The sequence below is a fragment of the Rana temporaria genome, chromosome 3 (genome assembly GCF_905171775.1).
Source record: "Rana temporaria chromosome 3, aRanTem1.1, whole genome shotgun sequence".
Classification (NCBI taxonomy): Eukaryota; Metazoa; Chordata; class Amphibia; order Anura; family Ranidae; genus Rana; species Rana temporaria.
Window position 1 is genome coordinate 446188103 of NC_053491.1, and position 53869 is coordinate 446241971.

The 53869-nt window shown below is 44.4% G+C and overlaps 1 protein-coding gene across 1 annotated transcript; it reads right to left on the reverse strand.

Moving 5' to 3' along the window:
* Positions 1 to 2943: 2943 nt before the first annotated feature.
* On the reverse strand, positions 2944 to 45492 carry BEST2 (bestrophin 2). Its single transcript, XM_040346553.1, has 10 exons — positions 45417 to 45492; positions 26145 to 26327; positions 22234 to 22328; positions 20145 to 20378; positions 15882 to 16036; positions 11590 to 11667; positions 8831 to 8983; positions 8632 to 8712; positions 4885 to 5039; positions 2944 to 4531 (listed from the first exon to the last, which is right to left on the reverse strand). The coding sequence occupies exons 2-10, from the start codon at positions 26294 to 26296 to the stop codon at positions 4129 to 4131; spliced, it is 1506 nt and encodes a 501-aa protein (XP_040202487.1). The 5' UTR covers positions 26297 to 26327; positions 45417 to 45492; the 3' UTR covers positions 2944 to 4128.
* Between the last annotated feature and the right edge of the window lie 8377 nt (positions 45493 to 53869).

Below are 53869 nucleotides of genomic sequence, written 5' to 3' on the forward strand. Positions count from 1 at the left end.
CCATCTCAGAGAAAGCCCCGATGCAGATGTATGCTCATGGTGATCGAGTGAGGAGGAGGTGGTATTGAATCCGGAGACCCGAAGCTTCAGGAGGTCCGTCTGTCTCTAAATCACTTGAGCGGCATTTTCCTTCCACTTCACAATTATGTGTCACTTTGTGTTGTCTATCACATAAAATCCCAATAAAATACATTTACGTTTTTGGATGCAACATGACAAAATGTGGAAAATTTCAAGGGGGATGAATACTTTTTCAAGGCACTGTATTTAGAGAGAGCAGAAGTATTACCAACTGTGTGCTTGTTGGTAATTGCCAAATAACAGGTATGGACTTGCTTATCCCAGATCAACGACCCATCGTGTAGTAAGGAAAGGGGTCAGGACAACAGCCCTGAAGCTTGAACCTTCAAAAACAAGCCAGCAATGGCAGCTTAATTTTTCTGTTTCACAGGTTCTTTTAGGAATAATTGTTCAATTTCTTGCATAATCCCAACTAGGGATGGGCCCGGTGTTTCGAGACGAACATAAATTCAACTTGAACTTCGTGTGTTCGCTGAACACACAAACAAAAGGGCGTACGGCGGGATGTTGCCCGCCGGCGAGTGCCCCATAATTAAACAATTCTTTAGTCCAGAGTACCTAGGGCTGTTAGGTTTAAGCAACCATCTGCAGTGTCTGCATCAAATGTTGCAGGATTATCTAGGGGCAAGAGCAGACTTGGGAGACCTTCCAAGCTGAGCAGCCACTGGGTCTTGAGCATGGACCACTGGCCAGAACTTGCTCAATATGCAATCGAGCTACTGGCCTGTCCTGCATCCAGCATGCTTTGCGAATGGACATTCATTGCTGCTGGAGGTTTTGTGATGATAAAAAGGAGTGCGTCTGTCCACAAACTCCGTTGACTGGCTGACATTTATCAAAATGAATCAGCTCTGGATCACCAACAGCTATCAAGCCCCTGATGCTGATGTAACAGATTGAATTTTCTAGGGATCTGCCTATGCTTCCTATTATATTCCTAAATCTTGATTATGCTAGCTTCCAACAATGTTTTAGGATTAGGGCACCAACACCCAAAGCCCAATTTTTCTGCACCTGTTTGGTGCATGAAAATTCAATTTTGTTTCCAATTTTTAACAGAAGGCCTGTTCCTGCGCCCAGCAAGAGTAACTGTGGGGTTACAGTGTTCAGGCAATACTAGGGATGGATGAACAGTTTGGGCCGAGCACAAGTTTAGGGAAGCATTAACAACCTATTGACCGTGCGCTTGACGGGTGAACATCCCGCTAAATGCCCGGAAAGTTGGGGTGTTAGATGAGTACCTGAATAGCCGATGTTCAGGCCAAACTTGCTTGGCCCAAACCAGTCGCCCATCCCTAGTGGTGCCTGAACACTGCAACCCCTCACAGTTACTCTTGCTGGGCGCAGGAACAGGCCCTGCTGTTAAAAAAATATATATATATTTTTTTTTAGATCTGTATTGCCAGAAGCCAGCAATACATTACAGACACAAGCAGATCTAAAGGGCATGTTTTCATTTGGAAATGTCAGTATTGAAACCGATGTGCAAATACGTTTACACAACTCCCACCACGGTGTCTAATGGACAACGCTAACTGGCGTCTTATTATAGTGTTATCCATCAGAACTGGAATACTGCTCTATCACTTGTATGTGATTAAAAATACAATTATCTGGTAGCTATGAGCAATGCTCCCATCTTTTCATTCTCTCGAATCTCTTATAAATGATTGTTTAAGTTTATTGAAATTCAGATAAAAAAAATGTATATATATATATATATATATATATATATATATATATATATATATATATATATAATTAAAAAAAACACACACTGTCAACGTGGTAATATCAAAAAGGTTATTTTATTTAATATTACAAAACTATACAAAATCCTAAAACTGCAAAAGCAGAGTCTAAAATGACATGAAAATTTTGGCATTCGTATTAAAGCTTTATAAAAACGTGCAAAAGACAAAAAAGGAAAAGACATTCATTGAGATCTATCTGGATAATGCCAATAAAGATGAGAATAAAAAAAAATATAAAAATGGAAGGGTTAGATCAAAAAACATCTATTTGGCACATTTGTGTGACTGACACAATACTTTGTGCAAAAAGTAGTGTATTTATCTGCAGACTTTGTGTCACAGGGCAGTTTGACTTTTTTTTTTTTACTTTTATAAAGTTCGTACCCTCTGCCCCTAGATTACTTACAAAGTCTCACATATACAATTTGTTCTTATATTGAAGAGCACTTGTTTTGTTTACAATGCACAAATCACTCGCCAAGCTGCCTACATGAAAGAATTAAGGGGTTGATTTACTAAAACTGGAGAGTGCAGAATTGGACGTAGCTCTGCATAGAAACCAATCATCTTCCAAGATTATTATTTTTTGTCAAAGCTTAATTGAACAAGCTGAAGTTAGAAGCCGATTGGCTACCATGCACAGCTGCACCAGATTTTGCATTCTCCAGTTTTCATAAAAATCAACCCCCAAGTAATCCTATTGACCTGAAACTAAAGTCTATACCTTGTAAGTTGTGCGTTCTTAGTAAATGCATAGGGTGAATATTTTGGGCAGCCCTCGTATTGGTTGCATTTAATACTGATGGGTGGTTGGGGCCCCAAAATGTAAAATTATACATAGATCAAAAGTTATCAAGTTAATTTAGCCAAATGTAGATATCTTTCAAGCCACTGTGGAGTTCCCGAATATGGGACTCTCAATTTGAAAATGAAAGTATCCAGTTCCAAAGTTGGACACCGATAACCCTCCTGCAGTGCCCTAGAACTCTGCAACCAATAGAAAAGCTCATATTCCAAGTTGGTGTGCCATGGCTACGACTTTCTGAGCTGGAAGCCACTCCTTGCTTTTGAGTGTCCCTTGTTTAGAGTCTCTCGGCCCCCCCCCCCCCCGCAAAATAAATAAATAAAAAGTGTGCGCAGGCAGCCATTTGTACTTTGTTTGCTAGATAGTTTAGCTTGATATCTTCAATGTCCAACTCCAGGGTTTATTTTTATTTATTTTACGATGGCGATAGAGATAGGTGGATCTCAGTGCCCACACTGTTCTAAGATTAAAAGTAGCTCTTGCAATACTCACCTCCTATCTGTTGCTGTCCCCTGATGACTGCCCACTCTGTAATTAAGTACCGGTTCTCCTCCAGGTTAAAGACCACATAGGATCACAAAAAATGGAGACCAGAAGGGTGGCCCTAGGTCGGACTTTAACGGCACAGTGAACAATAAGAATATAGAAAAATAGTGCTTCCCAAAAAAAATGTGTGTTATTCCAATTATAAATATATCATTTTGTTTTTAGATACAAGACCCATTTTTCCTTTTTCTTGCAACCAAGGAATCCCGAATGTGTCCTGATGAAGCGAAACGTGTTAATACACTTGGGCTTACATCGTATACTACGTATCTCTGTGTATATGGGTTTTTAACCTTTTTTCATGTCCCTTTGTATACCATGTATGTGTCCATGTTTTAATAAGGATTATCTTTCTATATCCTTACGGTTTACTGTGCCGTTAATGTCTGACCTGGGGCTACCCTTTTTTTGTATTCCCATAATTATTTATGGACGAGGCAAAGCAAGTGCTCTCTCTTAACACATAGGATCACTCAACCCAAACCCTCTGAGTGCAAGGTGTCATGGACCCGCTCCTTGAAGGGGCACCACCAGTGTACTCCGAGTACAATTACGCAGAGAATAGCACGAGCGTTATTTACGACAGCAATGGCCTCTGCATCATTGTAGACTATCCAACACTGGAGAAGAAGCGAAAAGGACCCCGTTTATCACATGACTGACCCAAAAACATCAAAAAAGTGGAAGCATGAAAAATGTGGGTGCGACTCCGGAAAGGTGGGGGGAAGGTTTGGCAGTATCACTTAAAGGGCAAACTGGCAATCTATAAATGGGTTCTTTTTGTAACATAACTGAACAGTCCAGGCTAACAGGAAACACAAGGGTAATGTCTGTAAATGCTATGCAGAGCTGAGAACTCTCATCACCAGATTTATAGGAATAATGTGGTTCAGCCTGACAACATCTAACCTAAACGGCTGGGCGGTTTGAAGAAACCCATCATCAAGCGGTGGTTTCCCCATCTTGGGAGGCCTGGATGGTGTCTACCAACGAAGGAGCTGCCTCTTTAGAAGGAACAAGGAATTGCTGAGATTCAATATGAAACAATGGGGTAATGGGTTGTCCTTCATCCGCTTCTGCCAGTGGCTCGGGGAGTAGATCCTGAGAGTTCTCCTGGTACAAGCTATTAGAAGATCCCCAAATATTATTAATTGACCTTTTGAGAAGCGACGAGCGACTGCCAGGTGGTACAAATGCCGCACTGAGAGCAACAGAGGAGGCCAGCGGAGAAGCGCCCACGCCTTGCAAGAGTCGGCTCAGCAACGGAAATTGGGAGGATATAGTCTCTTCGTTCAGTTCCTCTATTTCTGAGAGCTGTTGGAACTGCATGTCCTCCTTGGCGATCCTAATTCACAAATAAAAAAGGATACATTTAATTTAGAGATCATTTTAAAGTGGTGCCAACACAAAGTTGCTTGCAAAGAATAATAAATAGTGATAATAGTTGAAAGACCTACCATTTCTGAAGAACTTGCGGCTCCCCTGCCCCCAACACTGCTCACGTAAAACAAAAGCCTTGCGATGAGGGGAAGGATCAGAGTTCTGACTGGCTGATCCTTCCCTTCAACAGAGATCATATGACGAAATATGATGGGGTTCCATTATGTTGAGCAGCACTAGAAGGAGCATTTTCTTCAGGAAAGGCAAGGATTTCAGCTGTGATTTAGCAAAACTATCTAAGAGATGGGAGATACTTACGCCATGTCAAATGTGGATCCCTGGAAGGAAGGTAGGTACTTCTGGGATAAGGTAGCTGCTGTGTATGGTGGGCGAGGATCTGAATCATTCCAGTATCGATCCTTCACCAAAATAGGAACATCATCATACATCTCATCAACTGCCATCATAGACACCTAGAAAGAGATCAGGAGGTCACACTTGGGAAATGAACATTTACTTGACCTTGGAAAAAATCCAATCCCATTCTCCGTGACACATCTGAGACAACATGGGCAGCCAATTAAAATAAAGCTAATGACTAGGCTCCATGACATGGTTTTCGTCTCATAGTGGCTCTCGAAGAGTCTAATCTTCACATTTGGCTGCAATGCTCTGATAATAGCCTTTACCAGTATGTAAAAGATACAAAAAAAAAAAAAAAAACAACAACAACAATATATTATATATATATATATATATTTTTTTTTTTATTTATTACACATGCATACTCTGCTCTAATTCATCCCAAAGGTGTTCTATTATTGGGTTGAGGCCAGGCAACTGGCAGGCCAGTCAAGTTCCTCCATCTTAAACTCGCTCATCCATGTCTTTATGGACCTTGCTTTGTGCACTGGTCCAAATAAGTTGATGGAGGGGGGGGGATTATGGTGTGGGGTTGGTTTTCAGGGGTTGGGCTTGGCCACTTAGTTCCAGTGAAGGGAACTCCTAATGGGTCAGCATACCAAGACATTTTGGACAATTTCATGCTCCTAACTTTGTAGGAACAAGTTTGGGGATGACAGCTTCCTGTTCCAACATTACTTGCGCACTGGAGCACAAAGCAAGGTCCATAAAGACATGAATGACAGAGTTTGGGGTGAAGGAACTGGACTGGACTGCACAGACTCCTGACCGCAACCCGATAGAACACCTTTGGAATGAATAAGAGCGAAGACTGACTGCCAGGCCTTCTCGTCCATCATCAGTGCCTGACCTCACAAATGCACTTCTAAAAGATAGGTTAAACACTCTCCTAAACCTTGTGGACAGCCTACCCAGAAGAATTGAAGCTGCAAAGGGGGGGCCAACTCAATATTGAACTCTATGGACTAAGCCTGGGATGCTGTGCATCATGTGCATGTGCATGTAAAGGCCGGCGTCCCAATACCTTTGGTAATAGCGTGTGTGTGTACATATACATATGAGAGAAATACAGTAGTAGTACATTGATGGGTATGCGTAAAGCTGAAGACCTCAAATCATATTTGTATCATCCTAAAAATATTTTTTTAATAAATAAAAAATATTTGATTATATATATATATATATATATATATATATATATATATATATATATATAAAATTGTATTTATTTATTTATTAAAATAAAATATTATAGGATGATACAAATATGATTTGAGGCCTTCAGCTGTACGCATACCCATCAATGTACTACTACTGTATTATTTCTCTCATAGATAGACTAACCTTGATGTTTGGCCAATGTCCTGAAGAAGCAGTGGATCTGCGAAACATGCCAACTAAAATGGGCTTTATTGCTATGAGCAGTTTTTGCAATTTTATGTGCTTTTCTTGATTTAGATTGTGAATATTTTATGGATGTATTATCTATGTTACAATTAATACTTTTATGATATATACTGTATGTATTATAAATAAATACTTTTTTTTTTTTTTTTATGAAAGCTTCCTATGTTTTCTTGCATGTATTCTTAAAGTGTATAATTGCTATGTAGGCAATATCTTTCCAGCTTATCAATAGGAAATACACATAAAACAAACCTGGGGTATGATCTCTAATATAATGTACCACTTAAGCTATATATTATAACATTGACTGAAAGGCCCCAGAAGAGCAACATATCTCATTGGTGCAGCATCATCATGTTTCCACATAAAAATTACCATTTAACCATTGAAAGCCTCCATTTCTCAGGATTTTGCATTTTATCTCTTAAAAGGTGTTATTTTTATCTCCACCTGGAATAGTTTCTTTTTCTGCTTTCCTCATATACCTCATGTATTTTTGTCCTCAAACCTTAAAAAAGGGGTTGTAAAGGTTCATGTTTTTTTCACCTTAATGCATTAGGGTGAAAAAACATCTGACAGTTACAGCCTCGTTTTAACTTACCTGAGCCCATTTACCTGCTGCGCTCGCCCCCGATGTCCTCTTCTCCGCTCAGTCTGGCCGTTGATTGACTAGAATAGAGTGGATGGTTTGTTAGCAGCGCAGCTATTGGCTTGCGCTGCTGTCAGTCACATCCAATGACGCGGTGTGCCGGGGGGCGGGGCCAAGTGATACAGTGAGCAGGTATAGCCGCCGGCTGTATCACGGGAGTGCGGCCGCAAGAACCAACCCCCATGGGAGAGAGAGCGCCCATGAAGAGGATTAGCTCTCGCAGGGGAGGAGCCGAGACAGCCACCGAGGGACCCCAGAAGACCAGGTTCAGGGCCACTCTGTGCAAAACGAACTGCACAGTGGAGGCAAATATAACATGTTTTTTTATAAAAAAAAAAAAAAATTATACTTTAACCACTTAAGCCCCGGACCTTTAGGCAGCTAAATGCCCAGGCCAGGTTTTGCAATTCGGCACTGCGTCGCTTTAACAGACAATTGTGCGGTCGTGCGACGTGGCTCCCAAACAAAATTGGCGTCCTTTTTTCCCCACAAATAGAGCTTTCTTTTGGTGGTATTTGATCACCTCTGCGGTTTTTATTTTTTGCGCTATAAACAAAAATAGAGCGACAATTTTGAAAAAAAATTCAATATTTTTTACTTTTTTCTATAATAAATATCCCCCAAAAAACATATATAAAAATGTTTTTTTTTCCTCAGTTTAGGCCGATACGTATTCTTCTACCTATTTTTGGTAAAAAAAAAAAAAATCGCAATAAGCGTTTATCGATTGGTTTGCGCAAAATTTATAGCGTTTACAAAATAGGGGATATTTTTATTGCATTTTTATTAATTTTTTTTTTTTAATTACTAATGGCGGCGATCAGCGATTTTTTTCGTGACTGCGACATTATGGCGGACAATTCGGACAATTTTGGCACATTTTTGGGACCATTGTCATTTTCACAGCAAAAAATACATTTAAATTGCATTGTTTACTGTGAAAATTACAGTTGCAGTTAACCACAGGGGGCGCTGTAGGAGTTAGTGTTCACTTAGTGTGTGTTTACAACTGTAGGGGGGTGTGGCTGTAGGACTGACGTCATCGATCGAGTCTCCCTATATAAGGGATCACTCGATCGATGCAGCGCCATAGTGAAGCACGGGGAAGCCGTGTTTACATACGGCTCTCCCCGTTCTTCAGCTCCGGGGAGCGATCGCAACGGAGCGGCTATAAACGAATAGCCGCGCCGTCGTCCCGGATCGCTCCCCGAGGGAATCCGACCGCCGCATGTAGCGGGGGGGTCCCGATCGGACCCCCCACCCGCTAGAAGGCAAGGACGTAACTGTACGCCCATTTGCCTGTACGTGCCATTCTGTGGACGTACATTTACATGCGGCGGTCGGGAAGTGGTTAAAGGCAATGGAATGTGGAGATAACCATAAACCTGCCTTTGCAGTTTAAGGAGGATGATCAGGGGGTGCTAACAAAACGAAAATTAAAAAAACACACAGCTTCACCACCTATTTTTAATTCAACCTTTTTTTGGGCGATTTCACTTTTCAGAACAGGAGTTAAATTAAACCAAAAAAAATATGAAATACTCAGAGAGGTGATACAACTAAAACAACCCTGAAATATTCTGTACCTGGAAATTCCGGTCAATTAAGAAATTGGTTTCAAAGTCATCATCATCCTCACCAAATGGATTAATCAGCTGCTCTCCCACCTTAACAGGAAAAAGAATTAATGTTTAAATGATTCAAAACACAACTCTGCTAAAGCCAACACATGAAGTAAGAAGAGAAATCCTTTTGCACGTCTTTGTTCCGTTTGGCATCTCTTACCTTCAGCCAGCCGGTATAGAAAAAGAACTGAAGGAGGGTGAAGACGGGGACATAGAGGTCCAGGTCGTGGCCGGGGTACCCCTGGGACGTATCCAAAAACTGACGTCCAATCAGACAGGTGAGAAAATAGCTGTATACGGCAATCGTTACTACCTGGAAAGAAAAAAAGAAAAAAAAAGAATAAAAAAGAAAAATTAAAAAATATGAAAGTGAGAGGGCTAGATTCAGGTAGCTGGGCGCATTGTTACGGTCGGCGTATCGTATTTACGCTACGCCGCCGTAAATCAGAGAGGCAAGTGCTGTATTCACAAAGCACTTGCCTCCCAAGTTATGGCCGTGTAGCGTAAATGGGGCCGGCGTCAGCGCGCCTAATTCAAATGAGTATGAGGGGGGCGTGTTTTATGTAAATGGGTGGTGACCCGACGTGATTGACTGTTTTTACGAACGGCGCATGCGCCGTCCGTGTACATATCCCAGTGTGCATTGCTCCAAAGTACGCCGCAAGGACGTATTGGTTTCGACGTGAACGTAAATTATGTCCAGCCCTATTCGCGAACAACTTAAGCAAACAACGTAAAAAATTCAAAATTCGACGCGGGAACGACGTCCATACTAAAATTGCGTACGCCTCATAGAAGCAGGAGCAACGTTACGCCGGAAAAGCCTTACGCAAACTACGTAAAAAAATTCCGCCGGGCACACGTACGTTTGTGAATCGGCGTATCTAGGTCATTTGCATATTCTACGACGGAAGCGCCACCTAGCGGCCAGCTCAAATATGCACCCTAAGATACGACGGCATAAGAGACTTACGCCAGTCGGATCTTAGCCTAATTTCGGCGTATCTTGCTTTCTGAATACAGAATGAAGATACGCCGGCGCAGCTTTGAATTTACGCGGCGTATCTATAGATACGCCGGCGTAAATTCTTGCTGAATCCGACCCTATGTGTTTATATTGGGTCTTTTTATTGCAGTGCAATTTAGAAAAAAAAAACTGGTGCAGAGCTATAAACAAAAATTTACAAAAAAATATTTCAAACAAGCTTATTCTTAAAACCATTTGACCTAAAACTAAAAACTACCAATAAACCGTGTAATATTATAAAGTGCAAAATTAAAGTGTCCATAAATTCCAATCCACTTTATCACATATTTGTATCAATAATTAATAATCAAAAAAAAATGGGATCACAGATTATTTGATATGCACTTAAATGTGTCAGTCCACCCAAGACTGATATTTTGTATGGCACCTAGTGGGTTCTATATTAAGGTCCTATCATCATTCCAGACGCTATCCCTGTCCCCCCAGAGTTTTGGGTGTTCCTGCTTCTTTTGATGCATTCTCTGTTATATACAATATAAATAATCTAGAATAATCAATATTCCACAATAGAACGTCTGGGAGGCAGAGTGGGCACCACTCATAATAGGCAGAGCTGGGTATTCCGTGCAGAGATCTCACCAATATAGTTCCCAAGTACACTTGGACAGGGCTGGTGCAAGGATTTTTGACACCCTAGGCGAAACCTCATTTGCCGCCCCCCTGGCTTTACTCCCTTTGTCCTTCCCATGTATACCCCACCTTTTTAATGAAGCGTCCATCAAATGCAGCCTAACCAGCGCCCATCAAATGCAGCCTAACCAGCGCCCATCAAATGCAGCCTCACCTGCGCCCATCAATGAATGTTTGCTTGCTTCCATTCATTAAAGAGTTGGGACACTGACACAGTTCTCCGCCGCCACTGCGTCTCTGACACTATGTGCGAACGGAGCGGTCGGCTGCCTGCTGATGCCAAGACTTGGGGCTAGATTCAGAAATAATTTACGCAGGCGTATCTATTGATCTGATTAATCTGTATTCAGAAAGCAAGATACGCCGAAATTTGCCTAAGATCCGACTGGCGTAAGTCTCTTACGCCGTCGTATCTTAGTTGCATATTTACGCTGGCCTATACGTGGCGCTTCCGTTGATTTACGCAAGGAATATGCTAATTAGGTAGATACGCCGATTCACAAACGTATGTACGCCTGGCGCATTTTTTTACGTTGTTTACGTTAGGCTTTTTCCGGCGTAAGGTTACTCCTGCTATATGAGGCGTACGCAATGTTAAGTATGGACGTCGTTCCCGCGTCGAATTTTTACATTTTTACGTCGTTTGCGTAAGTCGTTCTCGAATAGGGCTTTGCGTAAATTACGTTCACGTCTAAAGCATTGACGATTTGTGGCGTCATTTCGAGCATGCGCACTGGGATTCTTTCATGCGCCGTTCGTTAGAGACATCATTTACGTGGGGTCATGTTTTATTTACATAAGACACGCCCACCTCTTGACAATTTGAATTCGGCGCGCTTACGCCGGCAGATTTACGATACGTCGCCGCAACTTACGGAGCAAGTGCTTTGTGAATACTGCACTTGCCCATCTAAGTTGCGGAGGCGTATCGTAAATAGGATACGCTACGCCCGCACAAACTTGCGTCCCCCTACGTGAATCTAGCCCTTAGTTGCTTGTTGCAGAGAGAAGCGAGTAGAAACACCAGTGGCTGGTCGCCCCTAGACAGTAGTGCACCCTAGGTGGCTGCCTAGTGGTAGCACCGGCCCTGCACTTGGGTGATCCTGGAATGAGGTCACTCTGAAGTTTTGATTTGGGGTTTCCATAAGAACAATAGATTTAGACTTTGGTGGTCCGAGAATAACAAAGGATTAGGATTTGAGGGTCCCAGAACAACAACAAACAGACACAAAGTTACTTACCTGGGTGTACACCAGGGGGACACTTATCCAGTCATAGTGGAAGAGCATACCACAGTTTCCACGGAAAGCATTTAACTCCTATAGAAACAAAATAGTTACTTTTGTAGAATATCTCAGCAACTATTAGATGTTTAAATAAATTAATTAGCAAAATAGTGAAGCATTGTATTCATTTTTTTGAGGGAACACCTAAATTAAAAAAATAAAATAAAAAGGAGAATGAATGACAAGTCTATGAATTATATCCCCGTCCCCCTGCTAAATACACACAAAAAAAAAAAAAAACTGACCACCCCCCCAATTCTATAGAATGTTATTGCACAGGTATGGACAGTCCATGACTAGATGTTCACCGGCCAGGTTGAAGACCATGCAGGAGGTTGCCATTGTTGGAGAAGGTAAGTGTGCATCTGGGGGAGGGGAGGTGGGTGGCTATAGCTCAGCTAGAGGCTTGGGGTGTTGCAAGGTTTGTGAACTTGTCCTTTAAAAAAAAAAAAGTCTCGTTCACACTGCAGCAGATGCATGAATGTGTATTTACTTTAATGCATGGTAATATGCTGCACATGTGCACTGCCAATAAAGTCACCCTATTCATTTCTCTTATGCCGCCTACACACAATCGGTTTCCCCGACGGAATTCCGCTCAAGCTCGTCTTGCATACACACGGTCACACCAAATTCCGCAAGATTAGAACGCGGTGACGTAAAACACGCCGATATCAATTAAGTTCAATAGGCAGTTCGGCTCTTCTGCTTGATTCTGAGCATGCGTGTTTTTTTGCGTGTCGTAATTCCATACAGATGAACGGTTTTCCCGCTAGGAATTTTTTCCGTTGGGGAAAATAGAGAACCTGCTCTCAAACTTTTGCTGGCGGAAATTCTGACAGAAAAAGTCAGATGGAACATACACACGGTCGGAAGTCCCATCCAAAAGCTCACATCTGACTTTTTCTGACGGGAAAAAACGATCGTGTGTACGCGGCATTACTTAATTTTCTCTATTCCAGGTCTCTTGAATACACTATTCAATGCATTTACAATTTATTTGCTATAATAAATATATCCCAATATATAAATATAGGCCGATACGTATTCTTCTACCTATTTTTGGTAAAAAAAAACGCAATAAGCGTTTATCGATTGGTTTGCGCAAAATTTATAGCGTTTACAAAATAGGGGATAGTTTCATTGCATTGTTATTACTAATTTTTTTTACTACTAATGGCAGCGATCAGCGATTTTTTTCGTGACTGCGACATTATGGCGGACACATCGGACAATTTTGACAGCAAAAAGTGCTATAAAAATGCATTGTTTACTGTGAAAATGACAATTGCAGTTTGGGAGTTTACCACTAGGGGGCGCTGTAGGGGTTAAGTGTGACCTCATATGTGTTTCTAACTGTAGGGGGCAGGGCTGGACGCGTGACGTCAGTGATCGTCTTTCCCTATATCAGGGAACAGACGATCAATGACACTGCCACAATGAAGAACAGGGAAGCTGTGTTTACACACAGCTCTCCCCGTTCTTCAGCTCCGGTGACCGATCGCGGGACACGGGCGGCGATCGCGTCCCATCACGGAGCTTCGGACCGGGGTGCGCTCGCGACCCGACGGCTGGGCTTAAAGAGACGCGATTGTGCCCAGCCGTGCCATTCTGCTGACGTATTTAGGCGTGAAGGGGTCCTTAAGTGGTTAAAGAGTAATGATCCCCCTCCCAGTCCTTATACACTATATTATCAAAAGTATTGGGACATCTGCCTTTACACACATGAACTTTAATGACATCGCAGTGTTAGGCTGCATTCACACCTAGGCGTTTTTACGCCCGACGCTGAAATACGCTGGAGGGGTGATTAACATTGTCGGCTATGGAGATGGTTCACATCTCCACGCCGAAACGCCTGAAGCTCAAAACAAGTCCCGGACCCTTTTTTTCAGGCGGCTTTCGGCATAGCCGACAATGTTAAATCACTCCTCTGGCGTATTGTAGGCTAAAAAACGACGAGTTTTGTCGCGGCAAATCGCGCTACAATACGCCGCGTTCAGGTGTGAATGCAGCCTGAGTCTGTAGGGTTCAATATTGAGTTGGCCCATCCTTTGCAGCTATAACAGCTTCAACTCCTCTGGGAAGGCCGTCCACAAGGTTTAGGAGTGTGTCTATGGGAATGTTTGACCATTCTTCCAGAAGAGCATTTGTGAGGTCAGGCACTGATGTGGACGAGAAGGCCTGGCTCACAGTCTCTGCTGTAATTTATCGGGTTGACGTCAGGAATCTGCGCAGACCAGTCATGTTCCTCCACCCCAAACTCGCTCATCCATGTCTTTATGGACCTTGCTTTGTGCACTGGTGCAGAGTCATGTTAGAACAGGAATGGGCCGTCCCCAAATTGTTCCCACAAAGTTGGGAGCATGAAATTGTCCAAAATGTCTTGGTATGCTGACGCCATAAGAGTTCCCTTCACTGGAACTAAGGGGCCAATCCAACCCCTGAAAAACAACCCCACACCATAATCCCTCCTCTACCAAATGATTTGGACCAGTGCACAAAGCAAGGTCCATACAGACATGGATGAGCGAGTTTGGGGTGGAGGAACTTGACTGGCCTGCACAGAGTCCTAACCTCAACCCGATAGAACACCTTTGGGATGAATTATAGCGGAGACTACCATCTAGGGTCATCCAAAATTCAGTGCCTCACCTCACAATGCACTTCTGGAAGAATGGTCAAACATTCCCATAGACACACTCCTAAACCTTGTAGACATCCTTCCCAGAAGTGTGTAAGCCGTTATAGATGCAAAGGGTGGGCCAACTTAATATTGAACCCTACGGACTAAGACTGGGATGGCAATAAAGTTTGTGTGTATAAAAAAGGTAGGCATCCCAATACTTTAGGTAATATAGTGTATTGGGGATACAAAATGAAGCTGGCCATAGTCGATATCAGAATACAATGTACCGGCACGGGGGGGGGGGGATTCCTCCATCCACTGCTGGCTAAACGAAAAAAAAAATGGCTGGTCATAGACATTTCATTTTTATTTTTTTTTCAATCAACCAGCAGACCGATCGAATAACAAAAAAAAAAAATCATAAATAACGAAAAAAAAAAAAAAAAAAAAGGGAAAGGAGAAGCAGATATATAGCTGGATTCAGACAGCTTTACGCCGGCGTATCAGTAGAAACCAGATACGCTTAAATTAGGCTAAGATACAAGCGGCGTAAGTCTCCTACGACCTACACCGTCGTATCTTAGGGTGCAATATTTAGGCTGGCCGCTAGGTGGCGCTCCCGTTGAGTTTGACGTCGAATATGCAAATTACTAGATACACCGATACAGAAACGTACGTGAGCCCGGCGCATTTTTTTTACGTCGTTTACGTATGGCTTTTTCCAGGCGTAAAGTTAGTCGAACAAATAGCTGGCCTAGTCAATGTTAAGTATGGCCGTCGTTCCCACTTCGAAATTAGGAATTTTTACGTCGTTTGCGCAAGTCGTCCGTGAATGGGTCTGGACGTAATTTACATTCACGTCGAAACCAAGACGTCCTTGCGGCGTACTTTGGAGCAATGCACACTGGGATATGTACACAGACGGCGCATGCGCCGTTCGTAAAAAAACGTCAATCACGTCGGGTCACCAATCATTTACATAAAACACACCCCCTCATCTGAATTAGGCGCGCTTACGCCGGCCCCATTTACGATACGCCGCTGTAACTTAGGAGGCAAGTGCTTTGTGAATACAGCACTTGCCTCTCTGACTTACGGCGGCGTAAATACGATACGCTACGCCGCCTGAAAGATGCGCCAGGCTACCTGAATCTAGCTAATAGTCTATGGCCAGCTTTATCCTCTAGATTGAGGAGATCCTGTAATTTGTAAGACCACAACAGAATTTTTTTTGCAGAATTTAACATGGTGAAATGTGTATGTGTGACAAAGATGATTTTTTTTCTTTTTTTGCCCCGACATGCACTTTAAATACAGTCCCCATTATGATGTGAACAAGTTTTACAAGAACACAGCTATCCTCTGACATTTTTATGGAGATCTTAATAGCATTTAATATTCTGGCACTATGTTCTACAAATAGTGTGAAGGGTATGGTGACAGAGTTCTAGGAAGCTGATAATACAGACCTAGAGGCGACAGGTCATTACCTTCAATTTGAAATGAAGAAATAATGTCGATTTATTTGCCTGGCAGGGAATGTAAATACAATTGAAAGAAGAAAATGTGTTTATTCAATTCCCAATAAAAGTCTGAAGAGCCTCTCCCACCCTCTCACCTCTATGAGCATCTTATAGGCCTGGTCATCGCGAATTCGCCCCTCATTCCGGGCCTGATTGGCCAGACTGCAGAACCAAACACACGGAACCCAGTATTTGTTATAGGACGAGCGCAGATTCTCAAACTTCTTCCGTTCAAAGCGAGTCATAAACCCTGGAAAGACATTATTATTATTATTATTATTATTATTATTTCCTTCTGAACACTGGACTCCATGTTACCTAGCACTTCCTGTCTGTCACCCTGTAGTGGGAGGGACAGAGCCCATGTCACATAGCTCCTCCTATCAATGACAACCTGTAATGGGAGGTACAGGCTGTATGTCACATAGCTCCTCCTATCAATGACACCCTGTAATGGGAGGTACAGGCTCTGTCACATAGCTCCTCCTATCAATGACACCCTGTAATGGGAGGTACAGGCTGTATGTCACATAGCTCCTCCTATCAATGACACCCTGTAATGGGAGGTACAGGCTCTATGTCACATAGCTCCTCCTATGAATGACACCCTGTAATGGGAGGTACAGGCTCTGTCACATAGCTCCTCCTATCAATGACAACCTGTAATGGGAGGTACAGGCTCTATGTCACATAGCTCCTCCCATCAATGACACCCTGTAATGGGAGGTACAGGCTGTATGTCACATAGCTCCTCCCATCAATGACACCCTGTAATGGGAGGTACAGGCTCTGTCACATAGCTCCTCCTATCAATGACACCCTGTAATGGGAGGTACAGGCTGTATGTCACATAGTTCCTCCCATCAATGACATCCTGTAATGGGAGGTACAGGCCATGTCACATAGCTCCTCCTATCAATGACACCCTGTAATGGGAGGTACAGGCTGTATGTCACATAGCTCCTCCTATCAATGACACCCTGTAATGGGAGGTACAGGCTGTATGTCACATAGCTCCTCCTATCAATGACACCCTGTAATGGGAGGTACAGGCTGTATGTCACATAGCTCCTCCCATCAATGACACCCTGTAATGGGAGGTGCAGGCTGTATGTCACATAGCTCCTCCTATCAATGACACCCTGTAATGGGAGGTGCAGTCTGTATCACATAGCTCCTCCTATGAATGACAACCTGTAAGTACAGACTCTATGTCACATAGCTCCCTGTCAGTGTCACCCTGTGGTGGAGTATATGCAACCAGCACACCATAGATCCTGATCATATAGCCCAGATATCTGTTAAAGTGATCAAAAAAGTGAAAACGGTGGAAGTGTAACTATTATGCCCCTTTCACACTGGGGCGGCACCATTTTTAGCGGCGTTTTGTCGTAAATTTTGCAGCGCTACTCGGCCGCTAACGGGGCGATTTTGCCCCCCCCCCTGTGCTAGCGGCCGAGAAAGGGTTAAAAACCGCGGCAAAGCAGAGGCGGCATAGCCATGGAGCCCCATTGATTTCAATGGGCAGGAGCGCTGAAGGAGCGGTATACACATTGCTCCAAAGATGCTGCTAGCAGGACTTTTTTTACCCTCCTGCTAGCGCATCGCTCCAGTATGAAAGCCCTTGGGATTTTCACACTGTAGAGACAGCAGCGACTGTTTCAAGTTGGTTTGCAGGCGCTATTTTTAGCGTTATAGCGCCTGCAAAGCGACCCAGTGTGAAAGGGGTCTTAGGGGCTTCTTGTCAGGCATGTAATGATCACATGCCTATCAAAAGGGGTCCTGTGTGACTCCCAAATTGCTGCACTTGTGATGTGATTGCTTTAATAAATATCTGGACTATATGAGAAGGATCCATGGTATACTAGCGACATATATATTTTTCAAAGTGTTTGTTACCCCAACATTTCAAATTCATGGTATGTGCCAGCTGTATCATGTACTTGTATGAAAGGGAATCCTGTTCTCTTTGTATTGCTTGCTTTGTGTGAAATCCCTGGGGTTCCTGTCCATCCCCCTGCTTTCCTATTAACAACTGACCACACTAAACAGGAGAGCACAGCGAGCACTAGCTGTGCTGGGAACTCAGCCTGCTCTCCTCTAATAATAAGACTTTTCCCGACACGCCTCCCTTGCACAGCCTTTTACTAGGAAGATCAGTGTACTGTTGCTTCTCCTCCCCCTGCTCTTATGCAGCTGAGAACAGAGGGCATGTGATCACTTACAAAAAATGGATCTTTTTTTTTTTAATACAAAAATATTTTGCCTTTCATTTCTTTTTTAAAATAAATTAGTTGTTTTATAAGGCGATTGTTTACAATCACTTTAATGTTCATAGCAGTTAAGCAGCTGGTGGTTGTTGTAGCACCCACTTACTCTAGACTTCGCCCCGGGAAGAGTGCAATGGCAATATAAATAGTGTAGCGCCCCCTTACTTTCAGTATGGGCACTACGCTAAAGTTAGTGGGGAATGGGAGAGTTATTTTGCTCCCATTCATGATTATGTTAAATTTTGGGCTGCCGTCATTCCTGAACTGTCCTGTGGGTCAGTCTGCGCTCCAGGGGTGCTGTTTTCACCCCTGGGCGACAGGTGGCGCTAGAGGGGTTCTGGCAGAGCCACTTTTCCCCAGCAGCCAATTAGAGGAGTTTTCCCTCGTGGGGTATGCTGGGGAGGGGTATATCTGTGGCAGACGCCATCTTTATTGGTTCTTCCCGCGGGGTCCAGGTTCCAGGTGCGGCATCCACCTTTAGGGTGCGCACATCCAACGGACCCCGGCGATGGCCTTCCAGGCTGGAGTCGCATCCTACGCGGAGTTCCATGTTCCAGAGAGGGGCCCCAGTGACTTGCTGAGTCCCCAGTTCTATTAAGAGGATCCCAGGCTTGATGCCGTTCGATTGGGGGGGTTGGCTTGAGGAGAACCCGGAGGCAGGTTGTCCAACAGGTCTTGAACGACCCAATCGGGGATCTGGTGACCGGAGCGCTGACAGGTACACTTTGCTGTCATCCGGTGACCTATGCTAAAATCTACTGGGAGGATTCGCTCAATTCGTCCATTTGGCTCATTCAAAGTAATAGGCCTGTGGCAGAGGCCTAGAGCCAGGTCTGTGAGAGAGACCTGTTCCTCCCAGCAATCTAAAGTGACACTTTGGCTGCCAGGCTTGTGGCAGAGGTCTGTCCGGGGGCACTTCACCCACTCTGGATGGAGTGGCGACGAACTGTAATTGATACTACTGAGAGCAGGATTGCTCGGCTCATATCCAGGCCTGATACTGCGAAGTTCTCTCTCTTGCTTCATCAACCTTTTCTTCCCCTCTAATGTTGATGTTGGCCGTGTTGGCCTGGAAATAAAGCATTTGAAAACCTCTATTCATTGCCTGGACATTCGCTCACTGCTCTATTCTCCAACTGCACCCCTAGACAGCGCTAAGGTAACTTAATATGCCGATCCCAACAACAAACCAGCGGCTCCTGCGGGGGTAGCGCTACAATGGTGGGCATGGCAGGCTCTGTGGTGGGCATGGCAAGCTCCATATTGGTTATCTCAAGTTGGTCACACGACACAACATATGCATACGTAGCAATTCCACGACAAACCCACCCACAGTGCCAATAAACCTGGGTATGGTGAGAAGAAGGAGTACCCAACCCTATTCCTTCCTGCATGAACACAGTTCTTGATAGACCTCTTACCAAACCCAAGCACTGTCACATGGGAGATAGGGGTCTGTAGTTTTCCCAAATACCCCACCATGAGAAAAACAATTGTACAGGAACATTTATAGGCTCCTCCAGCAATCTAGATAGGCACATTGGCACCGTTCAATTGTTATGGCTTTTTCTTTCCAATATCAGCCTTTGTATATATTGTAGATTAACCATACGTGTCCTGTTGATGCTCAAAGGCCTATATCCAGTGCCGGCCCAAGACATTGTGCTGCCTGGTACCAAAAATGAAATGCTGCCCCCCCCCCCCCCAAAAAAAAATTACGCCCCCCACATCCATTATTTTATATCATGATAACTAAAAGTGGACCTATCATGACTCTATACATGTGTATAGGAGTATAAAAAGGACCTGTTATGGCTCTATTCATGCAATTAACCCCACAGTGGAGAGGAGAACGGGAGGAGCGGTCGGGCGGCAATTAGCCCCACAGTGGAGCTGGCGGAATGGGATGGCGTGCAGGCAGGAAATTTGCTGCCCCCCTGAAAGTGCTGCCTGGTACAATGGTACCATCGGGTCCCATGGTAGGGCCGGCCCTGCCTATATCACATAGCTGCCCATCATCTATGAATTTCTAGGCATGTTTACAGAGCAGAAAGCAAATATACTCAGAACATATTAACAAGAGCTCACCGGCCTCTACAACATGGTCTATAGTTGGAAACCTCTTAAAGGCCGCTGTGCTGACAGATCGCAAGATGAGTAATCCAGACAGGCTGCAATAACGCATGAGCGTCCGTCGGTACATCCTCCCCCGCTCGTCCGTACCGTGTACTGTAGCAGTGATGGCACACATGACCCGGTCTGGCATTGGCATGCACAGATACTGGTTCCACCACCTGTTCACAACCAGGGTGACATAGAAACCTGCAGGACACAAGAACAAGAGGGTCAGGGGATGAAGGGAAGGCCTAACGAGTAAGAATTAAAAAAAAAAAAAAAAAACACCACACACACACCCACACACAGGGGTAGATCCACAAAGAAATTACGCCGGCGTATCTACTGATACGCAGGCGTAATTTCAAAATTCCCTTGCAACGTCATTTGGAGCAATGCACCCTGGGAGTTTTTACGGACGGCGCATGCGCAGTTCGTTCGGCGCGGGGACGCGCTTCATTTAAATGAAACACGCCCCCTACCCGCCGAATTTGAATTCCGCGCCCTTACGCCGCGAGAGATACGCTACGCCGCCGTAACTTATGGCGCAGATTCGTTAAGGATTCAAACCAACTGAAAGTTACAGCGGCGTAGCGTATCTTAGATACGCTGCGCCCGGCGCAGATGTATGTGGATCTGCCCCACAATATCAAAACATGGGCCTCTAATACTTATGAAACTATAACTGCTCATTTACACTTGCTTTGGCTTTAACACACATTAACGGCTAGTTTACACTTGCTTCAAAACAAGGCTTCAGACGGGCTTCGTTAAAGCTCTCTGAACGCCAGTCAAAGCTCCCGTCGCTAAATAAAATGGTTAGCTTACAGTCCTGTTTACACCTTGCTTTTGCTTGGTGCTTTGGTGGGGTTTCGATGAGGCTTTGGTGGAGCTTCCATGGGGCTTTGGTGAGACTTCGAGCAAGCTTTGCCATAGACTTCTATGGAGGCTTCTAAGACGCTTTGAAATGCCACTAAAGCTACAAAGGGGTAAACATTTTGAAGTGAAGCAAGTTGTAAACTAACCATTTTATTTAGTGACAGGAGCTTTGACTGGTGTTCAGAAATCTTTAACAAAGCCTTTCCGAAGCCTTGTTTTGAAGCAAGTGTAAACTAGCCGTTAATGTGTGTTGAAGCCGAAACAAGTGTAAATGAGCCCCAACAGTGTTGAATGTAAAAACAAAAAATCTACCCAACACTATAACTATATATATATATATATATATATATATATATATATATATATATATATATATATATATATATATATATATATATATATATATCCAGATTCTCAGAGGAGATACGCCGTCGTATCTCTGAGTCCGGCCGATCGTATCTATGCGCCTGATTCATAGAAACAGTTACGCATAGATTTCCATTAGATCCGACTGGCGTAAGTCTCTTACGCCGTCGGATCGCAACTGCATATTTACGCTGGCCGATAGGGGCGTGTACGCTAATTTACACATCTAAATATGTAAATTAGCTAGATACGCGAATTCACGAACGTACGCCCGGCCGACACAGTACATTTACTCCGTTTACGTTAGGCTTTTCACGGCGTAAAGTTACCCTTGCTTTATGGTGGCGTAAGTGCGGCGTACCAATGTTAAGTATGGCCGTCGTTCCCGCGTCGCATTTTGAATTTTTTACGTCGTTTGCGTAATTCGTCCGTGAATGGGGCTGGACGTCATTTACATTCACGTCGAAACCAATGACGTCCTTGCGGCGTACTTTGGAGCAATGCACACTGGGAAATTCCACGGACGGCGCATGCGCCGTTCGGGAAAAACATCAATCACGTCGGGTCAAGCCTAATTTACATAACACACGCCCACCTCTTCACAATTTGAATTAGGCGGGCTTACGCCGGCCTATTTACGCTACGCCGCCGCAACTTTCTTTTAAGAATACGGCACTTGCCTGTAAAAGTTGCGGAGGCGTAACGTAAATAGGATACGTTACGCCCGCACAAAGTTACACCATCCTACGTGAATCTAGCCCATAGAGGGCGGTTGGTTGGGGTGTTGAATTTAAGGAAATTGCAGCAGAAGTCTTACCCAGCACGAAGGAAACCGGGATGAGATTGGCGTAGTTGTTGCAGTAAATTGACACTTTTTCAAAGCTGCGTTTCTGATTCTCATTGAGTAGGAACCTGTGGAAGAGAACAAAACCAGATCATGGTGGGCTGAGGGATCAACAACCTTCTTGGCAAGCGTTTCGAATTCCTACATCCCCAACTATTCAACCATACAAGAATGAATGGAAAGACATACCCTTTTAAGATTTTTTTAAATCGTTAGATAAATGCCAACAAGGCTAAATGTGGTTAGCATATTCCATTGAGCCGAATCGCATCAAAGTAAAACAGGAAGCTTTTCCAAAAATCGTACCCCCCAGGGTCGCATTGATGTTAATGGGCACCATTTAATATAATGTGATTTTCAATGTCTGGCAATTCTGTGCGACTCAAGTCCCATCAGAAATCGTATCAGTATTTCTATTGTAAACAAAAAATAAAAAGAAGAAATCGCACCAGTATGAACCAGCACCTAATCTGTTTATATTTTGCAGTCCCCCGTTTCTCCCCCCCCCCCCCCCCACCCCATCAACCTGCTAATATATATATATATATTTTTTAATAAAACCTCTTTCCATTACAATTCTTAAAGCGGTGGTTCACCCTCCTTAACATCATTATACCATTACATTCGGCATCGTAGCACGAGCTACGGTATGCCGGTCTTAAATTTTTAATCCCCGTACTGACTGTGCTATCGATCATTGAAGTTTCCGACTCCCACGGGGAATGGGCGTGCCTATGGAGAGGGAGGATGATTGACGGCCGGCTCTGGCACGTCACGCTCCCCGAAGACAGCCGGAGTAGGTCTCGGCTCTTCACGGCGCCTGCGCACAGGCTATGCGCAGGCGCCGTGAAGAGCCAAGCCTATTTCGGCTATTTCCGGAGGAGCGTGACGTGCCAGGGCCGGCCGTCAATCACCTTCCCTCTCCATAGGAACGCCCATTCCCCGGAATCTTCAATGAGCCATAGCACAGTGAGTACGGGGATAAAAAATGTAAGACCGGCATACTGTAGCTCGCGCTACGATGCCGAATGTAATGGTATAATAAAAAAAAAAAATTTTTTTTTTTTTAATAGGGTGAACCCCCGCTTTAAATTAGACCCAATAATGTCATCACTGGGTTCCCATGCTTCTCTATCCAATGTAAACAGAAAATGGCCAATGTCAGCCCTGATGCAAGCAGTCTCCTGGCTCTTGGGAGGATATACAAGGCCAGGTTCACATATGTGCAGTCGCAGGTTCGTGCGATAACGTGTCTCTCTAGATAAAGGGTTTGAGTGAGCGTGGTCACCCTTGGGGCACTATTTTTTCCACTACTGTGAGGCACCATTCCTTTCACTGACACCAACGATAAGCCACTATTCTTTTCATTGATGCCAAAAATTAATTCCTTCCACCAACACCAAAAATGGGGCATTCACTTCTTCCACTGACACCAATGATGGGGTATACTTCCTCCCACTGACCACGCACTTTTTTTTTTTTCCTCACCGACACCACCAATAAGGCACTTTTCCCCTCAAGATAAAGAATTGGGCACTGTTCCAATGAAAACAATGGGATACTTTTCCTCCCACTAATACCAATGATTGGCCATTATTCCTCCTCCCAGGGATGGACTGGCCATTGGGACTTTCCCAGTTGGCCGGCTTCAGGGACAGCGGACCGCCGCCCCCCCCTCCGCTCCTCTGTCTCTCCCCTCCCTCAGCGCTTACCTCCTCTCCCTCCCCACAGCACTCATCTGGGGGGGAACAGAGAAGCAGGGGGACAACAGAGGAGCATGGGGGAGGGGACAGACAGCTGACTCAACAGCTATGGCCTCGGAGTTTCTGACTCCTGCCTTATCTTGTCCCATTAGGTGCGGCACCGAACTGGAGTTGTCCGACCGCCATGGGAGAGACCTGTCAAAAGTCAAATGATCACTAGATCTGTAGGTACAGGCAGTTGTAGTTCTATGCAAATCTTCCTTGTCCTAGAAATGTCATGCCCGGCCCCCGCAGTCTTGCCCCACCTCTTATGCCTCCGTCTTGATGAAAAGGCTGAAGGTCAGTCACATTCACATAACAATAGGGAGGCTTAGAGGACAGGGCCAGGCTCCAATTCATTTGAAAATGTGAGATTTGCATATAACTGTAGCTGTTATACCTTAAAGCGGTTGTATACCCTGTTATTTTTATTTTTTTTACACCTGTAAAGGAAAAGCCATAATGAGCTAGTATGCACTAAAATGGGACTAAAAACTAAAAATGTAAATTTTAGTCCCAAGACTAAAACTAAATCGAAATTTGCTGCCAAAATTAACACTGTAAAACAGTAGATTATATACAGTAAATCATGTTATTACAGCAGCAGCAGGGGGGCAGACCCTGACAGGAGCCTACAGGCGGGGGGGGGGGGGGAGACAAGAGGAGAGACAGCAGGGCTGATGGAGGCATGTAAACTGACCACAGTGTCAATGCTAAGCAGCTATGATTACCGTGGTCAGTTTACATAAAAGGTGGGGAAAACCTGACAGGATCAGCCAGGGTTTTTTTTTTTGTAGATGTTACAGGGGGTCAAATGACACGGGACAAGCACTGTGTCATACAAATAACATGCTTTAAAAGGCATAGGATCCATTTTTCTTTTGGGTTAACGTACACTTTAAGGTCACTTCTGCTTACGTATTGCTACATCACAAATTTAGATTATCGTAGAACTGCTTCGAAAGCGGCATTTTTTGTACGATATTCTGATCGTGTGTACTGGGTTTAAACACTTAAGGACCCCTTCACGCCCATATATGTCGGCAGAATGACACGGCTGGGCACATCAACGTATATGTACGTTGTCCTTTAAGCCCAGCCGTGGGGTTGCGGGCAGGCGCGCGCCCTCCCGCGACTCGGTCCGAAGCTCCGTGACCGCTGGACTCGCGGACCCGATCGCCGCTGGAGTCCGGAGCTGAAGAACGGGGAGAGCCATGTTTAAACATGGCTTCCCCGTTCTTCACTGTGGCGGCGTCATCGATCGTGTGATCCCTTTTATAGGGGGACACAATCGATGACATCACACCTACAGCCACACCCCCCTACAGTTGTAAACACACTTGAGGTCACACATAACCCCATCAGCGCCCCCTGTGGTTTACTCCCAAACTGCAATTGTCATTTTCACAATAAACAATGCATTTTAAATGCATTTTTTGCTGTGAAAATTACAAATGGTCCCAAAAATGTGTCAAAATTGTTCGAAGTGTCCGCCATAATGTCGCAGTCACAAAAAAACAAAACAAAAAAAAAAAACACTGATCGCCGCCATTAGTAGTAAAAAAATAATAATTAATAAAAATGCAATAAAACTACCCCCCATTTTGTAAACGCTATAAATTTTGCGCAAACCAACTGATAAACGCTTATTGCGTTTTTTTTTACCAAATATAGGTAGAAGAATACGTATCGGCCTAAACTGAGGAATTTCTTTTTTTTTTATATATTTTTGGGGGATATTTATTATAGCAAAAAGTAAAAAAATATTGTATTTTTTTCAAAATTGACGCTCTATTTTTGTTTATAGCGCAAAAAATAAAAACCGCATAGGTGATCAAAATACCACCAAAAGAAAGCTCTATTTGTGGGAAAAAAAGGACGCCAATTTTGTTTGGGAGCCATGTGCAATTGTCAGTTAAAGCGACGCAGTGCCGAATCGCAAAAAGGGGCAAGGTCCTTTAGCTGCATTTTGGTCCGGGTCTTAAGTGGTTAAGTCATACAAGGTAGTGAACCACAATAGAAATTTTAATTTAATTCCCCACTATTCTCAATTTGCGAGTACAATGATATGCAAGTAGTTCAGTTTCTGTTAATCCAACTCATGCTGCAACTCCCCCCTACAAAGGACTGAACCCAACGTACCTGTATGTAATACTGAGCGTCAGATACATGAGAAAGAAGGCCAGAAACTCTTTGTACAATAGCTTGTAAATGCTGCCTCTCCATAGCAGCAGGAGCTTATAGAACCCACCGAATCGTGCATTTGCCACCCGTGCTGTGTATGTGACCGTCATGACACCCAGCTACACGGCACAACACAGGGACCTGGAAAGAGAAAAATGTAAATTTAAAAAAAAAAAGGTAATCAGACATTCAGAGGCTAGGCTACTGTAATAAAATATTACAGGTATAAGACTCTTGGGAGCTGGGTTACTGTAATAAGATATTACAGGGGTCAGGGCCATATTTAGGCAGGGCAAAAGGGGCAACTTCCCTGGGCCCGGTCATTGTTGTGGGGCGCAAAGCAGCTGCCTCATACTTGCCGACTATCATAGTTTAAATTCCCTTGAAGTTTTAGTCCTGTGCTGTGTTCTGATATCTCAGTGTGAAGTGCTGCTTTTAATGCTGCCCAGCTCTGCCCTATTGTGTACAGATGACTCAGCTGCAGACCCTGGCATTCATATGCCAAAACCGGGAGCATTCATATGTAAATAGCGGCGCCTGACAGCATGGATATGTAAATAAAGGCTGCATTCATATGTATATCATGCCCCTCTGCAGTAAGGAGATGATGTGCTGTAACCTACAGCAACCAATCAGTGAGCAGTATTACTGTACAGTAATATCTAGCAATCAAACAACAAGCAGAAATCATGTGCTGTAACTTCTAGCAACTAATCAGTGAGCCGTAATGTGTGCTGTAACCTCTAGCAACCAGTCAGTAAGTGGTAATTATATGCTGTAACCTTTGGCAACCAATCACAGCCTGATCTGATACAGTAAACGGATTTCAAGTCTAGCTGATATTTATTTTAAGTCTCAGAGCACGTGAAGAGCGAAATTGCATTGGAGGGGGGCAAGATTTTTCTTGCTCAGGGTCCAATCAATATTAAAGATGGCCCTGACAGGTGTAATAAGACATTTAGGAGCCGGGTTACTGTAATAAGATATTACAGGGGTAATAAGACACACAGGTTACCGTAATAAGATATTACAGGGGTAATAAGACACTTGGAAGCCGGGTTACTGTAATAAGATATTACAGGGGTAATAAGACATTCAGGAGCTGGGTTACTGTAATAAGATATTACAGGGGTAATAAGACACTCAGGAGCTGGGTTATTGTAATAAGATATTACAGGGGTAATAAGACACTTGGAAGCCGGGTTACTGTAATAAGATATTACAGGGGTAATAAGACATTCAGGAGCTGGGTTACTGTAATAAGATATTACAGGGGTAATAAGACACTCAGGAGCTGGGTTATTGTAATAAGATATTACAGGGGTAATAAGACACTCAGGAGCTGGGTTACTGTAATAAGATATTACAGGGGTAATAAGACACTCGGGAGCTGGGTTATTGTAATAAGATATTATAGGGGTAATAAGACACTCAGGAGCCGGGTTACTGTAATAAGATATTACAGGGGTAATAAGACACTCAGGAGCTGGGTTACTGTAATAAGATATTACAGGGGGGTAATAAGACATTCAGGAGCTGGGTTACTGTAATAAGATATTACAGGGGTAATAAGACACTCAGGAGCCGGGTTACTGTAATAAGATATTACAGGGGTAATAAGACATTCAGGAGCTGGGTTACTGTAATAAGATATTACAGGGGTAATAAGACACTCAGGAGCTGGGTTACTGTAATAAGATATTACAGGGGTAATAAGACATTCAGGAGTCGGGTTACTGTAATAAGATATTACAGGGGTAATAAGACATTCAGGAGTCGGGTTACTGTAATAAGATATTACAGGGGTAATAAGACACTCAGGAGCTGGGTTACTGTAATAAGAGATTACAGGGGTAATAAGACACTCAGGAGCCGGGTTACTGTAATAAGATATTATAGGGGTAATCAGACACTCAGGAGCTGGGTTACTGTAATAAGATATTACAGGGGTAATAAGACACTCAGGAGCCGGGTTACTGTAATAAGATATTACAGGGGTAATAAGACACTCAGGAGCCGGGTTACTGTAATAAGATATTACAGGGGTAATAAGACACTCAGGAGCCGGGTTACTGTAATAAGATATTATAGGGGTAATCAGACACTCAGGAGCTGGGTTACTGTAATAAGATATTACAGGGGTAATAAGACACTCAGGAGCCGGGTTACTGTAATAAGATATTACAGGGGTAATAAGACACTCAGGAGCCGGGTTACTGTGTTTAACTGCATTACTGATCCATTGTCTCCATCACTGATTAGTGACATTTCTGGATGTCCATTACTGACCTCCATTGGATGAGAACAGGTAGGATAGGTTTTATGGGGAATGTTAAGCAATATGTTCCCACCTTCAATGTATGTACAAGTGCCCGACACTTTTATTATCGTCTGTCTAGTCGATATCCCGTTTGCTTCTCGAGGTGTTCATACATTCCTGACAATAGCAAGCGCTGGAAAGTTCATTGGATTTTAGGATTGAGTCATCCTGGCCAAGGACAGGTTAAGTCCATATAAAACAAACGAGCAGCACAGGTGCAGAGATAACCAGACTCATTCCCATGGATCTCCACCATGGCCTCCTCTCTCCGGGGTCAGGAGATGATTGCCTTGTTCCATAGAAGCCTCATTCTCCCTTTGAGGCTCTGGTGAGATAACGCAGGGGGAGTTTGATTAGTTATGGAGGGGAACTTTCTTGGTGACACTTTGATAAATGAAGAAGTCTTATCTGAGAGTCTTATCTGTTAAGTAACATGTGCAGAAATCACAGACTGACATTACTCCAGCTATATGTAGTGACAAATGAATTTCCCATAATGATAATAATCCCATAGTCAAAATAAAAAGAAGAAAAAAAAGAAAGAAAGAAAAAAAAAAAGAAAGAAGAAGAAAAAGAAAAAAGAAGAAAAAGAAGAAAAAAGAAAAAAAGAAAGAAAAAGAAGAAAAAAGAAAAAAAGAAAGAAAAAGAAGAAAAAAGAAAGAAAAAGAAAAAAGAAAGAAGAAGAAGAAGAAAGGGGTGCGTGATTGTATGATTTTTTTGCATGCACTAATGTACAGATTCTTTTTCCCCTGAAATTATGTTTCCCACTGTATAGAATATAGATCATCACTGTTATTTATGGGCCTCAAGAAATTTCATATTACAAACACTATATTACCAAAAGTATTGGGACGCCTGCCTTTACACGCACATGAACTTTAATGGCATCCCAGTCTTAGTCCATAGGGTTCAGTATTGAGTTGGCCCCTTTGCAGCTATAACAGCTTCAACTCTTCTGGGAAGGTTGTCCACAAGGTTTAGGAGTGTCTATGGGAATGTTTGACCATTCTTCCAGAAGGGTATTTGTGAGGTCAGGCACTGATGTTGGGCGAGAAGGCCTGGCTCGCAGTCTCCGCTTCAATTCATCCCAAAGGTGTTCTATCAGGTTGAGATCAGGACTCTGTGCAAGCCAGTCAAGTTCCTCCATCCAAAACTCGCTCATCCATGTCTTTATCGACCTTGCCTTGTGCACGGGTCCAAGTCATTTGGTGGAGGGGGGATTATGGTGTGGGGTTGTTTTTCAGGAGTTGGGCTTGGCCCCTTAGAACTCTTAAGGCATCAGCATACACCAAGACATTTTGGACAATTTTATGCTCTCATTCATGTGGGAACAGTTTGGGGATGGCCCGTTCCTGTTCCAACATGACTGCACACCAGTGCACAAAGCCAGGTCCATAAAGACATGGATGAGCGAGTTTTGGGGTGGAGGAACTTGACTGGCCTGCTCAGAGACCTGACTCAACCCGATAGAACACTGCAAGCCAGGTCTTCTCGCCTACATCAGCGCCTTATCACCACCCTCTACGCGTCTTTGAATGGCTGGTCATCCTTCACCTCTCTTTCATATGTAGCCCAGTGGTAACGAGATTTGGGTACGGAGATCGATCCGGCGGACTGGAGGAGGGCTTGGTCTTCGATTGCCAATTGCTCCTTCAATACTGCAACTTTGGAGGCAGCATAGAAAGTGTTTTTACGATGGTACTGTGTTCCAGTACATATTGCTCGTGCCAACCCAGCTTCTTGTGATCACCGTTTTTCCAGGGGTGTGGCCATCACTGGGATGCTCTGCATACTTGGTGGACCTGCCCCTGATTGGTGGGCTTCGGGTCCTGAGTGTTTGGTTTGCTTTATCCCCCGTTTCATTTAACCATCTGAAAGGAGGCTAAATTTGCTTTGCTACATTGCCCAGGCCAGGCCCATTTGCTTGTCAGCAGAAATTGGCAACCTACCTTGTTTATAGCCGCTAAAAAGGATGATTGGCCAGGCATGGAAGAAACCTACGATTCCTTTCCAGGGAGTGAGATACCGCTTGATGGCCATGGATGGTTAATGAACAAATGTCCAGTATTCTTAAACACACACATGCTAAGTTCCTAAGTCTGGGAACCATGGTTGACGTATGTCTTTCCCGATCTCCCTCCGGCAAGTGCGAGTCGGCTCTAACTGGTATCTTGTGCAACACCGGATCCCCTATTCTTTCATCTTATCTTTCCCTTATCCTTCCTTATCTCTCCGTTCTTTTTCTTGTATCGGGCTCCTAAGCCCATCTTAGTTGTCTATAGATGCCCAGGACTATTTAATATAAAGTGCTAAAGATACGGGTACTGGCTACTTTTGGACTCAATGGGGTTAGCCCCAAACTATATGTATGTTCCAGTTAAAGTGGAGGTTCACCCGGAAATGTAAATTTTTAACATTAGATTGAGGCTCATTTTGTCAAGGGGAATCGGGTAGTTTTTTTAAAATCAAAGCCGTACTTACTGTTTTAGAGAGCGATCTTCTCCGCCGTTTCTGGGTATGGTCTTCGGGACTGGGCAATCCTATTTGATTGACAGTCTTCCGACGGTCGCATCCATCGCGTCACGATTTTCTGAAAGTAGCCGAACGTTGGTGCGCAGGCGCAGTATAGAGCCACACCAACGTTCAGCTTCTTTCGGCTACTCGTGACGCGATAGATGCGACCGTCGGAAGCCTGTCAATCAAATAGGAATGCCCAGTGCCAAAGACCATACCCAGAAGCGGCGGAGAAGATCGCTCTCTAAAACGGTAAGTACTGCTTCGTTTTTAAAAAAACTACCTGATTCCCCTTGACAAAATGAGCATCAATCTAATGTTAAAAAATTTTTTTGGGTGAACTCCCGCTTTAAGATTTCTGTGCTTGTTAAATTGGGGGCCTTCCCTTCTTTGTTTACTCCCCTTCACCCCGATATACGTAGGCAGAATGGCACATCAACGTACCTGTACGTTGCCCTTTAAGCCCAGCCGTGGGGTTGCGCGCGCCGCGGACCGATCGCCGCTGGAGTCCCGCGATCGGTCCCCGGAGCTGAAGAACGGGGAGAGCCGTGTGTAAACACAGCTTCCCCGTTCTTCACTGTGGCGGCGTCACTGATCGTGTGTTCCCTTTTATAGGGAAACACAATCAATGACGTCACACCTACGGCCACACCCCCCTACAGTTTGAAACAGAAATGCGGTCACACTTAAAGCTGCAGTTCTTCCTAAAAAAAAAAAAAAAAAATGTTAAGATTAGATTCATGCTCATTTTGTCTAGGGGAATCGGCTAGTTTTTTTTAAAAACGAAGCAGTACTTAGCGTTTTAGAGAGCGATCTTCTCCGCCGCTTCCGGGTATGGGTCTTCGGGACTGGGCGTTCCTTCTCGATTGACAGTCTTCCGACGGTCGCATCTATCGCGTCACGAGTAGCCAAAAGAAGCCAAGCGTCGGTGCGGCGCTATACGGCGACTGCGCACCGACGTTCGGCTACTTTCGGAAAATCGTGACGCGATAGATGCGACCGTCGGAAGCCTGTCAATCAAGAAGAAACGCCCAGTCCCGAAGACCATACCCGGAAGCGGCGGAGAAGATCTCTCTCTAAAACGGTAAGTACAGCTTCAATTTTTAAAAAAAACACCCGATTCCCCTTGACAAAATGAGCATCAATCTAATGTTAAAAAATAAATTTTGGGTGAACTCCCGCTTTAAGATTTCTGTGCTCCTTAAATTGGGTGCCTTCCCTTCTTTGTTTACGCCCCTTTACCCCGATATACGTAGGCAGAATGGCACATCAACGTACCTGTACGTTGCCCTTTAAGCCCAGCCATGGGGTCGCGCGAGCTGCGGACCCGATCGCCGCTGGAGTCCCGCGATCGTTCCCCGGAGCTGAAGAATGGGGAGAGCGGTGTGTAAACACAGCTTCCCCGTTCTTCACTGTGGCGGCGTCATTGATCGTGTGTTCCCTTTTATAGGGAAACACAATCAATGACGTCACACCTACGGCCACACCCCCCTACAGTTAGAAACAGAGATGAGGTCACACTTAACCCCTTCAGCGCCCCCTTGTGGTTAACTCCCAAACTGCAATTGTCATTTTCACAGTAAACAATGCATTTTTTGCTGTGAAAATGACAATGGTCCAATAAATGTGTCATAAATTGTCTGCCATAATGTCGCAGTCACGAAAAAAAAAAAAAAAAGAAAAAACCGCTGATCGCCGCCATTAGTAGTAAAAAAATTAATAATTAATAAAAATGCAGTAAAACTATCCCCTATTTTGTAAACTCTATAAATTTTGCGCAAACCAATCGATAAACGCTTATTGCGATTTTTTTTTACCAAAAATAGGTAGAATACGTATCGGCCTAAACTGAGGAAAAATATATATATATTGTTGGGGGATATTTATTATAGCAAAAAGTAAAAATTATTGCATTTTTTTCAAAATTGTTGCTATATTTTTGTTTATAGCGCAAAAAATAAAAACCGCAGAGGTGATCAAATACCACCAAAAGAAAACTCTATTTGTGGGAAAAAAAGGACGCCAATTTTGTTAGGGAGCCACGTCGCACGACCACGCAATTGTCAGTTAAAGCGATGTAGTGCCGAATCGCAAAAACTGGCCGGGTTCTTTAGCTGCCTAAAGGTCCGGGTCTTAAGTGGTTAATGTCTAAACTGCTGGCAACAAAAGTGAGTACACCGCTAAGTGAAAATGTCCAAATTGGGCCCAAGGTGTCAATATTTTGTGTGGCCACCATTATTTTCCAGCACTGCCTTAACCCTCTTGGGCAAGGAGTTCACCAGAGCTTCACTGGTTGGCCCGTGGCGTCCTCTTCCATGATGTTATCACGGAGCTATTGGATGTTAGAGACCTTGCGCTCCTCCACCTCCAGTTTGAGAATGCCCCACAGATGCTCAATAGGGTTTAGGTCTGGAGACATACTTGGTCAGTCCATCACCTTTTACCCTCAGCTTCTTTAGCAAGGCAGTGGTCATCTTGGAGGTGTGTTTGGGGTCGTTATGTTGGAATACTGCCCTGCGGCCCAGTCTCCGAAGGGAAGGGATCATGCTCTGCTTCAGTATGTCACAGTACATGTTGGACTTCACGTTTCCCTCAAGGAACTGTTGCTCCCCAGCAGGGCAGGACTTAGGGTGGTGGGGGCCCCTGGGCTTGAGTCACTTTTGGGCCCTACCTTCTATACATTACTTTAAATAGAACAAAATGATACACAATTCTGGATAAACGGATGGGGACGTGTCCCCCATACGTCTGTTTTTAGCGGGTCGGATGTCAGCGGACATGTCTCCGCTGATATCCGACGCTCCATAGCGATGCGATAGCGATAGTAATGTGCGCCCGCTCTCTGTGAATCTGGGTCAAAGGGTCGTAGCTTTTAACCACTTGCCGACCGCCGCATGTATATGTACATCCACAGAATGGCACGTACATGTACGCCCATGCCTTTCCGCGCGCCAGGGGTCCGATCGGGACCCCCCCCCCCGCTACATGCGGTGGTCGGATACCCGCGGGGAGCGATCCGGGATGACGGCGCGGCTATTCGTTTATAGCCGCTCCGTCGCGATCGCTCCCCGGAGCTGAAGAACGGGGAGAGCCGTATGTAAACACGGCTTCCCCGTGCTTCACTGTGGCGGCTGCATCGATCGAGTCATCCCTTTTATAGGGAGACTCGATCGATGACGTCAGTCCTACAGCCACACCCCCCTACAGTTGTAAACACACACTAGGTGAACCCTAACTCCTACAGCGCCCCCTGTGGTTAACTCCCAAACTGCAACTGTCATTTTCACAATAAAGAATGCAATTTAAATGCATTTTTTGCTGTGAAAATGACAATGGTCCCAAAAATGTGTCAAAATTGTCCGAAGTGTCCGCCATAATGTCGCAGTCACGAAAAAAAAAAAATTAATAAAAATGCAATAAAACTATCCCCTATTTTGTAAACGCTATAAATTTTGCGCAAACCAATCGATAAACGCTTATTGCGATTTTTTTTAACAAAAATAGGTAGAAGAATATGTATCGGCCTAAACTGAGGAAAAAAAAAATTTATATATGTTTTTGGGGGATGTTTATTATAGCAAAAAGTAAAAAATATTGAATTTTTTTCAAAATTGTCGCTCTATTTTTGTTTATAGCGCAACAAATAAAAAACTGCAGAGGTGATCAAATACCACCAAAAGAAAGCTCTATTTGTGGAGGAAAAAAAGGACGCCAATTTAGTTTGGGAGCCACGTCGCACGACCGCGCAATTGTCTGTTAAAGCGACGCAGTGCCGAATCGCAAAACCTGGCCTCGGCATTTAGCAACAAAATGGTCCGGGGCTTAAGTGGTTAAAAAAAAATAATAAAAAAAAAGGGAAAAACATAAATAAAAAAAATTGTTGCATCATCAAAAAAATAACATTATCCAGACCCACAAACCTCAGTCACAGTGTGAGCAGCCCACACAGTAGGAGGATTTATACAGTCCTGGTTGTATTCCTTTGTTCCAGATAAAAATAAAAAACCACAATAGACATTGCATTTTTATTGGATTAGTCAGCATTCCTCCACTTTCCCTGCACTTGACTCTATCCAGTGTAGTCCTTCAGACATACAGACCAGAGAATTCAGGCTTTGCTGGGTAAACCAGCCCTACGACCTAAGAGGACCTGTACAAACTGACCGCAGCTTGCCACATAACTCGGGGCAACAAAAAAGCTTCATAAATAAATAATACGATCGATCAGTAAACCTTATTTTCGCAGAAAATCGCCCAGAAATAACATATTTCTGTAGAAACAGGCTTACCTAGAAATTTGCAGCGATAATCAGGACACGGCTGGACTCAAACAGGCCGGGCAGCCTTCTGAGATGGTCACAGACAGGTAGACTTGTCATGCTGGCGGATTCCAGAACGTTCCGCACACAGCAGGTAATCGCAGGAGGATGTGACCGGCGGGGTTCATACCGATCAGTTCCAAGAGTGCTAATTGAATTAGAGCGACTGAAACCTCAAACTGTAAAGGAAATGAGGGCCGAATTAAACATTAGAAAAACGCGTGTCAGAATCCATCCCCTCAAGGGACCTAAGGGCGTGCTTTTGTCAACCCCATGAAGGGTTAGGACCCTACCCTGAACCCCCTGGGGTTGCAAGGCTCCTGACAGGGACAATTTTGGTGGTTAAAGAACGGGCCACTTTTTGCGATTCGGCAGTGCGTCGTTTTAACTGACAATTGCGCAGTGATGCGACGTGGCTCCCAAACAAAATTGATGTCCTTTTTTCTCCACAAATAGAGCTTTCTTTTGGTGGTATTTAATCACATCTGCGATTTTTTTTTTGCGCTATAAAAAAAACGACAATTTTGAAAAAAAAACAATAATTTTTGCTATAATAAATCCCCCCCCAAAATATATATAAGTTTAGGCCGATAGTTATTCTACTTATTTTTGGTAAAAAAAAAACGCAATAAGCGTTGATTAATTGGTTTGCGCAAAAGTTATAGCGTTTACAAAATAGGGGATAATTTTATTGCATTTTTAATAATCATTTTTTTTTTACTAGTAATGGCGGCAATCAGTGATTTTTTTGTGATTGCGACATTATGGTGGACACATCGGACACTTTTGACACATTTTTGGGAGGGACATTGTCATTTTCACAGCGAAAAGTGCTTTAAAAATTAACTGATTACTGTGAAAATGACAATGGCAGTGAAGGGGTTAACCACTAGGGGGCGCTGAGGGGTTAAGTGTGCCCTAAGGGAGCGATTGTTACTGTAGTGGGGCGTGGCTGGCCGTGTGACGTCGCTGATGGTCGTTCCCTATAACAGGGAACAGACGAACAGTGACAAGCCACAGAGAAGAAGATGGAAGGTTTGTTTACACTCACCCCTCCCCGTTCTTCAGCTCCTGTGACCCGATTGTGGGTCACCGGCGGCGATCGGGTCCGCGGAGCTTCGGACAGGGTCGCGAGCGCACGACCAACGGCTAGGCACTTAAAGGGCAACGTACCAGTACGTGCCTGTGCCCAGCTGTGCCATTCTGCCAACGTATATCGGCATTAGGCGGTCCTCAAAAAAACATAATGTCTTCATCAGTTTAGGCCAATATATATTCTTCTACATTTTGTTTTTTTACAAAAAATAACACATTTATGGTGGTACTGTGACATTATGGCGGACAGATCGGACACTTTTGACATATTTTTGGAACCATTGACATTTATACAGCGATCAGTGCTATAAAAATGCACAGATTACTGTGTAAGGCTTCATGTACACGGGATGTTTTTACAACCTTAACTGAATGATTTAACTTGACAGATAGTAACCCACGTTTAAAATGTCCATTTTGCCATGTCTTCCTTCCACGTTTAGCCGCATTTGTGTTTTTTTTTTTAACCACTAGGGGCACGCGCTATAGTCGAATGACGGCTACAGAGCGGACCCCAATTGCCGGGAGGACGTCAATAGACGTCCTCCCCTTTGCGCGTGCGCCGTGATCACTAAGTCACTGAGACTTACTCCTGGCCCCTTACCACGTGATCAGCTGTCAGCCAATGGCAGCTGATCACGTGATGAAAACAAAATTCGATAATCTTTTTTTTTTCCCCCTCGCACTGACAGCGTGAGAAACGATTGTAAACCACCCTGTGTACATGTACTGATAAAATAGAGGAGAGTTCAGGGGCAGTTGAAAAAAAAATGCCCAACTGCTCCTAAACGTCCGTTTACCAGCAGCAGTGTACATGAGGCCTAAATGTCACCGGCAGAGAAGGGGTTAACACTAGGGGCCGATCAATGGGTTAAATTTGTTCCCTAGATGTGTTCTTACTGTGAGGGGATAGGACAGACTGGGGGGGGGGGGGGGAGGAGACATATTGTCGTTCCTACTTAGTAGGACCAAACAATACGTCTCCTCTCCCGACAGAGCAGGGATTTGTGCGTCTACAAATTCCTGTACTGTCCCTCGTGCCCGCCGGCCACACCCATCGGGTCCCCCGCCGTGCAGCCGGAGCGCGAGCGCCCTCTGGCGGCTCTTAAAGGGTACAACATACCCATGCAGGGTTTGTCCAGGAGAGCCATTCTGCCGACTTATATCGTTGTGAGCCGGTCGGCAAGCGGATAAAGTCAATCTGCAGGCAAAGTGATACTAAAGTGTTATTTTTATAGGGGGGGGGGGGGGGGAAATGAAAACATGTTATACTTACCTGCTCTCTGCAATGGTTTTGCACAGAGCAGCCCCGATCCTCCTTTTCTCGGGTCCCTCGCAGGTGCTTCTGGCTCCTCCCTCCTGCCAAGTGCCCCCACAGCACACAGCTTGCCATGGGGGCAACCGAGCCACTGCTATGTGTCCATTCAAATACGGAGCTGCGACCCGCCCCCTCTCTCTCTCCTCATTAGCTCACTCACATTGAATGACAGTAGTGGGAGCCAATGACGCCCCACTGTTGTCTCAACCAATGAGTAGAGGGAGTCCCAGACAGCCGAGCCTTTTGTGCAACATCGCTGGATCGAGATGGGGCTCAGGTAAGTATTAGGGGGGGACACTCAGTGCGCCTGCGCCATTGTCTACCGTTGTAATTACTGTAAATATCTCCTAAACCGTGTAGGTTTAGGAGAGATTTCTTGCACCTACAGGTAAGCCTTCATCTAGGCTTACCTGTAGGTGCAAGTTGTGTGGTTGGGTTTACAACCACTTAAAAAAAGGGACATTTGTTTGGTGTCATTTTTTCAAATGACTTTTTTTTTTTTATTGCATTTAAGTGTAAATATGAGATCTGAGGTCTTCATGACCCCAGATCTCATATTTAAGAGGACCTGTCATGCTTTTTTCTCTTACAATGGATGTTTACATTCCTTGTAATAAGAATAAAAGTGACACCAAATGTTTTATTTCTTTTTTAAAAACCAGTGTAAAAATAAAAAAGTAAAATAAATTATATTTTTTAAAATCGCCCCATCCCGATGAGCTCACGCGCAGAAGCGAATGCATACGTGAGCAGCGCCAGCATATAAAAACGGTGTTCAAACCACACATGTGAGGTATTGCCGCGATCGATAGAGCGAGAGCAATAATTCTAGCCCTAGACCTCTTCCATAACTCAAAACTTGCAACCTGTAGATTTTTTTAAATGGCGCCTATGGAGATTTTTAAGGGTAAAAGTTTGTCGCCATTCCACGAGCGGGCGCAATTTTGAAGCGTGACATGTTGGTTATCAATTTACTTGGCGTAACATTATCTTTCACAATATTAAAAAAAATTGGGCTAACTTATTTTAAATAAAAAAAAAAAAAATATGTATTTTTTCCCCAAAAAGTGCGCTTGGAAGACAGCTGCGCAAATACGGTGTGACAAAAAGTATTGCAAGGACCACCATTTTAGTCTCTAGGGTGTTAGAAAAAAAATGTATAATGTTTTGGGGGTTCCAAGTAATTTTCTAGCAAAAAAACGCCACATCTAAAAAAGAGACTCTGTCCTTAAGTGGTTAAAGTAAACCGAGACACAAAACCCATTTCAGAAAGTTGATAATACAGAAGGAGAGATTTGGTGATACTTTGAATGCTGAATTCAATTTAAGTCAATCTATTCTGAGGTTGTCATTGCACACCTGCCCTTAGAGGAGACCAGTTCCTTGCCGGTCATGCTGATCCTGTGGCTTCAACACATTGCCTGTCACTGACCCAGAACAGGTATGCAGATCAGGAGTTTTTACTTTCCTGTCCCTGCATGCTCATTTTATTGTCTTGGAACGTAAAGCCAGAAACAATCAGGCGCCTAGCATTTCCAAATGGAGGTCAGCCACTGCAGCCAGGGTTGTCTTTAAGGCAGGGCAAAAAGGGAAGCTGCCCTGGGCCCTGTCATTGGTGTGGGGCCCAAAGCCGCTGCCTCATACTTGCCAACTATCCCAGCTTAAATTCCCTTGAAGTTTTAGTCCTGTGCTGTGTCCTGATATCTCAGTGAAGTGCGGCTACTAATGCTGCCCAGCTCTGCCCTATTGTGTACAGACGACTCACCTGTAGACCCTGTGTTTACATGTAAATAACCGTCATTCATATGTAAATGGTAGCATTCACATGTAAATAGCAGAATGCCGCGGGCCTCAATATGTATATTATGTCCCTCTGCAGTGAAGATGAGATGATTGGTTGCTAGAGATTACAGCACATCAGTGAGCAGTATTACTGTACAGTAACCTCTAGCAACCAGTCAACAATACATGTGCTGTAACCTCTAGCAACCAAAGAATACATGTGCTGTAACCTCTAGCAACTAATCAGTGAGCCATAATGTGTGCTGTAACCTCTAGCAACCAGTCAGTAAGTAGTAATTATATGCTGCAACCAATGCTGCCCAGCTCTGCCCTATTGTTGTGTACAGAAGGCTCACCTGCAGACCCTGTGTATACATGTAAATAACCGTCATTCAACTGAAAATAACGGAAGCATTCATATGCAAATAGCGGCGCCCGACAGCATGGATAAGTAAATAAAGGTGGCATTCATATGTACATCTATCACGCCCCTCTGCAGTGAGGAAATTATGTGCTGTAACCTCTAGCCTTTAATTAAAAATATATATATATATATATATATATTTTTAACAAAAATAAACATTTATAAAAAAAAAAAAAGGGGGGTTGCCACATGGGACCTCTGAGCCCTTTAATTTATAATATATATATATATATATATATATATATATATATATATATATATATATATATATATATATATATATATATATATATATATAAATAAATAAAAAAAGGGGGGTTGCCATCCGGGGCCCTGGGGACCTCTGGGCCTGCCTATATATATATATATATATATATATATATATATATATATATATATATATATATATATATATATATATATATATATATATATACATACATACATACATACATATATATATATATATACACATACATACATACACATATACATATACAAAAAAGGGGGGGGGGTTGCCATCTGGGGCCCAGTGGTCCTCCGGGCCCCTGGGAACCTCCGGACCCCTTAAAAAAATATATATATATTTTTTAAAGGGGGTTGCCATCCGGGTCCCTGGGGACCTCCAGGGCCCCTTAAGGGTGTACTGCCTGTACCCCATTGATGGCGGCCCTGCCTCTAGTAACCAGTGAGCAGTATTACTGTACAGTAATCTCTAGCAACCAAACAAGCAGAAAGCATGTGCTGTAACCTCTAGCAACCAGTCAGTAAGTGGTAATGATATGCCGTAACCTCTGGCAACCAATCGCTGCCTGATCTGATACAGTAAACTGATTTTAAGTCTAGCTGATATTTATTTTATGTCTCAGAGCAGGTGAAGAGCGTAATTGCATTGGGGGGGGGGGGGGGGATTTTTGCCCAGGGTCCAATCAATATTAAAGACAGCCCTGACTGCAGCCCATGTCCATCTGTCAGTACAGGTCTCCTTTAATCGCAATCACCTCTTCCACCAACAAAGCCGTGTACACAGTGTTCTTCTACCTGCTGTTTGTTTGGGGTCTGCCCAGGAATGCAATGGCTGGTGCAGAGCGGTATGATGGGAGGGAGGAGAAGCCAACAAATCTAAAGAGAAAAAACACACACACACACACACACACACACACACACACACACACCCCCTCCCCGGGATAGAAAGAATCTGGTGCAGCTCTGCATAATGACCAATCAGCTTCTAACATGAGCTGGTTCAATTAAACATTGATAATAAAACCTGGAAACTGATTGGATTCTATGCGCTCCAGTAAATCTCACCCAATATTCTTCTATTCTATGAGTTTGACTACTACCCCCTCGTCACACAAATTATGACAATTGTATATTCCAATTGTCTAATCTCCGTTAGATTGACCAGCAGTTATGCGGTGCAACTCTCGGTTCACACCTTTTTTCACGCATTTTTTTGTGCGTTTTGCAGAAAAACAACATTCCATTTATCATGGTTTCCCAGGGTACCCGTTCACATCTATGCATTTTATGGAAAGGGTCGGGCCATTTTTTTCCCTCAGCAGATTGCGTTTTGCATGTAATAGACTTCAATGGACCCGCACCAAAAATACAAGCGTTACATTTTTACATGCTTTTTTTTTCTCTCCATAAACACAGTCACCCATGTGTATGTAGGCCTGTCGGATGTACATCTCCGGATCAGCGATTTGGCGGGGGTGGGTTCCCTGTCAGAACACAACAACTCGTCGGGGGAGTGTGTATCAGGCTTAAAGCGGAGGTTCACCCCCAAAAAATTTTTTTAACATTGTCATTCTGACAACTCGGCTGAATGTAATCAGCTGTTTTTTTTATTTTTTATCCCCGTACATACCGTATTTTCACCGCCGCTTCCGCGTATGTCTTCTGCGGGACTGGGCGTTCCTAATTGATTGACAGGCTTCCGACCGTCGCATACTGCGCGTCACGAGTTGCCGAAAGAAGCCGAACGCCGGCGCCCTGTATAGAGCCGACTCGCAGTTCGGCTTCTTTCGGCAACTCGTGACGCGCTGTATGCGATGGTCGGAAGCCTGTCAATCAATTAGGAACTCCCAGTCCCGCAGAAGACATACCCGGAAGCGGCGGTGAAAATACGGTATGTACGGGGATAAAAAAAAAAAAAAACAGCCGATTGTCATTCTGACAACTCGGCTGAATGTAATATTAAAACATTTTTTTTGGGTGAACCCCCGCTTTAAGACTGGGATGCCATTAAAGTTCATGTGCGTGTAAAGGCCGGCGTCCCAATACTTTTGGGAAAATAGGGTATACACATTATCAAACTAGGAATAGTTCCCAACTGACAGTGGTGTGGTACACAAAACTATAGCAACAAAAACAAACAAGAAAAACAAAACCCCACACAATTAAAAACTACTGCTCTGACATAAAATCTGCTGCAGAGCGAAACGCACGCCTTTGTGATGAGCTTTATTAACTCAAGCATCTGTACAATGCCCGTTAGAGCACACTAATGTAAAGTGCAGACGATCGGACATTCCGACAACAAAACCGTGGATTTTTTTTCTGACGGATGTTGGCTCAAACTTGTGTTGCATACACACAGTCACACTAATGTTGTCGAAAAAATTCCGAACACCAAGAACGCGGTGACGTACAAGATGTACAACGAGCCGAGAAAAATTAAGTTCAATAGCCAGTGCGGCTCTTCTGCTTGATTCTGCTTGATTCCGAGCATGCGTGGAATTTTGTGCGTCGGAAATTGTTTTCACACCCTCGGAATTTCCGACAACAACTTTTGTTGTCGGAAAATTTGAGAACCAGCTCTCAAATTTTTGTTGTTGGAAATTCCGACAGCAAATGTCCGATGGAGCCTACACACGGTCGGATTTTCCGACAACAAGCTCACATCGAACATTTGTTGTCAGAAATTCCGACCGTGTGTACGCGGCATAAGTGCGCTAACATGTTGCACCGATGTTCACTTTGAATGGCACCCCAATGCACTAAGGTAATGCAGCCTCGGCGCACATGCGGTGTAGTGCGCCACAATACAGTGCAGAAAATAGCGCATTACAGTTTTCTAGGGCATTTTTGATGTGTTGCTAGTTTATTCGCGTCAACGTGTTTTAATGCAACGCGCAGCAACACCAAGGTCTGCTCACAGATCCTCCCCCCATAGGTATCTCAGTGTATCCAGTAAAACAAACAGGGAACTCCTCTTCTTAGCACAAGATACACAATGGATGCACAGGAAATGGAATGATAGGATCATGCTTACTGTGGAGACATTTTATCTAATGGGAGCTCAGGAGTCTTGTTTGTTTTAGGTTTAGATTTGTGATCAGTATCCATTGCGGCTAGAAAAGGTACACCTGGCTGCTTAAGGCTGCATTCACACCTGAGCGTTTTGTCGCCTGAAGCGCGACGCTCAAATACGCTAGAGGGGAAAAAATACATTATTCCCTATGGAGATGGTTCACATCTCCACGCCAATACGCCTGACGCCGAATGCCTGAAGCTCAAACAAGTTCCGGACCCTTTTTTGTTGCGCGTATCGGGCGGTTTGGTCGTTTTTGAGCATTTCCATTTCCCATAGAAAGTAATGGAAACGCTCGATTCAAGCGACTATCGCGACAATGAGCGTTTTCTACGGGCGTTTCGTCGATTTAATCAATAGAACTTTTCACCCAGGCAGAAGATTAAAAAAAATCTACCAACATAGCAACAAGTGATGAAAAGATGATAATTTTTCCTATTGGCTAAAATAAAAAACGTCGAAGTACAAAAACATTGGACGACGCTGTGTGCAAATAAGCATGAATACGCACGACAAAACGCCGGAAAAAAACGACCGACGCTTAGGTGTGAATGCAGCCGGCTGCATTCACACTTCGGCATACAAAATCGCAGCGTTTTGTCCCGCGAATTGCGGCGACAAATAGTGGCGTTTTGTACCGCGATTTGCGGCGACAAAACGCCGCGATTGTGAATGCAGCCTTCACCCCCTCTATGGAGATGGTTCACATCTCCTATGCCGAACGCCGAAAGCCGCCTGAAAAAAAGGTCCGGGACTTTTTTTCAGGCGTACGGCGTTCGGCGTGGAGATGTGAACCATCTCCATAGAGGTACATGTGTTTTCGTCCCTCTGGCGTCTCAGGGCTGCTGCGGTGTCACACTACAGGCGACAAAACGCCTAGGTGTGAATGGGGGCTTAGGCTGCATTCACACTAACGCGGCATACTTTGCCGCGATTTGTAAACATTTACATTGATGTCTATGCCGAACGCCGCCTGAAAAAAAGGGTCTGGGACTTGTTTTCAGGCGGCAGGCGTACGGCGTTTCGGTGTGAGATGTGAACCATCTCATAGACAACAATGTAAATTCGCCCCTCCAGTGGCACGAGCGTCGGGCGTAAATACGCCTAGGTGTGAATGCAGCCTAACAGTCTACAGAAAACAAAACAACAACAAAAAACACACACACCCCCACAACAAAACTGTAATAACAAACAAAAAATAAAACCTAATGCAATCAGTATCCATTGCTGCCAGTTTACAAAACAACTTGGCTTCCGAACAGAAAACAAACAAGCTACTATAATAGCAAAAAATGATAAACAATAAATAAAAAAAATAAAAAAAACACACCACACACACGTGTGAACAGTTTCCATTGTTGCCAGATTACAGACAATTGGCTGTTGAACAGTCTATGGAGACGCACACACTCTCCAAATAGCAAACCAAAAAACACCCTTTGGCTGTTGAACAAAAAATAAAAAACACCACACAACAACTTTAGTAGCGAACAAAAACAAAACATAAATGTGATCGGTATCCTTTGCAGCCTGGCCAGGCAAATTGGCTACTTAACATGTAAAATAAACATATGTCTCTCTAAAAAAAAAAAAAATAATTATATAATATATATATATAAATATATATATATATATATATATATATATATATATATATATATATATATATATATAAAATAAAAAACACAGCAACATCTGTAATAGCAAGCAACCAAAAATTGAAAAAATTATGTGGTCAGTATCCATTGCTTACAAGCAACTTGCTTAAAAAATAAAAACACACACCACACAAACAGCAGCAAAAAAGTTATGATGATCAGTATCCATTGTTGCCAGCATACAGGGAGACTTTATACAATAAAGCTATATGAAATAACTTGCTGGTTATAAAATATGTTGGCTTACTGATTTTTGTATAGATGCCATTACAAGCGAATATTGATAGGAATTACAATGTAACACATTTCTAGTGATGTCCAGTGACCCAAGAAGATACATTGTAGTCTATCACACACACAGGGGGTCAGCGGTCCCCAATGTCCTGGTGGAGGGGTCCCTGTGTGAGACCCTTTGGGGTCATGTGATCATGGGTAATAAGAAACACCTGCAATATGTTAGAACACAAGCAAGGCTTACCTGCTGCAGAGGATCCTATGCTGGGCAGTTCCAATCCAAATCACACAGGAGAGAAGTCTGACTCCAAACCCACCACTGCCAGCCCTGTGTTTCCCCTCCCTCTATTCTCACCCCCATCTGATTGTCCAGGTGATGGGGGAGGGGCAGGCAAGGATAGCTTGGGGGGGGGGGGGGGTTTACAATAAAACCCCAGCAGGGTGACACTGGATGTCCCATTATACACCTCTGCGATCCCTTTTCTATTGTTAGGTTAGATTTTCATTTCATTTCCCCCAATTTCCTGGAATTATCTGCAAATTTCCTTCATCCCCATTGTAATGATTCTGGACACACAACCATCATTCCCAAAGATAGTCAGCAGGCAAGAGTCAGAAACCTTTTGTAGTGAAATGTATCCGTTTCCTTCTTTGAGATGCGTTAATGTGCGTTATGCTGTCCATTGGAGAGTGTGACAATTCAAAATGAATGGGCCGGCGCACCCTAACATGCCTAAAATTACACAACTCTTTTTTTTTGTAATGTCTAGTAAAACCCTGGATTGCAAGCATAATTCATTCCTTGTAATCCAAAGCACTTGTATATCAAAGCAAATGTCCCCATAAGAAATAATGGAAACTCAGATGATCCGTTCCACAACCATTGATTCATAGGTCCTTAAGTTTATAGTCCATATAAAAAGATTATAGAAATTAGATAGGTTGTGTAACCATAAAATGTCCATCCACAAATGGGATTAGAAGCAAAATCCAGCAGGAGCTCCAGAGTATAAAAGAGAAGAGAGGCGCCTCTTAAGTGTAGTAATATGTTGCTAAATGCTGTACCTTCATTAAATGTAACCATATTGCTACACTTAGAGGCCATTCACACAGGTCCGACTTTGGATCCGACTTCAAGTCGCCCCTAGTCACCTCAAGTCGCGCTGCATGAAGAAATCAATGTAAGTGAATGGAGCCGTCTTAATGCACACTACTGTAGTCGCTCCGACTTGAAAAAAGGTTCCTGTACTACTTCAATCCGACTCCTAGGCGACTTGTACCCATTGATTTCAACGGAAGTCGCCTTCAAGTCAGATCCTCGTTCATAGTGAGGCAACTTTACAGGAAAGTCGCCCCAGTGTGAAAAACGGCGTGGGGGTCCCCCCAAAATCCATACCAGACCCTTATCCGAGCACGCAGCCTGGCCGGTCAGGAAAGGGGATGGGGACGAACGAGCCCCCCCCTTCTTGAACCGTACCAGGCCGCATGCCCTCAACATGGAGGGGTAGGTGCTTTGGGGCAGGGGGGCCCCCCACCCCAGAGCACCCTGTCCCCATGTTGATGGGGACAAGGGCCTCTTCCCGACAACCCTGGCCGTTGATTGTCGAGGTCTGCGAGCGGGGTGCTTATCGGAATCCGGGAGCCCCCTTTAATAACGGGGCCCCCAGATCCTGGCCCCCCACCATATGTGAATGAGTATGGGGTACATCATACACCTACCCATTCACCTGGGGGGAAAAAAGTGTCAAAAACACACTAGACAGGTTTTTAAAGTAATTTATTAGTCAGCTCCGGGGGTCTTCTTCTGACTTCGGGGGTCTTCTTCAGACTTCTCCACTCTCATTCACATAGGGTGGGGGGCCGGGATCTGGTGGCCCCCTTATTAAAGTGGGCTCCCGGATTCAGATACTCGCAGACCCCGACAACCAACAGCCAGGGTTGTTGGGAAGGTGCCCACAGGGCGCCCCCCTGCCCCAAAGCACCAACCCCCCATGTTGAGGGCATGCGGCCTGGTACGGTTTAGGAGGGGGGGCGCTCGCTCGTCCCCACCCCCTTTCCTGACCGGCCGGGCTGCATGCTCGGATAAGGGTCTGGTATGAATTTTGGGGGAACCCCCACACCGTTTTTTCAGTGTAGGGGTTCCCCTTGAAATACATACCAGAGCTAAGGGCCTGTTATGCTCCTGGAGGGGAACCCATACCGTTTTTTTATTTAAAATTTGGCATGAAGTTCCCCCTCCCAGAGGCGACTTCAAGTCGTGTTGTAAGTCGCGCTGAAGTCGCCCCAAGTCGCGCTGTGATTCATACTCAAGTCGTGTCCAAGTTGCCTCCCAAAGTCGCGCTGGAAGTCGTGTTGCCCCTGTGTGAATGGGCTCTGAAAGGCGCCTCTCTCCTTATTTATACTTAGTTGTGACATGATGCTACTTGTATATCAAGACATCGCTTGTATATCAAGTCGAAATTTATTAAAACATTTTGCTTGTTTTCCAAACGCTCTCAAACCAAATTACTCTCAAACCAAGGTTTCACTGTACTGTCATTGATTGTGGAGTGCTACAATACAGTTGGTTGGCTTGGGATGCTATTCAAAATGAATGCCACTGCCATAGAGGACCGCCGGTTGTGTTCTACAATGTAGGAGTGGAGTTCCATTTAAAATGAAGGGAAGTGCAATGCATGTTACGTCCATTACAGCATGTTGTGATAACGCATGTAGTAATTCAAGTGTTAACTCAACTTGGACATGTAAAGTCGGTTTTATACCGAGATAATAATACCTACAAAACGACACCCCTAAAAACAAAACCCTAAAAACCTGGGGCCTGCATGGGATCATTGCTGGATGGTCTTTCAGCTTGTACTTCTGTTATCCTTAAAGTGGATGTAAACCCCCCAAAAAATTGGCATTTGATGGGCACAAGTGGCTGCATTTGATGGGCACAGTGGCGGCATTTGAAAGGGACAGTGGCTGCATTTGATGGGGCACAAGTGGCTGCAATTGATGGGCACAATGGCAGCATTCGAAAAGAACAGTGGCTGCAATTGACGGGCACAGTGGCTGCATTTGATGGGCACAGTGGCTGCATTTGATGAGGCACAAGTGGCTGCAATTGATGGGCACAGTGGCTGCATTTGAAGGGGAACAAGTGGCTGCATTTGACGGGCACAGTGGAACCATTTGACAGGCACAGTGGCTGCAATTGACGGGCACAGTAGCTGCATTTGATGGGGCACAAGTGGCTGCATTTGATGGGCACAGTGGCTGCATTTGATGGGGCATAAGTGGCTGCATTTGATAGGCACAGTGGCTGCATTTGATGGAAACAGTGTCTGCATTTGATGGGGCACAAGTGGCTGCATTTGATGGGCACAGTGGCTGCATTTGATGGGGCACAGTGGCAGCATTTGATGGGGCACAGTGGCAGCATTTGATGGGGCACAGTGGCTGCAATTGATGGGCACAGTGGCTGCATTTGATGGGGCACAGTGGCTGCATTTGATAGGCACAATGGCTGCAAATGATGGGCACAGTGGCTGCATTTGATGTTTTTTTCTGTATTTTCCTGAATATTTTAGTTTGTTTGCACCCCACCACAAATTTGGAGCGCCAGTCGCCACTGCACTCCTCACTGCATACCCAGAATTTGATCTTTTGCTGAGCGATTCCTCCATCATGATCAGAGAGGCAGTTAACCACTGATAAGGTCCTAGGCTTATAAGTCTTAACCACCTTATTTTCAAGGAATCTTCTTTTAAATATTTTTGGGATGGTAACGGGAATCGCTTTAATCCAAAAGGCAAACTCGAGATAATAATACCTACAAAACGACACCCCTAAAAACAAAAGCCTAAAAACCTGGGGCCTGCATGGGATCATTGTTGGATGGTCTTTCAGCTTGTACTACTGTTATCCTTAAAGTGGATGTAAACCCCCCAAAAAATTGGCATTTCATGGGCACAGTGGCTGCATTTGATGAGGCACAAGTGGCTGCAATTGATGGGCACAGTGGCTGCATTTAAAGGGGAACAAGTGGCTGAATTTGACGGACACAGTGGTGCCATTTGACAGGCACAGTGGCTGCAATTGATGGGGCACAAGTGGCTGCATTTGATAGGCACAGTGGCTGAATTTTATGGGCACAGTGTCTGCATTTGATGGGGCACAAGTGGCTGCATTTGATGGGCACAGTGGCTGCAATTGATGGGGCACAAGTGGCTGCATTTGATGGGCACAGTGGTTGCATTTTATGGGCACAGTGGCTGCATTTGATGGGGCACAAGTGGCTGCATTTGATAGGCACAGTGGCTGAATTTGATGGGCACAGTGTCTGCATTTGATGGGGCACAAGTGGCTGCATTTGATTGGCACAGTGGCTGCATTTGATAGGGCACAGTGGCAGCATTTGATGGGGCACAGTGGCAGCATTTGATGGGGCACAGTGGCTGCATTTGACGGGCACAGTGGCTGCATTTGATGGGGCACAAGTGGCTGCATTTGATGGGCACAGTGTCTGCATTTGATGGGCACAGTGTCTGCATTTGATGGGGCACAAGTGGCTGCATTTGATGGGGCACAGTGGCAGCATTTGATGGGGCACAGTGGCAGAAATTGATGGGCACAGTGGCTGCAATTGATGGGCACAGTGGCTGCAATTGATGGGGGACAGTGGCGGCATTTGATGGGGCACAATGGCTGCAAATGATGGGCACAGTGGCTGCAATTGATGGGCACAGTGGCTGCATTTGATGTTTTTTTCAGTATTTTCCTGAATTTTTTAGTTTGTTTGCGCCCCACCAAAAATTTGGAGCGCCAGTCGCCAGTGCACTCCTCACTGCATACCCAGGATTTGATATTTTGCTGAGCAATTCCTCCGTCGTGATCAGAGAGGCAGTTAACCACTAATAAGGTCCTAGGCTTATAAGTCTTAACAACCTTCTTTTGAAGTAATCTTCTTTTAAATATTTTTGGGGTGGTAACGGGAATCGCTTTAATCCAAAAGGCAAAGGGCAAACTGCAATAACACACAGAAATCCACCAGCAAACATTTTCCACCAGTAGAACTGATAAATGAAAATCTGATGAGTTGCTATGTGTTACTGCACTTTGCTCTCTGATACTTTGCTAAGCTGAACTCCTGGCAAACAGCGAAATAATGAAATACGGGAGTTGTTTTTACCTGATAACGGGTTTGTATTGCACTCCATCCAGTCCTGACATTTACACGCCTCTGCCACACAGCACAGCTCTGTCTGGTAGGCAAGAGCACCCACATGCATGTATATATTGAACACACATCCCTCCACATGGCCAGGGTTGTGGTGAAGAGGCCCTTGTGCCCATCAACATGGGGACAAGGTGCTTTGGGGTAGTGCCCCAAAGCACCCCCCATGTTTTTTTTTTTTTTCCATAGATTTTATTGGGTTTTCAATATAACATCAGGCAGTACATTCCATACATTATTTTTAACATTTTATATAAGGCACAATACATGTCAACAGTCCCTGGAACATTTTGCATACACTATATAATGCGATTACAGATCAGGGAATTCAGAAGTGAATGTGTCCAAGTCTTTCTCTATCAAAGGGGATCTGTAAAATGGTGTCACAAACTGTGCACCCCCCATGTTGAGGGCATGTGGCTTGGTATGGTTCAGGAGGGGGGCGCTAGGGTCTGGTATGGATTTTGGGGGGACCCAAAGCCTATTAAAAATAATAATTTGGCGTGGTGTTCCCCTTAAAATCCATACTAGGCCTGGTATGGATTGGTGGGGGGGGGGGGGGCATGCTGTTTTTTCCCCTGAATTTTCTATTGCCGGCATTCTTGTGTTTACATTTCAGCTCTCAGTGGGGAATCCCGCTGACAGCTGATGAGTCATCGGTTGTTAAGGATGCGGCGACCGACTTCCCAGCCTTCTCCCTAACAACCAGCTATTCTTCACACAGAATTTGAATTGGTCGAACATATTTTATCCAATCTGAATTAGAATTGTTCTTACAATTTGGAATTCGTTAGAAAATTTTAAAAACTAAACTAAATTAACCACTTCCTTACTGGGCACTTAAACCCCCTTCTGCCCAGACCAATTTTTTGCTTACAGCGCTGATGCACTTTGAATGACAATTGCGCGGTCTTACAACACTGTACCCAAAGGATACATTTTTATCTTATTTTTTTCAAACAAATAGAGCCTTCTTTTGGTGGTATTTAATCACTGCTGGGGTTTTTATTTTTTGCTAAACAAACAAAAAAACATGGACAATTTTGAAAAAAGAATTCATGTTTCATAGTTTGTTATAAAATTTAGCAAACATGTAATTTTTCTCCTTCATTGATATGTGCTGATGAGGCGGCACTGATAGGCTGCACTGAAGGGCACTGATAAGCACAGATAAGGCGGCACTGATAAAGATGGCACTGATGGGCCCTGGTAGTTGACACTGATGAGCGGCACTGGTAGGTGACACTGATAGGTGGCACTGTGGGCACTGAGAGTACTGATGGGTGGCGCTGGTGGGCACTGGTAGGCAGCACTGTTGTGCACTGGCAGGTGGCACAGATGAGCAGGTGGCTGCTCTCCCTGATCAGGACCGATGTCCCTCTGACAGTCGCCGATGATCGGCTTATTTTACCGGCTCTGTCTACATCACATGATCAGCTGTCATTGGCTTCAGGGGGCGCGCAGGCTGCTCCCACTTTTGGCATATATAGCCCAGTATCCACGGATATCTACACCACGTCCGGCCCCTCCTCCCTCCCAGAAGACAGCAGGGTCGTTTTTTGTTACTTACTTAATCTACTGGATTATATTTAGAATTGCTGGCTTATTTTCCTTTGTTCCTAGATTCTCACATAAGGGGTTGAGCGCGTTTAGTGCTGAGACTGTGAGCCAGTGCATGACCTCACAAATGCGCTTCTGGAAGAACGGTCAAACATCCCCATAGACACACTCCTAAACATTGTGGACGGCCTTCCCAGGAGACCTGAAGCTGCTATAGCTGCAAAGGGTGGGCCAACTCAATATTGAACCCTACGGGCTGAGACTGGGATGCCAATAAAGTTCATGTGCATGAAAAGGTAGGCGTCCCAATACTTTTGACAATATAGTGTAGATGCGTCTGTAGACTGACCCTTTATACTGGTGGGGGCCCCGGACTCAAAGTATAGTTAATCCATCACTACGTACCTGTATCTTTCCATGAATGCATGTTTTATAGTTTCGAAAAGTTGTGTTTGGAGGAAGGTTCAGCGGTCAGAACACAGCACAGTAGGGCAATCCTCTTCTCTGCAGTAATGAACTTCATCTACACCGCTCTCCATCTCTCCTCTGCATGAATCTCTTCTGAACAGAAAGGTTAAAGGGCACTTCATCCTGCAGGGACAGATTTGACTCTGAGACCTGAGACCCCTGCCATGTCCCTTACACAACAACTCTACTTACATAACAGCACCATTCTGTGACAGGCCGACAGCAGAGCTGCTAACACTGTAATTATTTTTTATTTATTTTTTCACAATCAAATTACCGTATTTATCGGGGTATTGTGCGCTCCGGCGTATAGAGCGCACCCCTAAAGTGGACCCGCATTCCTGTAAAAAAAAAAAGATTTTAGTACTTACAGTTTTGGTGTCTTGCGCGGCGTCCATCGGCGGCCTCGTCGGGTCCGGCGTTCGTCTGCGGCTTCGGTGGTGTCCTCCTCGTCGGGTCCGGGTCCTTCTGCGGTGTCCTCTCCGCTTCCCGCGCTGAGTTTTAACTACTGCGCCGGCATATACCGAGCGCAGTACACTCGTGTATAGTCGGGCAGGCTCGGCTCCTCTCGTGGTCACGTCCTGTGCGTCCTGTGCGTCCAGGACGTGACTGCGAGAGAAGCCGAGCCTGCCCGACTATACACGAGTGTACTGCACTCGGTATATGCCGGCGCAGTAATTCAAACTCGGCGCGGGAAGCGGGTATCGGCATATATCGCGCACCCACGATTTTGCCCTGAATTTCAGGGCAAAAAAGTGCGCGGTATACGCCGATAAATACGGTAATTTTGAACTGTCATATTTTTAGGTGTTATTGCATTGCTTACCATTGCTTCCACCCATTTTTTTATGTTTGTCTGTGCTGCATGCTCTAATCTCATAGTGTTCAGAATGGACAATTTTTATTTATTTTGTTGCTTGTAAATACCTTTATTTTGTAGTCCTTCATTACTTCCTCCTCCTTATTAGCCTAGGCCAGTGATGGCGAACGCGTGGCACGCGTGCCGCTCCCGGCACGGCAAGCTGTTTTGGTGGGCACGCGGTGACAATGCAGAAATGTCAAAGAAAAAAAAATTAAATCGTCAACCGCAACTAGAAACTACATTTCCCACACTACCCTGTGCTAGCGGTGACGTGTCCGAGTGGGCGTAACTTAGAATGAGCGCCCGGAGGTCACGTGTTAGCTTGCTACCCAATGAAAGCTCTCAGATCATCCACTGCCTGACGTGCTGCTGGGCGTGACTGGGAGCATGAGGAGAAGACGCACGGCGGGAAAGAGCTGCAAGACTCGTGAAGCCATCTTCTTCATTGCGCAGTTTGATTCAGCTGCAGACAAAGGTAAGGATACTTATTACTCGAATACTATTTAGACATGGGATACCTGGGTCGTTTTATGACGTCTATTATGGGTTGCCCTGCTAACATCACCCAATCTAAAATGTAAAATTT

What these genes read in the sequence shown, in the direction of transcription:
- BEST2 (XM_040346553.1), bottom strand. Translation starts at nt 26,296, where the DNA reads ATGACGGTCACATACACAGCACGGGTGGCAAATGCACGATTCGGTGGG. An exon ending in ACGCTCAGTATTACATACAG is followed by an intron (nt 22,329 to 26,144) that starts GTACGTTGGGTT and finishes TCTCTTCCACAG; the next exon opens with GTTCCTACTCAATGAGAATC. An exon ending in CCTATAAGATGCTCATAGAG is followed by an intron (nt 11,668 to 15,881) that starts GTGAGAGGGTGG and finishes TTGTTTCTATAG; the next exon opens with GAGTTAAATGCTTTCCGTGG.